This window comes from Brachyhypopomus gauderio, chromosome 19, assembly GCF_052324685.1.
Source record: "Brachyhypopomus gauderio isolate BG-103 chromosome 19, BGAUD_0.2, whole genome shotgun sequence".
In the NCBI taxonomy this organism is placed as follows: Eukaryota; Metazoa; Chordata; class Actinopteri; order Gymnotiformes; family Hypopomidae; genus Brachyhypopomus; species Brachyhypopomus gauderio.
In genome coordinates, this window is record NC_135229.1 from 1 (window position 1) to 69,901 (window position 69,901).

At 42.3% G+C, this 69,901-nt stretch overlaps 5 protein-coding genes and 4 long non-coding RNA genes across 16 annotated transcripts in view; 8 read left to right on the forward strand and 1 right to left on the reverse strand.

Moving 5' to 3' along the window:
* Positions 1-7,957: 7,957 nt before the first annotated feature.
* Positions 7,958-8,821, forward strand: LOC143483400 (uncharacterized). The gene is made up of 3 exons (XR_013122489.1): positions 7,958-8,217; positions 8,311-8,481; positions 8,569-8,821. It is a non-coding gene; the product is annotated as an uncharacterized LOC143483400 (long non-coding RNA).
* A 137-nt stretch (positions 8,822-8,958) lies between these two features.
* LOC143483399 (uncharacterized) lies at positions 8,959-14,951 on the forward strand. 2 transcript variants are annotated; one of them, XM_076982245.1, is made up of 10 exons: positions 8,959-9,122; positions 9,221-9,441; positions 9,525-9,769; positions 9,879-10,047; positions 11,129-11,274; positions 13,051-13,184; positions 13,438-13,534; positions 13,625-14,192; positions 14,275-14,450; positions 14,728-14,951. In XM_076982245.1, exons 5-10 carry the CDS (start codon positions 11,197-11,199, stop codon positions 14,806-14,808), a joined length of 1,134 nt encoding a protein of 377 aa, XP_076838360.1. In that variant the 5' UTR covers positions 8,959-9,122; positions 9,221-9,441; positions 9,525-9,769; positions 9,879-10,047; positions 11,129-11,196; the 3' UTR covers positions 14,809-14,951. The 2 variants fall into 2 exon arrangements, with proteins under 2 accessions (XP_076838360.1, XP_076838361.1); XM_076982246.1 differs by lacking the exons at positions 8,959-9,122; positions 9,221-9,441; positions 9,525-9,769 and having other exon boundaries at positions 9,843-9,930.
* Positions 14,952-21,661: 6,710 nt separating this feature from the next.
* On the forward strand, positions 21,662-22,634 carry LOC143483384 (uncharacterized). The gene is made up of 3 exons (XR_013122484.1): positions 21,662-22,030; positions 22,124-22,294; positions 22,382-22,634. It is a non-coding gene; the product is annotated as an uncharacterized LOC143483384 (long non-coding RNA).
* Positions 22,635-22,771: 137 nt separating this feature from the next.
* On the forward strand, positions 22,772-28,758 carry LOC143483383 (uncharacterized). Of its 2 annotated transcripts, XM_076982222.1 has the most exons (10): positions 22,772-22,935; positions 23,034-23,254; positions 23,338-23,582; positions 23,688-23,856; positions 24,936-25,081; positions 26,858-26,991; positions 27,245-27,341; positions 27,432-27,999; positions 28,082-28,257; positions 28,535-28,758. In XM_076982222.1, the coding sequence occupies exons 5-10, from the start codon at positions 25,004-25,006 to the stop codon at positions 28,613-28,615; spliced, it is 1,134 nt and encodes a 377-aa protein (XP_076838337.1). In that variant the 5' UTR covers positions 22,772-22,935; positions 23,034-23,254; positions 23,338-23,582; positions 23,688-23,856; positions 24,936-25,003; the 3' UTR covers positions 28,616-28,758. The 2 variants fall into 2 exon arrangements, with proteins under 2 accessions (XP_076838337.1, XP_076838338.1); XM_076982223.1 differs by having other exon boundaries at positions 23,338-23,739.
* Positions 28,759-36,578: 7,820 nt separating this feature from the next.
* LOC143483406 (uncharacterized) lies at positions 36,579-42,568 on the forward strand. Of its 2 annotated transcripts, XM_076982256.1 has the most exons (10): positions 36,579-36,742; positions 36,841-37,061; positions 37,145-37,389; positions 37,499-37,667; positions 38,749-38,894; positions 40,668-40,801; positions 41,055-41,151; positions 41,242-41,809; positions 41,892-42,067; positions 42,345-42,568. In XM_076982256.1, the coding sequence occupies exons 5-10, from the start codon at positions 38,817-38,819 to the stop codon at positions 42,423-42,425; spliced, it is 1,134 nt and encodes a 377-aa protein (XP_076838371.1). In that variant the 5' UTR covers positions 36,579-36,742; positions 36,841-37,061; positions 37,145-37,389; positions 37,499-37,667; positions 38,749-38,816; the 3' UTR covers positions 42,426-42,568. The 2 variants fall into 2 exon arrangements, with proteins under 2 accessions (XP_076838371.1, XP_076838372.1); XM_076982257.1 differs by lacking the exons at positions 36,579-36,742; positions 36,841-37,061; positions 37,145-37,389 and having other exon boundaries at positions 37,463-37,550.
* An 8,118-nt stretch (positions 42,569-50,686) lies between these two features.
* LOC143483375 (uncharacterized) lies at positions 50,687-51,492 on the forward strand. The gene is made up of 3 exons (XR_013122483.1): positions 50,687-50,850; positions 50,949-51,169; positions 51,253-51,492. It is a non-coding gene; the product is annotated as an uncharacterized LOC143483375 (long non-coding RNA).
* A 62-nt stretch (positions 51,493-51,554) lies between these two features.
* On the forward strand, positions 51,555-56,662 carry LOC143483374 (uncharacterized). Of its 2 annotated transcripts, none has more exons than XM_076982213.1 (7): positions 51,555-51,763; positions 52,845-52,990; positions 54,762-54,895; positions 55,149-55,245; positions 55,336-55,903; positions 55,986-56,161; positions 56,439-56,662. In XM_076982213.1, exons 2-7 carry the CDS (start codon positions 52,913-52,915, stop codon positions 56,517-56,519), a joined length of 1,134 nt encoding a protein of 377 aa, XP_076838328.1. In that variant the 5' UTR covers positions 51,555-51,763; positions 52,845-52,912; the 3' UTR covers positions 56,520-56,662. The 2 variants fall into 2 exon arrangements, with proteins under 2 accessions (XP_076838328.1, XP_076838329.1); XM_076982214.1 differs by having other exon boundaries at positions 51,559-51,646.
* Positions 56,663-64,780: 8,118 nt separating this feature from the next.
* On the forward strand, positions 64,781-65,564 carry LOC143483196 (uncharacterized). Its single transcript, XR_013122440.1, has 3 exons — positions 64,781-64,944; positions 65,043-65,263; positions 65,347-65,564. It is a non-coding gene; the product is annotated as an uncharacterized LOC143483196 (long non-coding RNA).
* A 3,538-nt stretch (positions 65,565-69,102) lies between these two features.
* epc1b (enhancer of polycomb 1b) overlaps positions 69,103-69,901 on the reverse strand; it is a 29,045-nt gene continuing 28,246 nt past the window's right edge. For all 4 annotated transcript variants that reach the window (XM_076981427.1, XM_076981424.1, XM_076981425.1 and 1 more), the window contains one exon: positions 69,103-69,901. This exon is cut by the window's right edge and continues 771 nt beyond it. The gene's annotated coding sequence lies outside the window, so the exon portion shown is untranslated.

Here is a 69,901-nt window from a genome sequence, read left to right on the forward strand (position 1 = left end):
GCCAGAGCACATCGGTGAACCAGAGGCATGCTCCACCCCAGTTGCTGCGACATCCGTCCCTGGGCCCTCCACCTCTGTTGCTGTACACTCCACGGCAGACCCTGCGCCTTCCACCTCAGTGCCTAGGCCCTCATCCACCACCAAATGTGATGCTCGCTCATCCTGTAAGTTATCAAATCTGGAGGTACAAAGGTTAAAGAAGGCACTTGCGGAAGCTAGCCCCGGAGAAAAAGTGTCAGAGGCCAAGCTGCAGGGCAAACTTTGAAAGGTTGGTGGACCTGGAGAAAGCCTTCAGGAATACACAGTCCCCCATACGGTCCAAACACAGCCTCAGCTCTCCGATTTCGAAAGAAATCCACCCTAACATCAGTAAGTAGTGTCATAAAGGTTGAGAGTTTGACCAAATTTTTTATGTATGATTCACTAATTATGCTTAATATGTCTTCCCTAGGGCGCATTGTTAAGGAATTTACAATTGTAAATTCTGGTGCAAACCTGGAGGGGCGAAAAAAGGAGAACGCCATCTCGGCGAAAATCACATTTTCCGTTTTGTCAACTTTAGTATGCGTGACATGCCAGAAAAGAAGGGGACATTCTCTTTCTTGCGAAACGGGGATAATTTTGGAGTAAGTAACGCATGTCATAGTGAAAGTTAACATGCATACGAATGAGCAAATGTCTGCATATTAATAAGCTAATATCTGCATACTAATGAGGTGATATCAGCATACTAATGAGCGAATACCCGCATATTGATGCGGCAATATCCGCATATTAATAAGCTAATATCCGCATACTAATGAGGAAATATCCGCATACTAAATAACTAATACCCGCATATTAATGGACTAATGCATAACAATGAGGAATTTTGCAAATATAACAAATTTGTTGTATTTGCAGATACATGACTCACCTGAAGGGGAAGGGGCTGGCGGTCACCACTGTCAGAAATATCTTCCTTACCCTTCGCAAGTTCATTAAATATTTACATTGCCTTCCTATAATGGATGCAAGGATTACAAAAAATGACATAGCTTGGTTGAACTTAGAAGTAAGCAAGCGACTCACAGGCCTGAAAAAAGAAGTAACAGTTCACCGACAAAAAGTGAAGAAACGCCTCAGCAGTAAGTGTAGAATAGCTCCATTAATGATGTGCATATTAATGAGGTGGTCTATGCATATTCATGCGTTGATATGCGCATATTAATGAGCCAGTGCATAATGTGTTTCAGAAAACAAATCAGCAAAGAAGAAATCAGGTCCTTTCGAAAAAATGCCAGGAAGCTGATTCCTCTAAAACTGGGTAAGTCATTTGTTTGTGCATGCTAATGTATTTTGCTAATGTAACAATAATGCTAACGTTATGAATTTTGTGTCAATTTAGACCGTCTTGAGAAATACCCGAATACCATGACAGCGGCCCAATTCATAGGCCTGCTATCAGGTTATCTTATCCTGAGTTAGGGGTAGGGTTCATATCATGAAAGTGGCATTTTTCCATAGACATATGATGAAGATGCCTGATATTATATACATGTCCCTGACCCTAACCTTTTCCCATAGGGTTTTAGCATGGACGTGTCCATAATATATTATCAAAGTGTCTTGAATTAGGGGGCAGTGTTGAGCAATTTTCTTGGACGTTTTGCTAATATGCCTTAGTTTTTTCCTGATGCCAACTGTATGATACGATTATGTTTTTTCCCTAGGGTTAGGGTTAGGGTCACGCTTAAGTTTGCGTGACCAGACAAATATACCTGGATGAATCGGTTCATTACCCTCGCGAAGGATTTGCCTGGGGGTGGATCACCGTTCTTCTTCAACAGGAATGGAGGGCAGTGCAAAAAAACTATTAGTCCATTTCAGGATGGAGTGGACACGCTTGGGTTTTGGAGGATGCCAGTTTTAAGGCTTTCAGGACAGCAATGGTGTGCCACGTAAGTATTATCCATATGTAATTACCATGGTATGAATATGTAATGAGGATGTTACGCCTATGTAATGAGCATATTATGCATATGTAATTTGCATGTTTTTTCCCATTTTCAGATCAAAAACATGCCTCCTGAACAAAAAAGAAAAATACAACGTGCCATGTGCCACTCAGATGTGGTGAGCTCTAAATTCTACGTGCCTCTTAGCACAGTGGCAGAGGCTGTTGAGATAAGAGAGCTCCAGTCACAAGCCCTAGAAGAGAGCCCAGCAATGGGCGAGAGGCCAGAGCCTGCCAGGGAGAGCCCATCATCCTCCAGTCAGGTTGTGGCCAAAAAACGGTCAGCAAAGAGAAAAATTCGGTTCATTGACAGTAGTGAGGAGGAGGAGGATAAAATACAGGAATATAATCCAAGAAACTACTCTCCCAAATCTATAAACTTTTCACATCATGACACCATTTCACTACCAATAGACAAATGGACTTCAGACCTTTAGGCTCAAACCTTTAAAATATCATCAAATTCTAACATACAGCTAATTCAATATAAAATATTACACAGAACACACATCACTATCGAGAAAATGCATCGGATGGGCTTCACTGACTCCAACACTTGTACACACTGCCCCATGGTAACAGACAATCATCTTCACGCATTCTGGAACTGCCCCCCCTCTGTTTTGGTCGGAGGTCTTGGGAGAGCTGTCCAAGATCCTCCGCATCCCAATTTCTCCCACCTTAGCTCTGCTTGGTGACCTTTCCTCTCTACCAATGCCTAAACATCTGCAAACATTCATCCTCATTTCTATAACAGTGGCTAAAAAGATTATTTTACTTAACTGGAAAGACAGAACATTATCAATAATATAGTGCTGCATCAAGGCACCTCAGTGGGAAGTCTGTGGGAAGGAAAAAGTGTGGCAGAAAAACGCTGCACGAGAGGAGGTGAGCGGACCCTGAGGAACATTGTGGAGAAGGGCAGATTCCAGACCTTGGGGGACTGCGGAAGCAGTGGACTGAGTCTGGAGTAGAAACATCCAGAGCCACCGTGCACAGGCGTGTGCAGGAAATGGGCTACAGGTGCCGCATTCTCCAGGTCAAGCCACTTTTGAACCAGAAACAGCGCCAGAATCGCCTGGCCTGGGCTACAGAGAAGCAGAACTGCAAATTTTGCATGTCATTTGGAAATCAAGGTGCCAGAGTCTGGAGGAAGACTGGGGAGAAGGAAATGCCAAAATGCCTGAAGTCCAGTGTCAAGTACCCACAGTCAGTGATGGTCTGGGGGGTGCCATGTCAGCTGCTGGTGTTGATCCACTGTTTTATCAAGGGCAGGGTCAATGCAGCTAGCTATGAGGAGATTTTGGAGCGCTTCATGCTTCCTTCTGCTGAAAAGCTTTATGAAGATGAAGATTTCATTTTTCAGCACGACCTGGCACATGCTCCCAGTGCCAAAACTATTGGTAAATGGTTAACTGACCATGGTATTACTGTGCTCAATTGGCCTGCCAACTCTCCTGACCTGAACCCCATAAAGAATCTGTGGGATATTGTGAAGAGAAAGCGGAGAGATGCAAGACCCAACACTCTAGATGAGCTTAAAGCCGCTATCTAAGCATCCTGGGTCTCCATAACACCTCAGCAGTGCCACAGGCTGATTGCCTCCATGCCACGCCGCATTGACGCAGTCATTTCTGCAAAAGGATTCCCAAACAAGTATTGAGTGCATAACTGAACATAATTATTTGAAGGTTGACTTTTTTGTATTAAAAAACACTTTTCTTTTATTAGTCGGATGAAATTTGCTAATTTTTTTTGGTTGGGATTTTTGTTTTTTTTTTTTACTTTTTTGCCAAAATCATCAATATTAAACCAATAAAAGGCTTGAACTACTTCAGTTGTGTGTAATGAATCTAAAACATAAGTCTAATATTTATCAGTACATTACATAAAATAATGAACTATCACAATATGCTAATTTTTTTTTAGAAGGACCTGTATAATATTTATAATATTTCTGAGATTATTTTGTGGCATTTCCTGTCTATGTAGCAGTGCAAATTAATATATGTAAATATAATATATATAAATATAATATATATATATATATATTTCATAAAAGCCAAATCGCAGAAATAACATACATACAATGGCTATATTTGATTGTCTAAATATCTAGATACGGATAGAATATATATATCATTTGTACTGATCGATTTTGTTTTTTACCTAATTTTAGATTACACTTGGACAGTATAAAAACTTCTAAATTTTAACCCAGAGACTGACTGACTATTCAACCATTCATACATCTATTCATCCATCAGATATAAAGATATGGAAGTACAAGAGTATCGGTATGCGTGTCATTAGCACATTTTGTCATTAGTGTATTTATTACTGGGTGGTGTGTGTGTGTGTAAAAGTATTGCAGCAGCGGTTTTATTACCCGTGTTATATCTGTAAATCGTGCATATGCTCACACTAACATGATGTGCAAGTATGTTACATTACAAAAATATAGGTACACAGATTGACTGGTTTGTAGCGAGGTGGATTCAAAATTTGTTTACTCTGCAGCACGATTCTGTGAATTTGCCATCGCACTACACGTACCGCAAATGCATTGCAGCAGCACGTACGCCTACTACAAATACGTTTATTCTTTAGCGCGAAGATTAATTTCAAATCTTTAACGTGACTCAATCCAAAGGATTCATTCCTATTCAGCATAAGAATAATTACCTTCACGCTATAAAGAAAGATAGATTCATGGGTTGTAACTTTTGAATTGCTTCTTGAAGCTGTGTCAAAAGTGCTATACAGATTGTCACGGTGACAGCTCCGGACCCTTCCCTGTGGGCGTGCTGCTATGTTGTTTGCGTGTTATGTCCATGTTTGTTCTTCCGTGGGCGTGGGTCATCTGTGAGCGTGTTCGTGATATCACCTGTACCTTGTCTCGAGGTCACGTGGGTCTGTGTAAATTACCTATTTAATGTGCGTTTGCGCAGTGTCTTGTGCTCGTCTTTGTCTAAAGTTCATGCCTGTGTAAGCTTCCGCGTCAGCGTGCTTGCACCGTCTGTGCTGGGCTTTGTTTTTGTGTATTAAACGTTTTATGTGCATCGCAAGACGCTCGTCGTGTCTCCTCCTTCCTCCCGCATGCCAGCGTCACAGATGAGCTGGCCAAGCTGGTTTTCCTTGGAAAGGACAGTGGGGGGTCAGCGCTTCAAAGTAAGCATAAAATACGTATGAAACACATATAAAATGGGCTAGTCATTGTCTGGTTTGCCTTGCAAAAATCCTCATACTTTTTGCCATATTATTGCTTGACCTGCTGCCTCAGTGCTCATACTATTTTATTATTATTATTTACAACATTCCTTGTTAATTGTTAGAATTAGTACCTATTATATATTTTTATACATTTTGGGATTTTGTCATGTAAAAAATCATAAAATCTATATTTTTTCCGCCGATCAAACTCCGCAGACAACCGGTGAAAAAGTGAAGACCCCCAAATTATTTTTCCCCATTAATATCTTATAAAAACCCATGAAAGAGTGAATTCGCAAAAGCTGAAGCGCGAAGTGGCACGGGATCACTGTAACAATACAAAAATAAAGTATGAACTAACCTACAACAGAGTGCAAAATAAATATTAAATTAAGAGCAACATTAAGATAATAACTACATTCAGAAGAAAACATTCAAAAAGAAAATGTGAGTGAGTGACCGTGCAAACTTGAATCACGTCCTTAGCAACAGTTTTCTGGGGTGACAGTACGTTGAACGAATCAGAATGAACGAGAGCCCTCAGTTCAGTGAACGAATCACTGAGCATGCGCTGTTCCCTCGCAATGGATGTCTTCGCGGGTGATTCAGTGATTCATGGACCACACAGCAGTTCCTCAGCCAGCCTGCACGGTCGCTGCTGAGCTCAACTACTGAACTGAAAAAGGAACAAGCAGCTGAGGAAGTGATTCAATTCAGTTTGTTCACTCAAATGATTCCTTCATTTGAAGAATTGTTCACGAATGACACAACACTACTCAGAGTGCTATTAAGTTAGGTAGGGGGAGTGCCTTTGGTAGAAGCTTTTGCTGTCTGCTTAACTTTGGCAAAGATGAGGTGGCAGTCTGCCATAGGTGTGCAACCCCATGATTGCCAAAGCAGTAGAAGCTTGGTATCCTCCTGAAAATTGTACGGAAGCTCTCCACTGTCTTGGACTTCAACCCAAGGCCACCCGGGGAGTTGCGTAATGCACGTGACATCCTTGGCCCTTGGTGTCAATCACCTGGCAACGGGTGGTTGGGGCACAGGGCTCTGGAGGCCCTATTCGGGGTTTCTATGACCTAGCTCCAGTAGCATGCTGGAGTATGCCCTCCTCATTTGGGGGGCCCACAAGCTGCCTGGAAACCTGGCGGTGTTAACAGATGGCATGCTTGTGGTTTCTGTATGTCTATCAGGGTGTCTGCACATTTTTAAATCTCAAATTCAATGACTTTTAAGACCTTTTTAATACCTCTCACAAAAAATAAATAATACCAGGGTTGCCAACTTTTCAAGATCGCTTGGAGTGAGATTTGAACCTGGAGGGGGGTGGCGAGTGTAAATTGTTGGGGGGGGGTGGCGACCGTAAGTTGTTGACGGGGGTGCACGACCTCGCGAAGCGACAGCACGCGGGGAGCTCGCGCAGGGCCGCACAGTAATTGCCACCGCGATTACCCCCGTCATTGTCAGTACGCGGAACCTCATGTATAAACCAAGCTTGATGCGGCTAAGGGATTACGGCACATGCAGCGCCGTGCGCAGTGCCCTAGTGCCTGTACATTTACATTGTAATGGTCCAATGAAGGTCATTTAAAAACCAGGACATTTCCTCACTTTTTTTTTTTTCCAAAACCGGGACAAGACGTGAAATACGTCCCGGGAAATACGGACGTTTGGTCGCCCTACACAGTAGACAAATCATTTTTGGCACTTACAGCTAAACTGCAAGATACATCGCGCCTCATACGAATCACTGGAAGGTTTCAGCTAGCCACAATATTTTTCATCCTCCAGCCACTTCACTGAATGGACATTTACCCATGTCTGCATCGGAGCCTTGTATTGTTGTTCCCGCCGCAGGCCTCAAATAAGAAAAGCAGCTTGCTGGCAGCTAAAGCATCGTCTGATGTTTCCACCTGTTAGGTGACGTACTACTGCCATTAGGCGGAGTATACGGCCGTTGCGGAAATGATAATTATTGTGGGATATAGATTGGTAAAATAAAACAGAAAAACTGAGCAACACACTTATTTAATGTCTCCCCCCCTAAAATTCCAGACATTTTAAGACATTTTTTAGACCTTGAATATGTAAAACTAAATTTAAGACATTTTAAGACTTTTTAAGGACCCGCGGGGTACCCTGGTCTATGTCTATTGTATGTATGTCTGTCTATATCTGTTTGAGTATGACTATTGACATGTTTCCTTTCTCTTTTTCAGATATTTCACCATGGAAAGCCTGTCTTCTCTGCTATAAAGGCTTCGCCAATTTAAGCCAGCACCTCAGATTAAGTCATAATGTTAGAAATATCATGGAGCGGTCCCTCTTGCTCAAACTAGTGTCAGGGAGGGTAGATATTAGAAAAGAAAAATGCTGCCTACCAGGCTGTGGTCAGTCCACATCTAGATTGGACAGACACCTGAAGTCACACAGGGAGCCGTCAAGCACCCGTAGAGCAGTCATTATACAGGAGGTCAAAAGAAATGTCGTGCTCAGACAAGTTGCCCTCGTGTCCGATTTAGACCTGAGGGAGAAAGAGGAGGAAGTGACCAGACTGGGTCATGTGGCAGAGGATGCCCCATGCTCTGAGGAGGAGGAGGAGGAGGAGGAGGCGGCGGCGGGGGGCAGAATGCTCCAACTGCAACACTAAAAAAAACAGAAATCAAAAACCTGAAAGATGTTGGCTGTAACAACAGAGCTCCAGCTGCTGAGGCGCAAAAAAACCACCTTTTGCACAGGCGCCTCAAAAAGAAGTCTGTGCAGGCACACAGAGGGTTAAAGAGGGTTAGGGTGACGGCCCAAACCAAGCATAGTGTAAGCTGTCATAGAGCATTTAAAGTTAACGTGACTGCTCTGGTGTGTATAAAGTATAATGTATTTTTCTTACAATCTGAACCTTAAGAAAAAGCAGCTGTGCAGGAGGCAGAGGCAGGGGCGGAGCAAGAGCAGGAGCTGGAGCAGCCTGCCCCCCCAAGAACCTCAATTTCCTGATCATGTGCCTCAGCTCAGTAAGTGCATTCAGGTGTGCTTTGGCTGAATTTTTTAAAGTACGTTTCCTTTGGTGGAAAATAAGTAATTCCTCATATCTCTTACGCTTTTAGATGAACTGCTGGAAGACTACCAGCACCACCAAGAGGGGTCTGACCCTTCATACAGACTACAAAATAATGTCAAGAGTAAGATATATCGCATAAAGCGGTTTATTGCTTACATGGCTGTGGGCCACAGCCACCTCCAGGAGTTCACCTTCTTGGACAACGTCACAAGGATTAGTGAGTATGGGACTATTCTTTACTCTAAAATTTTGTTTTAATGTTTAGATGTTTTGTGACTCATATGTACGTTTTCATGTTTTGCAGATGGGTCAAAAGCCTAATGGGGAGAAGGTGGTGGCTAGCACACTATAGCCCATAAATTGGGCTACATTTTTAATACTTATAAGACACGCCACCCCCCACCTGCCGCCTGAAGCCCGTTTCCCTGATCAATATAACTAGGGAAATAAAGGGCATCATAAAAAACAAAGGCGATCCGTGGTAATACATGAAATTTAAGTAAAGGAGTGCAAAGATGGACACGCCATCTCCAAAGAGACGCTCCTGCAGTGTCGGGTAAAAGCCAAGCAGCAGATCCCTGAAATATTGAGTGAGTCCTGCATCATACCTCACTTTAATAACATTTTTTCTGCTGCACTTTACATCAGTCGATGTGTCTCATTCTTGTGTTTTTATTTGTCAACACAGAGACCCTGGAGACCAAGCGATCTATAAAGCTTCAACGGTCATTTTACGGGTATGTAACGGCTTACCTGTCGTCTATATACGGCCACCGGACTGGGGTCTACCAGAACCTGCAGGTGGAGGAAGTGATGAGAGCCAAACACAGTCCAGAGTTGGACGTGTACCTCATCAATGTGAGCGCACGTTCAGTTCATAACATTGTGTTTTATACATACAGCATGGCAAAATGTGTCATTTCTTGTGTGTTTTGTCCTTTTGTCTTTCTAAACAGGTGGAGTCTCATAAAACAAATGAGACCTTTGGTGTGGCCCAGCTCCTCCTCACTGGGGAGGAGTACGGATGGCTTCGGGCTTATGTGCAAATTAGAAAAGGGCTGACTGGGGGCAAAATATCTAAATTTCTATTCTCTATTTCAACCCCAAATACATGGAGCAAATGAAGCTCCCAGGCAAACCCAAGTTCACAGATTTAAGAAGCTCCATTGCCACCCATGTAAGTGTTTTTTTATAACAGAGGTGACTTGTCACTAACAATTATGTATTTTCCCAGTGGTCTGATTTTGTTTCCCTTCACAGGCAAGAAACGAACTGGACCCTAAACAAAGGGAAATGATGTCACACTTTATGTGCCACAATACGGCCACCGCAAATAAGTTTTACGCCCTCAATTTAAATCCAGCCTGGTCAAACCTCCTCAGAGCTACCAGAAGCCCCAGCTTCTACAAACAAGAGAAAGAACAAAAGAAAACACCTGCGACCTTCTAAAAGACTTGCGCTGGAGTCATCCGAGGAAGAAATGGAAGTTCCTTTTCAAGAAAGTGGTACTTCCTTTGAAGAGATATGCACTCTTCACACACACACACACACACACACACACACACACACACACACACAGTAAAATGTGCATGTATGTATTTGTGTTTTTTTCAGGACATTGAGGAGGATGAGGAGCAGGGGGACAAAGAAAAGAGCACATCACAATGTAAGACTTACAAGCTCACCAAGGCTTGTTTTGAGCAGACTTTCGCCACTCAAATTGAGAAAAGCATCCCCCAAAAGAATTGGAATACTTCATATGATTAATCAAAGGGACAAAAATGTAAGAACCCACAAAGCTGTTAAACGGTTATATAAAAAAGTGTTAATGTAGTGTTAAGTAGTATTTGAACTTGTTCATGTTTGTTTGTTTTAGCTTTTTAATGATAGTGTTGTGTTTATAGAGTTCAATTTTTCTAGTGTATATATATTTAAATTAGTGCTGTCAATTACAGGTGCCGCGATTAAAAGTACTCACCAGGATTTAGCTCAAGCTTGCTAGATTTTCTAATTAGCAATCCAGGTAAAATTAGTGGAATCAACACAATCCAGGAAGCCTGAGCAAAATCCTGGTGAGGACTTTTAATTGCAGCACCTGGAATTGACAGCACTAATTTAAATTGTTCTTGTTTCTACCGTCTTATCATATCCATAGTGTTCTATTTTGCTAGTATGTATACATTTAAATTGTTCTTGTTATTTTAATTTTGCATATTCAGTGTTTGTTCAACATATTTTAATCATGCTTTTTCATAATTCCATTTGTATTTTAAATTTTTAATAAGATATTTTGTTTCACAATATGTTATATGTTGTTCCTTCTCCTTAAACCTTAATTTAAACCTCCTTTAGTTAAACCTCTTTAATTAAACATAAAATAAAACAAAATCAAATCACAAAACATCCCACTTGCAATCTATTTGACTGATTGCAATAGATTGGAAGTGGGACGTAGGAAAATAAATATAATTAATAATATTATATAATATAATAATAATAAATATATTTTATGCTATGTAACCTTTAGTGTCACGCACCGTTATTATAATAAACTTAGGACTACGCCACCGTCAACTAGAGGAAAACCAATCAGTAACGTTTCACCCGCGCTATATTACTGCTGGCGAAAATAAAATTGTTAAAACTGCAGAGGCTGAGATGCAAATCATTTATTGTGTCAGAATGGCGGATTTAGGAGACTAAATCCCCTGTGGATTTTTTATGGTAGTGGACCCAAACGCCTTGTCCATGCAGTAAGCAATATTACAAGCGTGAGAAACCAAAACCAAGTCGCGCTGAATATTCAGAGAAGATGACGAGGGAGAACTGAAAGTAATCGCGGAAATACTCAATGTGTGTAACAGGAGAGAACAGAAAGCAATCACGGCAATAACTGACGTGGAAGACACAGGAGAACAGAAATAGTCACGGAATGAAAACCAAAACCAAACAGATAGGAAGAAAGACAGCAGGAGGAAAACTTGAGAGAGGCCAGGGAGCGGCGCAGGAGGTAAGTACTCGAAGTGACAGTATAACAAACAAAAAATCTTAAACAAGAAAGAGGCCGGGTGGCGAGACACCTTGTAGAGACAACAGAGAAAAGGGCTGAAGGTTGGCCATCCTTATAAACCCAGGACAACAGGTGCAGGCCATCACCGCTGATTAGCCTGAGGTCTGGCTCTTGGGCTCCTCCTGGTGGCGACTGGAGGACCCGCCCTGGGGCCAGCCCTGACAGAGCCCCCCCTCTAGGCCCGAGACATTTACATTTACGGCATTTAGCAGACGCTCTTATCCAGAGCGACTTACAAACTGCTTTGCTTCTGATCACAGAATACATCCTAGGAAATAGTACAGATAGGCCAGAATTCAAGACACCATTGAGTCAGACTACTACTAAACTACAGGAGTCAGTATCATTACCTAGTGGAGTGGTTCCCAAACTTTTTCTGCCGTGACCCCCTTTAGTAGATAAGAATATTTTTATTCTCCACTGCCACCTATCGTTTCGGAGAACACTGCAGTGAAGCTCGCGCAAGTAAACGCTTCGTGCAGGGTCGCGCGATGTGGGCGGAGTCACGCGCTACGGTCACTCGCGAAAGTATAAACCAGGCTTTACTTCCAAGCTCCGCGCCCAACCTAGGGGGCGCGCCCCCCACTTTGGGAACCACTGACCTAGTGTTTGCAAGTTAGGCATTTGCCAAGAAGCACAAATAACCATAAACAGATTGTTTGCAGAGACCCCGCAAACAATCTCCTTGCCTTGTTTGAATAAGACAAAGGAAGATTCCCAGGCTTCTACCATAAGTAGCAATTAAAAATAAATGTTAGTACTCCGTGTCAGTCACATCCAGTCTACTGTTGCTCCTCTCCTGATCAGAACACCAATCATACACATCTGTTATTATTCTTAACCAATTGTGTTAAGACATGTTCTTTATTCTGTATTTAACTACATGCATTATCATTACACTGGAACTCTTTCCTGACACCTGGCCAGCACTGGATCACTGAGGGTAGAACAAAATTCTAATCCTGTTTATGAACCCTTATGAACAGTCTAGAGATGATTCCATTAAGACATGGGGGTCTAAGCTTTGTTATGTTAAACCGAATACAGGGGACAACCCCAAAACTTGGTTGTTTTGCTGTGGTGCATAACTAACCCTAACCACGAGTTCAGGTGGTTCACCTCTTTCCTTGAATTGTCCAAGAATTTAAAAGGAGGTGGATCACGTTTTCTGTAACTTGGCTAGAGTACAGGTGGCTCCTGACACTTCAAGTTTGGGATGGACAAGAATGGGATATGGAGGCAGTTATGATTTTATAATAATTTATAAAATTTAATATATAATTTATATAAGCTTCTGCACGTCGATGGTGGGGCAGGGGTAGAGTCTTGGACCCCCACCCCAAAGTTGCTCCATCGGGTTAGGGTTTATATTTTTAAAAAGTCTTACACTAGTTTTTCACTATTGTCAAAGTGGTATGAATGGGTTTCAATGGGCGGGGCTCCTTGACTATTGCGCCCCCTGGTGGAGCTCCAACTCGGGGGTATATCTAGGGCCCTGGGGGGGGGGGGGGGGGGGGGGTAGGATGACGAGGGTTTGCTCTGCGGGGGTATGGTGCACCCCCTTGGGGCAGGGGTAGAGTCTGGGACCCCCACCCTAAAGTATCCATCTCAGGTTAGGGTCCATATTATCAAGGGGTTTTACACTAGTGTCAAAGTGGTATCAATAAGATTCAATTACTTTTATATTAGTCTGGTTAGTAAAATATTCTTTTTCAGGATATGGCACCTACACAAAGTGCGTGTCCGATATGTGCAGTTATTTACTGCAACTTATCACAGCACCTCCGGGTGTGTCACAAGGTGACAAATAAAGATGAAATGACGCTACTGCTGCAGCTCTCCAGTGGGAGGTAAGTGAATAATTAGCATGTTAGCATGTTATTAGTGTGTTATTAGCATGTTAGTATTGTATTAGCATGTTAGTGGGTTAGCAAGGTATTAGCATGCTAGCATATTGTTAGCATATTAGCATGTTGTTAGCATGTTACCATGTTAGCAATTAGCATGTAACTAATGTAATTAGCATGCAATAAACATGCATTGAGCTAATAATGCTTATGTAATTAGCATGTTTTGCATCTTTTTGTGTAAAATTTTTTGCAGAGTGAAAGGCATTTTCGATTGCAAGGTGCCGGACTGCAACTCCTCACACATCAAGCGCTTGGATAAGCACTACAATAAAATGCACCAGGATGTGTTGGTATGTTTAAAACCATCTGTTGTGTAGGACTGCATATTAGCTTATTAATATACGCATATTGCAATTTTTTCCCTTGTGTTTATTTTTTAGATTGGGGACCTTGCCAAATTTACAAAGTTGTCGAAGGAGGAGTACATTTTAAGAAGCCTGGCCTCATTAAGGGCGAATGTTCCTAGGCCCCCGCTTGTTTCAACGCTGGATGGGGGTTACAGCCCACTTCCAGCATATTTATTACAAGGGTCTTTCACTGACATGTCCAGTGAATTGGACGAGGCCCCGGTCCCTTTTGAGCCAGAGCACATCGGTGAACCAGAGGCATGCTCCACCCCAGTTGCTGCGACATCCGTCCCTGGGCCCTCCACCTCTGTTGCTGTACACTCCACGGCAGACCCTGCGCCTTCCACCTCAGTGCCTAGGCCCTCATCCACCACCAAATGTGATGCTCGCTCATCCTGTAAGTTATCAAATCTGGAGGTACAAAGGTTAAAGAAGGCACTTGCGGAAGCTAGCCCCGGAGAAAAGTGTCAGAGGCCAAGCTGCAGGGCAAACTTTGAAAGGTTGGTGGACCTGGAGAAAGCCTTCAGGAATACACAGTCCCCCATACGGTCCAAACACAGCCTCAGCTCTCCGATTTCGAAAGAAATCCACCCTAACATCAGTAAGTAGTGTCATAAAGGTTGAGAGTTTGACCAAATTTTTTATGTATGATTCACTAATTATGCTTAATATGTCTTCCCTAGGGCGCATTGTTAAGGAATTTACAATTGTAAATTCTGGTGCAAACCTGGAGGGGCGAAAAAAGGAGAACGCCATCTCGGCGGAAAATCACATTTTCCGTTTTGTCAACTTTAGTATGCGTGACATGCCAGAAAAGAAGGGGACATTCTCTTTCTTGCGAAACGGGGATAATTTTGGAGTAAGTAACGCATGTCATAGTGAAAGTTAACATGCATACGAATGAGCAAATGTCTGCATATTAATAAGCTAATATCTGCATACTAATGAGGTGATATCAGCATACTAATGAGCGAATACCCGCATATTGATGCGGCAATATCCGCATATTAATAAGCTAATATCCGCATACTAATGAGGAAATATCCGCATACTAAATAACTAATACCCGCATATTAATGGACTAATGCATAACAATGAGGAATTTTGCAAATATAACAAATTTGTTGTATTTGCAGATACATGACTCACCTGAAGGGGAAGGGGCTGGCGGTCACCACTGTCAGAAATATCTTCCTTACCCTTCGCAAGTTCATTAAATATTTACATTGCCTTCCTATAATGGATGCAAGGATTACAAAAAATGACATAGCTTGGTTGAACTTAGAAGTAAGCAAGCGACTCACAGGCCTGAAAAAAGAAGTAACAGTTCACCGACAAAAAGTGAAGAAACGCCTCAGCAGTAAGTGTAGAATAGCTCCATTAATGATGTGCATATTAATGAGGTGGTCTATGCATATTCATGCGTTGATATGCGCATATTAATGAGCCAGTGCATAATGTGTTTCAGAAAACAAAATCAGCAAAGAAGAAATCAGGTCCTTTCGAAAAAATGCCAGGAAGCTGATTCCTCTAAAACTGGGTAAGTCATTTGTTTGTGCATGCTAATGTATTTTGCTAATGTAACAATAATGCTAACGTTATGAATTTTGTGTCAATTTAGACCGTCTTGAGAAATACCCGAATACCATGACAGCGGCCCAATTCATAGGCCTGCTATCAGGTTATCTTATCCTGAGTTAGGGGTAGGGTTCATATCATGAAAGTGGCATTTTTCCATAGACATATGATGAAGATGCCTGATATTATATACATGTCCCTGACCCTAACCTTTTCCCATAGGTTTTAGCATGGACGTGTCCATAATATATTATCAAAGTGTCTTGAATTAGGGGGCAGTGTTGAGCAATTTTCTTGGACGTTTTGCTAATATGCCTTAGTTTTTTCCTGATGCCAACTGTATGATACGATTATGTTTTTTCCCTAGGGTTAGGGTTAGGGTCACGCTTAAGTTTGCGTGACCAGACAAATATACCTGGATGAATCGGTTCATTACCCTCGCGAAGGATTTGCCTGGGGGTGGATCACCGTTCTTCTTCAACAGGAATGGAGGGCAGTGCAAAAAAACTATTAGTCCATTTCAGGATGGAGTGGACACGCTTGGGTTTTGGAGGATGCCAGTTTTAAGGCTTTCAGGACAGCAATGGTGTGCCACGTAAGTATTATCCATATGTAATTACCATGGTATGAATATGTAATGAGGATGTTACGCCTATGTAATGAGCATATTATGCATATGTAATTTGCATGTTTTTCCCATTTTCAGATCAAAAACATGCCTCCTGAACAAAAAAGAAAAATACAACGTGCCATGTGCCACTCAGATGTGGTGAGCTCTAAATTCTACGTGCCTCTTAGCACAGTGGCAGAGGCTGTTGAGATAAGAGAGCTCCAGTCACAAGCCCTAGAAGAGAGCCCAGCAATGGGCGAGAGGCCAGAGCCTGCCAGGGAGAGCCCATCATCCTCCAGTCAGGTTGTGGCCAAAAAACGGTCAGCAAAGAGAAAAATTCGGTTCATTGACAGTAGTGAGGAGGAGGAGGATAAAATACAGGAATATAATCCAAGAAACTACTCTCCCAAATCTATAAACTTTTCACATCATGACACCATTTCACTACCAATAGACAAATGGACTTCAGACCTTTAGGCTCAAACCTTTAAAATATCATCAAATTCTAACATACAGCTAATTCAATATAAAATATTACACAGAACACACATCACTATCGAGAAAATGCATCGGATGGGCTTCACTGACTCCAACACTTGTACACACTGCCCCATGGTAACAGACAATCATCTTCACGCATTCTGGAACTGCCCCCCCTCTGTTTTGGTCGGAGGTCTTGGGAGAGCTGTCCAAGATCCTCCGCATCCCAATTTCTCCCACCTTAGCTCTGCTTGGTGACCTTTCCTCTCTACCAATGCCTAAACATCTGCAAACATTCATCCTCATTTCTATAACAGTGGCTAAAAAGATTATTTTACTTAACTGGAAAGACAGAACATTATCAATAATATAGTGCTGCATCAAGGCACCTCAGTGGGAAGTCTGTGGGAAGGAAAAAGTGTGGCAGAAAACGCTGCACGAGAGGAGGTGAGCGGACCCTGAGGAACATTGTGGAGAAGGGCAGATTCCAGACCTTGGGGGACTGCGGAAGCAGTGGACTGAGTCTGGAGTAGAAACATCCAGAGCCACCGTGCACAGGCGTGTGCAGGAAATGGGCTACAGGTGCCGCATTCTCCAGGTCAAGCCACTTTTGAACCAGAAACAGCGCCAGAATCGCCTGGCCTGGGCTACAGAGAAGCAGAACTGCAAATTTTGCATGTCATTTGGAAATCAAGGTGCCAGAGTCTGGAGGAAGACTGGGGAGAAGGAAATGCCAAAATGCCTGAAGTCCAGTGTCAAGTACCCACAGTCAGTGATGGTCTGGGGTGCCATGTCAGCTGCTGGTGTTGATCCACTGTTTTATCAAGGGCAGGGTCAATGCAGCTAGCTATGAGGAGATTTTGGAGCGCTTCATGCTTCCTTCTGCTGAAAAGCTTTATGAAGATGAAGATTTCATTTTTCAGCACGACCTGGCACATGCTCCCAGTGCCAAAACTATTGGTAAATGGTTAACTGACCATGGTATTACTGTGCTCAATTGGCCTGCCAACTCTCCTGACCTGAACCCCATAAAGAATCTGTGGGATATTGTGAAGAGAAAGCGGAGAGATGCAAGACCCAACACTCTAGATGAGCTTAAAGCCGCTATCTAAGCATCCTGGGTCTCCATAACACCTCAGCAGTGCCACAGGCTGATTGCCTCCATGCCACGCCGCATTGACGCAGTCATTTCTGCAAAAGGATTCCCAAACAAGTATTGAGTGCATAACTGAACATAATTATTTGAAGGTTGACTTTTTTGTATTAAAAACACTTTTCTTTTATTAGTCGGATGAAATTTGCTAATTTTTTTTGGTTGGGATTTTTGTTTTTTTTTTTACTTTTTTGCCAAAATCATCAATATTAAACCAATAAAAGGCTTGAACTACTTCAGTTGTGTGTAATGAATCTAAAACATAAGTCTAATATTTATCAGTACATTACATAAAATAATGAACTATCACAATATGCTAATTTTTTTTTAGAAGGACCTGTATAATATTTATAATATTTCTGAGATTATTTTGTGGCATTTCCTGTCTATGTAGCAGTGCAAATTAATATATGTAAATATAATATATATAAATATAATATATATATATATATATTTCATAAAAGCCAAATCGCAGAAATAACATACATACAATGGCTATATTTGATTGTCTAAATATCTAGATACGGATAGAATATATATATCATTTGTACTGATCGATTTTGTTTTTTACCTAATTTTAGATTACACTTGGACAGTATAAAAACTTCTAAATTTTAACCCAGAGACTGACTGACTATTCAACCATTCATACATCTATTCATCCATCAGATATAAAGATATGGAAGTACAAGAGTATCGGTATGCGTGTCATTAGCACATTTTGTCATTAGTGTATTTATTACTGGGTGGTGTGTGTGTGTGTAAAAGTATTGCAGCAGCGGTTTTATTACCCGTGTTATATCTGTAAATCGTGCATATGCTCACACTAACATGATGTGCAAGTATGTTACATTACAAAAATATAGGTACACAGATTGACTGGTTTGTAGCGAGGTGGATTCAAAATTTGTTTACTCTGCAGCACGATTCTGTGAATTTGCCATCGCACTACACGTACCGCAAATGCATTGCAGCAGCACGTACGCCTACTACAAATACGTTTATTCTTTAGCGCGAAGATTAATTTCAAATCTTTAACGTGACTCAATCCAAAGGATTCATTCCTATTCAGCATAAGAATAATTACCTTCACGCTATAAAGAAAGATAGATTCATGGGTTGTAACTTTTGAATTGCTTCTTGAAGCTGTGTCAAAAGTGCTATACAGATTGTCACGGTGACAGCTCCGGACCCTTCCCTGTGGGCGTGCTGCTATGTTGTTTGCGTGTTATGTCCATGTTTGTTCTTCCGTGGGCGTGGGTCATCTGTGAGCGTGTTCGTGATATCACCTGTACCTTGTCTCGAGGTCACGTGGGTCTGTGTAAATTACCTATTTAATGTGCGTTTGCGCAGTGTCTTGTGCTCGTCTTTGTCTAAAGTTCATGCCTGTGTAAGCTTCCGCGTCAGCGTGCTTGCACCGTCTGTGCTGGGCTTTGTTTTTGTGTATTAAACGTTTTATGTGCATCGCAAGACGCTCGTCGTGTCTCCTCCTTCCTCCCGCATGCCAGCGTCACAGATGAGCTGGCCAAGCTGGTTTTCCTTGGAAAGGACAGTGGGGGTCAGCGCTTCAAAGTAAGCATAAAATACGTATGAAACACATATAAAATGGGCTAGTCATTGTCTGGTTTGCCTTGCAAAAATCCTCATACTTTTTGCCATATTATTGCTTGACCTGCTGCCTCAGTGCTCATACTATTTTATTATTTACAACATTCCTTGTTAATTGTTAGAATTAGTACCTATTATATATTTTTATACATTTTGGGATTTTGTCATGTAAAAAATCATAAAATCTATATTTTTTCCGCCGATCAAACTCCGCAGACAACCGGTGAAAAAGTGAAGACCCCCAAATTATTTTTCCCCATTAATATCTTATAAAAACCCATGAAAGAGTGAATTCGCAAAAGCTGAAGCGCGAAGTGGCACGGGATCACTGTAACAATACAAAAAATAAAGTATGAACTAACCTACAACAGAGTGCAAAATAAATATTAAATTAAGAGCAACATTAAGATAATAACTACATTCAGAAGAAAATATCAACTTAATTGTGCATTCAAAAAGAAAATGTGAGTGAGTGACCGTGCAAACTTGAATCACGTCCTTAGCAACAGTTTTCTGGGTGACAGTACGTTGAACGAATCAGAATGAACGAGAGCCCTCAGTTCAGTGAACGAATCACTGAGCATGCGCTGTTCCCTCGCAATGGATGTCTTCGCGGGTGATTCAGTGATTCATGGACCACACAGCAGTTCCTCAGCCAGCCTGCACGGTCGCTGCTGAGCTCAACTACTGAACTGAAAAAGGAACAAGCAGCTGAGGAAGTGATTCAATTCAGTTTGTTCACTCAAATGATTCCTTCATTTGAAGAATTGTTCACGAATGACACAACACTACTCAGAGTGCTATTAAGTTAGGTAGGGGGAGTGCCTTTGGTAGAAGCTTTGCTGTCTGCTTAACTTTGGCAAAGATGAGGTGGCAGTCTGCCATAGGTGTGCAACCCCATGATTGCCAAAGCAGTAGAAGCTTGGTATCCTCCTGAAAATTGTACGGAAGCTCTCCACTGTCTTGGACTTCAACCCAAGGCCACCCGGGGAGTTGCGTAATGCACGTGACATCCTTGGCCCTTGGTGTCAATCACCTGGCAACGGGTGGTTGGGGCACAGGCTCTGGAGGCCCTATTCGGGGTTTCTATGACCTAGCTCCAGTAGCATGCTGGAGTATGCCCTCCTCATTTGGGGGCCCACAAGCTGCCTGGAAACCTGGCGGTGTTAACAGATGGCATGCTTGTGGTTTCTGTATGTCTATCAGGGTGTCTGCACATTTTTAAATCTCAAATTCAATGACTTTTAAGACCTTTTTAATACCTCTCACAAAAAATAAATAATACCAGGGTTGCCAACTTTTCAAGATCGCTTGGAGTGAGATTTGAACCTGGAGGGGGTGGCGAGTGTAAATTGTTGGGGGGGGGTGGCGACCGTAAGTTGTTGACGGGGGTGCACGACCTCGCGAAGCGACAGCACGCGGGGAGCTCGCGCAGGGCCGCACAGTAATTGCCACCGCGATTACGTCATTGTCAGTACGCGGAACCTCATGTATAAACCAAGCTTGATGCGGCTAAGGGATTACGGCACATGCAGCGCCGTGCGCAGTGCCCTAGTGCCTGTACATTTACATTGTAATGGTCCAATGAAGGTCATTTAAAAACCAGGACATTTCCTCACTTTTTTTTTTTCCAAAACCGGGACAAGACGTGAAATACGTCCCGGGAAATACGGACGTTTGGTCGCCCTACACAGTAGACAAATCATTTTTGGCACTTACAGCTAAACTGCAAGATACATCGCGCCTCATACGAATCACTGGAAGGTTTCAGCTAGCCACAATATTTTTCATCCTCCAGCCACTTCACTGAATGGACATTTACCCATGTCTGCATCGGAGCCTTGTATTGTTGTTCCCGCCGCAGGCCTCAAATAAGAAAAGCAGCTTGCTGGCAGCTAAAGCATCGTCTGATGTTTCCACCTGTTAGGTGACGTACTACTGCCATTAGGCGGAGTATACGGCCGTTGCGGAAATGATAATTATTGTGGGATATAGATTGGTAAAATAAAACAGAAAAACTGAGCAACACACTTATTTAATGTCTCCCCCCCTAAAATTCCAGACATTTTAAGACATTTTTAGACCTTGAATATGTAAAACTAAATTTAAGACATTTTAAGACTTTTTAAGGACCCGCGGGTACCCTGGTCTATGTCTATTGTATGTATGTCTGTCTATATCTGTTTGAGTATGACTATTGACATGTTTCCTTTCTCTTTTTCAGATATTTCACCATGGAAGCCTGTCTTCTCTGCTATAAAGGCTTCGCCAATTTAAGCCAGCACCTCAGATTAAGTCATAATGTTAGAAATATCATGGAGCGGTCCCTCTTGCTCAAACTAGTGTCAGGGAGGGTAGATATTAGAAAAGAAAAATGCTGCCTACCAGGCTGTGGTCAGTCCACATCTAGATTGGACAGACACCTGAAGTCACACAGGGAGCCGTCAAGCACCCGTAGAGCAGTCATTATACAGGAGGTCAAAAGAAATGTCGTGCTCAGACAAGTTGCCCTCGTGTCCGATTTAGACCTGAGGGAGAAAGAGGAGGAAGTGACCAGACTGGGTCATGTGGCAGAGGATGCCCCATGCTCTGAGGAGGAGGAGGAGGAGGAGGAGGCGGCGGCGGGGGCAGAATGCTCCAACTGCAACACTAAAAAAAACAGAAATCAAAAACCTGAAAGATGTTGGCTGTAACAACAGAGCTCCAGCTGCTGAGGCGCAAAAAACCACCTTTTGCACAGGCGCCTCAAAAAGAAGTCTGTGCAGGCACACAGAGGGTTAAAGAGGGTTAGGGTGACGGCCCAAACCAAGCATAGTGTAAGCTGTCATAGAGCATTTAAAGTTAACGTGACTGCTCTGGTGTGTATAAAGTATAATGTATTTTTCTTACAATCTGAACCTTAAGAAAAAGCAGCTGTGCAGGAGGCAGAGGCAGGGGCGGAGCAAGAGCAGGAGCTGGAGCAGCCTGCCCCCCCAAGAACCTCAATTTCCTGATCATGTGCCTCAGCTCAGTAAGTGCATTCAGGTGTGCTTTGGCTGAATTTTTTAAAGTACGTTTCCTTTGGTGGAAAATAAGTAATTCCTCATATCTCTTACGCTTTTAGATGAACTGCTGGAAGACTACCAGCACCACCAAGAGGGGTCTGACCCTTCATACAGACTACAAAATAATGTCAAGAGTAAGATATATCGCATAAAGCGGTTTATTGCTTACATGGCTGTGGGCCACAGCCACCTCCAGGAGTTCACCTTCTTGGACAACGTCACAAGGATTAGTGAGTATGGGACTATTCTTTACTCTAAAATTTTGTTTTAATGTTTAGATGTTTTGTGACTCATATGTACGTTTTCATGTTTTGCAGATGGGTCAAAAGCCTAATGGGGAGAAGGTGGTGGCTAGCACACTATAGCCCATAAATTGGGCTACATTTTTAATACTTATAAGACACGCCACCCCCCACCTGCCGCCTGAAGCCCGTTTCCCTGATCAATATAACTAGGGAAATAAAGGGCATCATAAAAAACAAAGGCGATCCGTGGTAATACATGAAATTTAAGTAAAGGAGTGCAAAGATGGACACGCCATCTCCAAAGAGACGCTCCTGCAGTGTCGGGTAAAAGCCAAGCAGCAGATCCCTGAAATATTGAGTGAGTCCTGCATCATACCTCACTTTAATAACATTTTTTCTGCTGCACTTTACATCAGTCGATGTGTCTCATTCTTGTGTTTTTATTTGTCAACACAGAGACCCTGGAGACCAAGCGATCTATAAAGCTTCAACGGTCATTTTACGGGTATGTAACGGCTTACCTGTCGTCTATATACGGCCACCGGACTGGGGTCTACCAGAACCTGCAGGTGGAGGAAGTGATGAGAGCCAAACACAGTCCAGAGTTGGACGTGTACCTCATCAATGTGAGCGCACGTTCAGTTCATAACATTGTGTTTTATACATACAGCATGGCAAAATGTGTCATTTCTTGTGTGTTTTGTCCTTTTGTCTTTCTAAACAGGTGGAGTCTCATAAAACAAATGAGACCTTTGGTGTGGCCCAGCTCCTCCTCACTGGGGAGGAGTACGGATGGCTTCGGGCTTATGTGCAAATTAGAAAAGGGCTGACTGGGGGCAAAATATCTAAATTTCTATTCTCTATTTCAACCCCAAATACATGGAGCAAATGAAGCTCCCAGGCAAACCCAAGTTCACAGATTTAAGAAGCTCCATTGCCACCCATGTAAGTGTTTTTTTATAACAGAGGTGACTTGTCACTAACAATTATGTATTTTCCCAGTGGTCTGATTTTGTTTCCCTTCACAGGCAAGAAACGAACTGGACCCTAAACAAAGGGAAATGATGTCACACTTTATGTGCCACAATACGGCCACCGCAAATAAGTTTTACGCCCTCAATTTAAATCCAGCCTGGTCAAACCTCCTCAGAGCTACCAGAAGCCCCAGCTTCTACAAACAAGAGAAAGAACAAAAGAAAACACCTGCGACCTTCTAAAAGACTTGCGCTGGAGTCATCCGAGGAAGAAATGGAAGTTCCTTTTCAAGAAAGTGGTACTTCCTTTGAAGAGATATGCACTCTTCACACACACACACACACACACACACACACACACACACACAGTAAAATGTGCATGTATGTATTTGTGTTTTTTTCAGGACATTGAGGAGGATGAGGAGCAGGGGGACAAAGAAAAGAGCACATCACAATGTAAGACTTACAAGCTCACCAAGGCTTGTTTTGAGCAGACTTTCGCCACTCAAATTGAGAAAAGCATCCCCCAAAAGAATTGGAATACTTCATATGATTAATCAAAGGGACAAAAATGTAAGAACCCACAAAGCTGTTAAACGGTTATATAAAAAAGTGTTAATGTAGTGTTAAGTAGTATTTGAACTTGTTCATGTTTGTTTGTTTTAGCTTTTTAATGATAGTATTGTGTTTATAGAGTTCAATTTTTCTAGTGTATATATTTTTAAATTAGTGCTGTCAATTACAGGTGCCGCGATTAAAAGTACTCACCAGGATTTAGCTCAAGCTTGCTAGATTTTCTAATTAGCAATCCAGGTAAAATTAGTGGAATCAACACAATCCAGGAAGCCTGAGCAAAATCCTGGTGAGGACTTTTAATTGCAGCACCTGGAATTGACAGCACTAATTTAAATTGTTCTTGTTTCTACCGTCTTATCATATCCATAGTGTTCTATTTTGCTAGTATGTATACATTTAAATTGTTCTTGTTATTTTAATTTTGCATATTCAGTGTTTGTTCAACATATTTTAATCATGCTTTTTCATAATTCCATTTGTATTTTAAATTTTTAATAAGATATTTTGTTTCACAATGTTATATGTTGTTCCTTCTCCTTAAACCTTAATTTAAACCTCCTTTAGTTAAACCTCTTTAATTAAACATAAAATAAAACAAAATCAAATCACAAAACATCCCACTTGCAATCTATTTGACTGATTGCAATAGATTGGAAGTGGGACGTAGGAAAATAAATATAATTAATAATATTATATAATATAATAATAATAAATATATTTTATGCTATGTAACCTTTAGTGTCACGCACCGTTATTATAATAAACTTAGGACTACGCCACCGTCAACTAGAGGAAAACCAATCAGTAACGTTTCACCCGCGCTATATTACTGCTGGCGAAAATAAAATTGTTAAAACTGCAGAGGCTGAGATGCAAATCATTTATTGTGTCAGAATGGCGGATTTAGGAGACTAAATCCCCTGTGGATTTTTTATGGTAGTGGACCCAAACGCCTTGTCCATGCAGTAAGCAATATTACAAGCGTGAGAAACCAAAACCAAGTCGCGCTGAATATTCAGAGAAGATGACGAGGGAGAACTGAAAGTAATCGCGGAAATACTCAATGTGTGTAACAGGAGAGAACAGAAAGCAATCACGGCAATAACTGACGTGGAAGACACAGGAGAACAGAAATAGTCACGGAATGAAAACCAAAACCAAACAGATAGGAAGAAAGACAGCAGGAGGAAAACTTGAGAGAGGCCAGGGAGCGGCGCAGGAGGTAAGTACTCGAAGTGACAGTATAACAAACAAAAAATCTTAAACAAGAAAGAGGCCGGGTGGCGAGACACCTTGTAGAGACAACAGAGAAAAGGGCTGAAGGTTGGCCATCCTTATAAACCCAGGACAACAGGTGCAGGCCATCACCGCTGATTAGCCTGAGGTCTGGCTCTTGGGCTCCTCCTGGTGGCGACTGGAGGACCCGCCCTGGGGCCAGCCCTGACAGAGCCCCCCCTCTAGGCCCGAGACATTTACATTTACGGCATTTAGCAGACGCTCTTATCCAGAGCGACTTACAAACTGCTTTGCTTCTGATCACAGAATACATCCTAGGAAATAGTACAGATAGGCCAGAATTCAAGACACCATTGAGTCAGACTACTACTAAACTACAGGAGTCAGTATCATTACCTAGTGGAGTGGTTCCCAAACTTTTTCTGCCGTGACCCCCTTTAGTAGATAAGAATATTTTTATTCTCCACTGCCACCTATCGTTTCGGAGAACACTGCAGTGAAGCTCGCGCAAGTAAACGCTTCGTGCAGGGTCGCGCGATGTGGGCGGAGTCACGCGCTACGGTCACTCGCGAAAGTATAAACCAGGCTTTACTTCCAAGCTCCGCGCCCAACCTAGGGGGCGCGCCCCCCACTTTGGGAACCACTGACCTAGTGTTTGCAAGTTAGGCATTTGCCAAGAAGCACAAATAACCATAAACAGATTGTTTGCAGAGACCCCGCAAACAATCTCCTTGCCTTGTTTGAATAAGACAAAGGAAGATTCCCAGGCTTCTACCATAAGTAGCAATTAAAAATAAATGTTAGTACTCCGTGTCAGTCACATCCAGTCTACTGTTGCTCCTCTCCTGATCAGAACACCAATCATACACATCTGTTATTATTCTTAACCAATTGTGTTAAGACATGTTCTTTATTCTGTATTTAACTACATGCATTATCATTACACTGGAACTCTTTCCTGACACCTGGCCAGCACTGGATCACTGAGGGTAGAACAAAATTCTAATCCTGTTTATGAACCCTTATGAACAGTCTAGAGATGATTCCATTAAGACATGGGGGTCTAAGCTTTGTTATGTTAAACCGAATACAGGGGACAACCCCAAAACTTGGTTGTTTTGCTGTGGTGCATAACTAACCCTAACCACGAGTTCAGGTGGTTCACCTCTTTCCTTGAATTGTCCAAGAATTTAAAAGGAGGTGGATCACGTTTTCTGTAACTTGGCTAGAGTACAGGTGGCTCCTGACACTTCAAGTTTGGGATGGACAAGAATGGGATATGGAGGCAGTTATGATTTTATAATAATTTATAAAATTTAATATATAATTTATATAAGCTTCTGCACGTCGATGGTGGGGCAGGGGTAGAGTCTTGGACCCCCACCCCAAAGTTGCTCCATCGGGTTAGGGTTTATATTTTTAAAAAGTCTTACACTAGTTTTTCACTATTGTCAAAGTGGTATGAATGGGTTTCAATGGGCGGGGCTCCTTGACTATTGCGCCCCCTGGTGGAGCTCCAACTCGGGGGTATATCTAGGGCCCTGGGGGGGGGGGGGGGGGGGGGGTAGGATGACGAGGGTTTGCTCTGCGGGGGTATGGTGCACCCCCTTGGGGCAGGGGTAGAGTCTGGGACCCCCACCCTAAAGTATCCATCTCAGGTTAGGGTCCATATTATCAAGGGGTTTTACACTAGTGTCAAAGTGGTATCAATAAGATTCAATTACTTTTATATTAGTCTGGTTAGTAAAATATTCTTTTTCAGGATATGGCACCTACACAAAGTGCGTGTCCGATATGTGCAGTTATTTACTGCAACTTATCACAGCACCTCCGGGTGTGTCACAAGGTGACAAATAAAGATGAAATGACGCTACTGCTGCAGCTCTCCAGTGGGAGGTAAGTGAATAATTAGCATGTTAGCATGTTATTAGTGTGTTATTAGCATGTTAGTATTGTATTAGCATGTTAGTGGGTTAGCAAGGTATTAGCATGCTAGCATATTGTTAGCATATTAGCATGTTGTTAGCATGTTACCATGTTAGCAATTAGCATGTAACTAATGTAATTAGCATGCAATAAACATGCATTGAGCTAATAATGCTTATGTAATTAGCATGTTTTGCATCTTTTTGTGTAAAATTTTTTGCAGAGTGAAAGGCATTTTCGATTGCAAGGTGCCGGACTGCAACTCCTCACACATCAAGCGCTTGGATAAGCACTACAATAAAATGCACCAGGATGTGTTGGTATGTTTAAAACCATCTGTTGTGTAGGACTGCATATTAGCTTATTAATATACGCATATTGCAATTTTTTCCCTTGTGTTTATTTTTTAGATTGGGGACCTTGCCAAATTTACAAAGTTGTCGAAGGAGGAGTACATTTTAAGAAGCCTGGCCTCATTAAGGGCGAATGTTCCTAGGCCCCCGCTTGTTTCAACGCTGGATGGGGGTTACAGCCCACTTCCAGCATATTTATTACAAGGGTCTTTCACTGACATGTCCAGTGAATTGGACGAGGCCCCGGTCCCTTTTGAGCCAGAGCACATCGGTGAACCAGAGGCATGCTCCACCCCAGTTGCTGCGACATCCGTCCCTGGGCCCTCCACCTCTGTTGCTGTACACTCCACGGCAGACCCTGCGCCTTCCACCTCAGTGCCTAGGCCCTCATCCACCACCAAATGTGATGCTCGCTCATCCTGTAAGTTATCAAATCTGGAGGTACAAAGGTTAAAGAAGGCACTTGCGGAAGCTAGCCCCGGAGAAAAGTGTCAGAGGCCAAGCTGCAGGGCAAACTTTGAAAGGTTGGTGGACCTGGAGAAAGCCTTCAGGAATACACAGTCCCCCATACGGTCCAAACACAGCCTCAGCTCTCCGATTTCGAAAGAAATCCACCCTAACATCAGTAAGTAGTGTCATAAAGGTTGAGAGTTTGACCAAATTTTTTATGTATGATTCACTAATTATGCTTAATATGTCTTCCCTAGGGCGCATTGTTAAGGAATTTACAATTGTAAATTCTGGTGCAAACCTGGAGGGGCGAAAAAAGGAGAACGCCATCTCGGCGGAAAATCACATTTTCCGTTTTGTCAACTTTAGTATGCGTGACATGCCAGAAAAGAAGGGGACATTCTCTTTCTTGCGAAACGGGGATAATTTTGGAGTAAGTAACGCATGTCATAGTGAAAGTTAACATGCATACGAATGAGCAAATGTCTGCATATTAATAAGCTAATATCTGCATACTAATGAGGTGATATCAGCATACTAATGAGCGAATACCCGCATATTGATGCGGCAATATCCGCATATTAATAAGCTAATATCCGCATACTAATGAGGAAATATCCGCATACTAAATAACTAATACCCGCATATTAATGGACTAATGCATAACAATGAGGAATTTTGCAAATATAACAAATTTGTTGTATTTGCAGATACATGACTCACCTGAAGGGGAAGGGGCTGGCGGTCACCACTGTCAGAAATATCTTCCTTACCCTTCGCAAGTTCATTAAATATTTACATTGCCTTCCTATAATGGATGCAAGGATTACAAAAAATGACATAGCTTGGTTGAACTTAGAAGTAAGCAAGCGACTCACAGGCCTGAAAAAAGAAGTAACAGTTCACCGACAAAAAGTGAAGAAACGCCTCAGCAGTAAGTGTAGAATAGCTCCATTAATGATGTGCATATTAATGAGGTGGTCTATGCATATTCATGCGTTGATATGCGCATATTAATGAGCCAGTGCATAATGTGTTTCAGAAAACAAAATCAGCAAAGAAGAAATCAGGTCCTTTCGAAAAAATGCCAGGAAGCTGATTCCTCTAAAACTGGGTAAGTCATTTGTTTGTGCATGCTAATGTATTTTGCTAATGTAACAATAATGCTAACGTTATGAATTTTGTGTCAATTTAGACCGTCTTGAGAAATACCCGAATACCATGACAGCGGCCCAATTCATAGGCCTGCTATCAGGTTATCTTATCCTGAGTTAGGGGTAGGGTTCATATCATGAAAGTGGCATTTTTCCATAGACATATGATGAAGATGCCTGATATTATATACATGTCCCTGACCCTAACCTTTTCCCATAGGTTTTAGCATGGACGTGTCCATAATATATTATCAAAGTGTCTTGAATTAGGGGGCAGTGTTGAGCAATTTTCTTGGACGTTTTGCTAATATGCCTTAGTTTTTTCCTGATGCCAACTGTATGATACGATTATGTTTTTTCCCTAGGGTTAGGGTTAGGGTCACGCTTAAGTTTGCGTGACCAGACAAATATACCTGGATGAATCGGTTCATTACCCTCGCGAAGGATTTGCCTGGGGGTGGATCACCGTTCTTCTTCAACAGGAATGGAGGGCAGTGCAAAAAAACTATTAGTCCATTTCAGGATGGAGTGGACACGCTTGGGTTTTGGAGGATGCCAGTTTTAAGGCTTTCAGGACAGCAATGGTGTGCCACGTAAGTATTATCCATATGTAATTACCATGGTATGAATATGTAATGAGGATGTTACGCCTATGTAATGAGCATATTATGCATATGTAATTTGCATGTTTTTCCCATTTTCAGATCAAAAACATGCCTCCTGAACAAAAAAGAAAAATACAACGTGCCATGTGCCACTCAGATGTGGTGAGCTCTAAATTCTACGTGCCTCTTAGCACAGTGGCAGAGGCTGTTGAGATAAGAGAGCTCCAGTCACAAGCCCTAGAAGAGAGCCCAGCAATGGGCGAGAGGCCAGAGCCTGCCAGGGAGAGCCCATCATCCTCCAGTCAGGTTGTGGCCAAAAAACGGTCAGCAAAGAGAAAAATTCGGTTCATTGACAGTAGTGAGGAGGAGGAGGATAAAATACAGGAATATAATCCAAGAAACTACTCTCCCAAATCTATAAACTTTTCACATCATGACACCATTTCACTACCAATAGACAAATGGACTTCAGACCTTTAGGCTCAAACCTTTAAAATATCATCAAATTCTAACATACAGCTAATTCAATATAAAATATTACACAGAACACACATCACTATCGAGAAAATGCATCGGATGGGCTTCACTGACTCCAACACTTGTACACACTGCCCCATGGTAACAGACAATCATCTTCACGCATTCTGGAACTGCCCCCCCTCTGTTTTGGTCGGAGGTCTTGGGAGAGCTGTCCAAGATCCTCCGCATCCCAATTTCTCCCACCTTAGCTCTGCTTGGTGACCTTTCCTCTCTACCAATGCCTAAACATCTGCAAACATTCATCCTCATTTCTATAACAGTGGCTAAAAAGATTATTTTACTTAACTGGAAAGACAGAACATTATCAATAATATAGTGCTGCATCAAGGCACCTCAGTGGGAAGTCTGTGGGAAGGAAAAAGTGTGGCAGAAAACGCTGCACGAGAGGAGGTGAGCGGACCCTGAGGAACATTGTGGAGAAGGGCAGATTCCAGACCTTGGGGGACTGCGGAAGCAGTGGACTGAGTCTGGAGTAGAAACATCCAGAGCCACCGTGCACAGGCGTGTGCAGGAAATGGGCTACAGGTGCCGCATTCTCCAGGTCAAGCCACTTTTGAACCAGAAACAGCGCCAGAATCGCCTGGCCTGGGCTACAGAGAAGCAGAACTGCAAATTTTGCATGTCATTTGGAAATCAAGGTGCCAGAGTCTGGAGGAAGACTGGGGAGAAGGAAATGCCAAAATGCCTGAAGTCCAGTGTCAAGTACCCACAGTCAGTGATGGTCTGGGGTGCCATGTCAGCTGCTGGTGTTGATCCACTGTTTTATCAAGGGCAGGGTCAATGCAGCTAGCTATGAGGAGATTTTGGAGCGCTTCATGCTTCCTTCTGCTGAAAAGCTTTATGAAGATGAAGATTTCATTTTTCAGCACGACCTGGCACATGCTCCCAGTGCCAAAACTATTGGTAAATGGTTAACTGACCATGGTATTACTGTGCTCAATTGGCCTGCCAACTCTCCTGACCTGAACCCCATAAAGAATCTGTGGGATATTGTGAAGAGAAAGCGGAGAGATGCAAGACCCAACACTCTAGATGAGCTTAAAGCCGCTATCTAAGCATCCTGGGTCTCCATAACACCTCAGCAGTGCCACAGGCTGATTGCCTCCATGCCACGCCGCATTGACGCAGTCATTTCTGCAAAAGGATTCCCAAACAAGTATTGAGTGCATAACTGAACATAATTATTTGAAGGTTGACTTTTTTGTATTAAAAACACTTTTCTTTTATTAGTCGGATGAAATTTGCTAATTTTTTTTGGTTGGGATTTTTGTTTTTTTTTTTTACTTTTTTGCCAAAATCATCAATATTAAACCAATAAAAGGCTTGAACTACTTCAGTTGTGTGTAATGAATCTAAAACATAAGTCTAATATTTATCAGTACATTACATAAAATAATGAACTATCACAATATGCTAATTTTTTTTTAGAAGGACCTGTATAATATTTATAATATTTCTGAGATTATTTTGTGGCATTTCCTGTCTATGTAGCAGTGCAAATTAATATATGTAAATATAATATATATAAATATAATATATATATATATATATTTCATAAAAGCCAAATCGCAGAAATAACATACATACAATGGCTATATTTGATTGTCTAAATATCTAGATACGGATAGAATATATATATCATTTGTACTGATCGATTTTGTTTTTTACCTAATTTTAGATTACACTTGGACAGTATAAAAACTTCTAAATTTTAACCCAGAGACTGACTGACTATTCAACCATTCATACATCTATTCATCCATCAGATATAAAGATATGGAAGTACAAGAGTATCGGTATGCGTGTCATTAGCACATTTTGTCATTAGTGTATTTATTACTGGGTGGTGTGTGTGTGTGTAAAAGTATTGCAGCAGCGGTTTTATTACCCGTGTTATATCTGTAAATCGTGCATATGCTCACACTAACATGATGTGCAAGTATGTTACATTACAAAAATATAGGTACACAGATTGACTGGTTTGTAGCGAGGTGGATTCAAAATTTGTTTACTCTGCAGCACGATTCTGTGAATTTGCCATCGCACTACACGTACCGCAAATGCATTGCAGCAGCACGTACGCCTACTACAAATACGTTTATTCTTTAGCGCGAAGATTAATTTCAAATCTTTAACGTGACTCAATCCAAAGGATTCATTCCTATTCAGCATAAGAATAATTACCTTCACGCTATAAAGAAAGATAGATTCATGGGTTGTAACTTTTGAATTGCTTCTTGAAGCTGTGTCAAAAGTGCTATACAGATTGTCACGGTGACAGCTCCGGACCCTTCCCTGTGGGCGTGCTGCTATGTTGTTTGCGTGTTATGTCCATGTTTGTTCTTCCGTGGGCGTGGGTCATCTGTGAGCGTGTTCGTGATATCACCTGTACCTTGTCTCGAGGTCACGTGGGTCTGTGTAAATTACCTATTTAATGTGCGTTTGCGCAGTGTCTTGTGCTCGTCTTTGTCTAAAGTTCATGCCTGTGTAAGCTTCCGCGTCAGCGTGCTTGCACCGTCTGTGCTGGGCTTTGTTTTTGTGTATTAAACGTTTTATGTGCATCGCAAGACGCTCGTCGTGTCTCCTCCTTCCTCCCGCATGCCAGCGTCACAGATGAGCTGGCCAAGCTGGTTTTCCTTGGAAAGGACAGTGGGGGTCAGCGCTTCAAAGTAAGCATAAAATACGTATGAAACACATATAAAATGGGCTAGTCATTGTCTGGTTTGCCTTGCAAAAATCCTCATACTTTTTGCCATATTATTGCTTGACCTGCTGCCTCAGTGCTCATACTATTTTATTATTTACAACATTCCTTGTTAATTGTTAGAATTAGTACCTATTATATATTTTTATACATTTTGGGATTTTGTCATGTAAAAAATCATAAAATCTATATTTTTTCCGCCGATCAAACTCCGCAGACAACCGGTGAAAAAGTGAAGACCCCCAAATTATTTTTCCCCATTAATATCTTATAAAAACCCATGAAAGAGTGAATTCGCAAAAGCTGAAGCGCGAAGTGGCACGGGATCACTGTAACAATACAAAAAATAAAGTATGAACTAACCTACAACAGAGTGCAAAATAAATATTAAATTAAGAGCAACATTAAGATAATAACTACATTCAGAAGAAAATATCAACTTAATTGTGCATTCAAAAAGAAAATGTGAGTGAGTGACCATGCAAACTTGAATCACGTCCTTAGCAACAGTTTTCTGGGTGACAGTACGTTGAACGAATCAGAATGAACGAGAGCCCTCAGTTCAGTGAACGAATCACTGAGCATGCGCTGTTCCCTCGCAATGGATGTCTTCGCGGGTGATTCAGTGATTCATGGACCACACAGCAGTTCCTCAGCCAGCCTGCACGGTCGCTGCTGAGCTCAACTACTGAACTGAAAAAGGAACAAGCAGCTGAGGAAGTGATTCAATTCAGTTTGTTCACTCAAATGATTCCTTCATTTGAAGAATTGTTCACGAATGACACAACACTACTCAGAGTGCTATTAAGTTAGGTAGGGGGAGTGCCTTTGGTAGAAGCTTTGCTGTCTGCTTAACTTTGGCAAAGATGAGGTGGCAGTCTGCCATAGGTGTGCAACCCCATGATTGCCAAAGCAGTAGAAGCTTGGTATCCTCCTGAAAATTGTACGGAAGCTCTCCACTGTCTTGGACTTCAACCCAAGGCCACCCGGGGAGTTGCGTAATGCACGTGACATCCTTGGCCCTTGGTGTCAATCACCTGGCAACGGGTGGTTGGGGCACAGGCTCTGGAGGCCCTATTCGGGGTTTCTATGACCTAGCTCCAGTAGCATGCTGGAGTATGCCCTCCTCATTTGGGGGCCCACAAGCTGCCTGGAAACCTGGCGGTGTTAACAGATGGCATGCTTGTGGTTTCTGTATGTCTATCAGGGTGTCTGCACATTTTTAAATCTCAAATTCAATGACTTTTAAGACCTTTTTAATACCTCTCACAAAAAATAAATAATACCAGGGTTGCCAACTTTTCAAGATCGCTTGGAGTGAGATTTGAACCTGGAGGGGGTGGCGAGTGTAAATTGTTGGGGGGGGTGGCGACCGTAAGTTGTTGACGGGGGTGCACGACCTCGCGAAGCGACAGCACGCGGGGAGCTCGCGCAGGGCCGCACAGTAATTGCCACCGCGATTACGTCATTGTCAGTACGCGGAACCTCATGTATAAACCAAGCTTGATGCGGCTAAGGGATTACGGCACATGCAGCGCCGTGCGCAGTGCCCTAGTGCCTGTACATTTACATTGTAATGGTCCAATGAAGGTCATTTAAAAACCAGGACATTTCCTCACTTTTTTTTTTTCCAAAACCGGGACAAGACGTGAAATACGTCCCGGGAAATACGGACGTTTGGTCGCCCTACACAGTAGACAAATCATTTTTGGCACTTACAGCTAAACTGCAAGATACATCGCGCCTCATACGAATCACTGGAAGGTTTCAGCTAGCCACAATATTTTTCATCCTCCAGCCACTTCACTGAATGGACATTTACCCATGTCTGCATCGGAGCCTTGTATTGTTGTTCCCGCCGCAGGCCTCAAATAAGAAAAGCAGCTTGCTGGCAGCTAAAGCATCGTCTGATGTTTCCACCTGTTAGGTGACGTACTACTGCCATTAGGCGGAGTATACGGCCGTTGCGGAAATGATAATTATTGTGGGATATAGATTGGTAAAATAAAACAGAAAAACTGAGCAACACACTTATTTAATGTCTCCCCCCCTAAAATTCCAGACATTTTAAGACATTTTTAGACCTTGAATATGTAAAACTAAATTTAAGACATTTTAAGACTTTTTAAGGACCCGCGGGTACCCTGGTCTATGTCTATTGTATGTATGTCTGTCTATATCTGTTTGAGTATGACTATTGACATGTTTCCTTTCTCTTTTTCAGATATTTCACCATGGAAGCCTGTCTTCTCTGCTATAAAGGCTTCGCCAATTTAAGCCAGCACCTCAGATTAAGTCATAATGTTAGAAATATCATGGAGCGGTCCCTCTTGCTCAAACTAGTGTCAGGGAGGGTAGATATTAGAAAAGAAAAATGCTGCCTACCAGGCTGTGGTCAGTCCACATCTAGATTGGACAGACACCTGAAGTCACACAGGGAGCCGTCAAGCACCCGTAGAGCAGTCATTATACAGGAGGTCAAAAGAAATGTCGTGCTCAGACAAGTTGCCCTCGTGTCCGATTTAGACCTGAGGGAGAAAGAGGAGGAAGTGACCAGACTGGGTCATGTGGCAGAGGATGCCCCATGCTCTGAGGAGGAGGAGGAGGAGGAGGAGGCGGCGGCGGGGGCAGAATGCTCCAACTGCAACACTAAAAAAAACAGAAATCAAAAACCTGAAAGATGTTGGCTGTAACAACAGAGCTCCAGCTGCTGAGGCGCAAAAAACCACCTTTTGCACAGGCGCCTCAAAAAGAAGTCTGTGCAGGCACACAGAGGGTTAAAGAGGGTTAGGGTGACGGCCCAAACCAAGCATAGTGTAAGCTGTCATAGAGCATTTAAAGTTAACGTGACTGCTCTGGTGTGTATAAAGTATAATGTATTTTTCTTACAATCTGAACCTTAAGAAAAAGCAGCTGTGCAGGAGGCAGAGGCAGGGGCGGAGCAAGAGCAGGAGCTGGAGCAGCCTGCCCCCCCAAGAACCTCAATTTCCTGATCATGTGCCTCAGCTCAGTAAGTGCATTCAGGTGTGCTTTGGCTGAATTTTTTAAAGTACGTTTCCTTTGGTGGAAAATAAGTAATTCCTCATATCTCTTACGCTTTTAGATGAACTGCTGGAAGACTACCAGCACCACCAAGAGGGGTCTGACCCTTCATACAGACTACAAAATAATGTCAAGAGTAAGATATATCGCATAAAGCGGTTTATTGCTTACATGGCTGTGGGCCACAGCCACCTCCAGGAGTTAACCTTCTTGGACAACGTCACAAGGATTAGTGAGTATGGGACTATTCTTTACTCTAAAATTTTGTTTTAATGTTTAGATGTTTTGTGACTCATATGTACGTTTTCATGTTTTGCAGATGGGTCAAAAGCCTAATGGGGAGAAGGTGGTGGCTAGCACACTATAGCCCATAAATTGGGCTACATTTTTAATACTTATAAGACACGCCACCCCCCACCTGCCGCCTGAAGCCCGTTTCCCTGATCAATATAACTAGGGAAATAAAGGGCATCATAAAAAACAAAGGCGATCCGTGGTAATACATGAAATTTAAGTAAAGGAGTGCAAAGATGGACACGCCATCTCCAAAGAGACGCTCCTGCAGTGTCGGGTAAAAGCCAAGCAGCAGATCCCTGAAATATTGAGTGAGTCCTGCATCATACCTCACTTTAATAACATTTTTTCTGCTGCACTTTACATCAGTCGATGTGTCTCATTCTTGTGTTTTTATTTGTCAACACAGAGACCCTGGAGACCAAGCGATCTATAAAGCTTCAACGGTCATTTTACGGGTATGTAACGGCTTACCTGTCGTCTATATACGGCCACCGGACTGGGGTCTACCAGAACCTGCAGGTGGAGGAAGTGATGAGAGCCAAACACAGTCCAGAGTTGGACGTGTACCTCATCAATGTGAGCGCACGTTCAGTTCATAACATTGTGTTTTATACATACAGCATGGCAAAATGTGTCATTTCTTGTGTGTTTTGTCCTTTTGTCTTTCTAAACAGGTGGAGTCTCATAAAACAAATGAGACCTTTGGTGTGGCCCAGCTCCTCCTCACTGGGGAGGAGTACGGATGGCTTCGGGCTTATGTGCAAATTAGAAAAGGGCTGACTGGGGGCAAAATATCTAAATTTCTATTCTCTATTTCAACCCCAAATACATGGAGCAAATGAAGCTCCCAGGCAAACCCAAGTTCACAGATTTAAGAAGCTCCATTGCCACCCATGTAAGTGTTTTTTTATAACAGAGGTGACTTGTCACTAACAATTATGTATTTTCCCAGTGGTCTGATTTTGTTTCCCTTCACAGGCAAGAAACGAACTGGACCCTAAACAAAGGGAAATGATGTCACACTTTATGTGCCACAATACGGCCACCGCAAATAAGTTTTACGCCCTCAATTTAAATCCAGCCTGGTCAAACCTCCTCAGAGCTACCAGAAGCCCCAGCTTCTACAAACAAGAGAAAGAACAAAAGAAAACACCTGCGACCTTCTAAAAGACTTGCGCTGGAGTCATCCGAGGAAGAAATGGAAGTTCCTTTTCAAGAAAGTGGTACTTCCTTTGAAGAGATATGCACTCTTCACACACACACACACACACACACACACACACACACACACACACAGTAAAATGTGCATGTATGTATTTGTGTTTTTTTCAGGACATTGAGGAGGATGAGGAGCAGGGGGACAAAGAAAAGAGCACATCACAATGTAAGACTTACAAGCTCACCAAGGCTTGTTTTGAGCAGACTTTCGCCACTCAAATTGAGAAAAGCATCCCCCAAAAGAATTGGAATACTTCATATGATTAATCAAAGGGACAAAAATGTAAGAACCCACAAAGCTGTTAAACGGTTATATAAAAAAGTGTTAATGTAGTGTTAAGTAGTATTTGAACTTGTTCATGTTTGTTTGTTTTAGCTTTTTAATGATAGTGTTGTGTTTATAGAGTTCAATTTTTCTAGTGTATATATATTTAAATTAGTGCTGTCAATTACAGGTGCCGCGATTAAAAGTACTCACCAGGATTTAGCTCAAGCTTGCTAGATTTTCTAATTAGCAATCCAGGTAAAATTAGTGGAATCAACACAATCCAGGAAGCCTGAGCAAAATCCTGGTGAGGACTTTTAATTGCAGCACCTGGAATTGACAGCACTAATTTAAATTGTTCTTGTTTCTACCGTCTTATCATATCCATAGTGTTCTATTTTGCTAGTATGTATACATTTAAATTGTTCTTGTTATTTTAATTTTGCATATTCAGTGTTTGTTCAACATATTTTAATCATGCTTTTTCATAATTCCATTTGTATTTTAAATTTTTAATAAGATATTTTGTTTCACAATATGTTATATGTTGTTCCTTCTCCTTAAACCTTAATTTAAACCTCCTTTAGTTAAACCTCTTTAATTAAACATAAAATAAAACAAAATCAAATCACAAAACATCCCACTTGCAATCTATTTGACTGATTGCAATAGATTGGAAGTGGGACGTAGGAAAATAAATATAATTAATAATATTATATAATATAATAATAATAAATATATTTTATGCTATGTAACCTTTAGTGTCACGCACCGTTATTATAATAAACTTAGGACTACGCCACCGTCAACTAGAGGAAAACCAATCAGTAACGTTTCACCCGCGCTATATTACTGCTGGCGAAAATAAAATTGTTAAAACTGCAGAGGCTGAGATGCAAATCATTTATTGTGTCAGAATGGCGGATTTAGGAGACTAAATCCCCTGTGGATTTTTTATGGTAGTGGACCCAAACGCCTTGTCCATGCAGTAAGCAATATTACAAGCGTGAGAAACCAAAACCAAGTCGCGCTGAATATTCAGAGAAGATGACGAGGGAGAACTGAAAGTAATCGCGGAAATACTCAATGTGTGTAACAGGAGAGAACAGAAAGCAATCACGGCAATAACTGACGTGGAAGACACAGGAGAACAGAAATAGTCACGGAATGAAAACCAAAACCAAACAGATAGGAAGAAAGACAGCAGGAGGAAAACTTGAGAGAGGCCAGGGAGCGGCGCAGGAGGTAAGTACTCGAAGTGACAGTATAACAAACAAAAAATCTTAAACAAGAAAGAGGCCGGGTGGCGAGACACCTTGTAGAGACAACAGAGAAAAGGGCTGAAGGTTGGCCATCCTTATAAACCCAGGACAACAGGTGCAGGCCATCACCGCTGATTAGCCTGAGGTCTGGCTCTTGGGCTCCTCCTGGTGGCGACTGGAGGACCCGCCCTGGGGCCAGCCCTGACAGAGCCCCCCCTCTAGGCCCGAGACATTTACATTTACGGCATTTAGCAGACGCTCTTATCCAGAGCGACTTACAAACTGCTTTGCTTCTGATCACAGAATACATCCTAGGAAATAGTACAGATAGGCCAGAATTCAAGACACCATTGAGTCAGACTACTACTAAACTACAGGAGTCAGTATCATTACCTAGTGGAGTGGTTCCCAAACTTTTTCTGCCGTGACCCCCTTTAGTAGATAAGAATATTTTTATTCTCCACTGCCACCTATCGTTTCGGAGAACACTGCAGTGAAGCTCGCGCAAGTAAACGCTTCGTGCAGGGTCGCGCGATGTGGGCGGAGTCACGCGCTACGGTCACTCGCGAAAGTATAAACCAGGCTTTACTTCCAAGCTCCGCGCCCAACCTAGGGGGCGCGCCCCCCACTTTGGGAACCACTGACCTAGTGTTTGCAAGTTAGGCATTTGCCAAGAAGCACAAATAACCATAAACAGATTGTTTGCAGAGACCCCGCAAACAATCTCCTTGCCTTGTTTGAATAAGACAAAGGAAGATTCCCAGGCTTCTACCATAAGTAGCAATTAAAAATAAATGTTAGTACTCCGTGTCAGTCACATCCAGTCTACTGTTGCTCCTCTCCTGATCAGAACACCAATCATACACATCTGTTATTATTCTTAACCAATTGTGTTAAGACATGTTCTTTATTCTGTATTTAACTACATGCATTATCATTACACTGGAACTCTTTCCTGACACCTGGCCAGCACTGGATCACTGAGGGTAGAACAAAATTCTAATCCTGTTTATGAACCCTTATGAACAGTCTAGAGATGATTCCATTAAGACATGGGGGTCTAAGCTTTGTTATGTTAAACCGAATACAGGGGACAACCCCAAAACTTGGTTGTTTTGCTGTGGTGCATAACTAACCCTAACCACGAGTTCAGGTGGTTCACCTCTTTCCTTGAATTGTCCAAGAATTTAAAAGGAGGTGGATCACGTTTTCTGTAACTTGGCTAGAGTACAGGTGGCTCCTGACACTTCAAGTTTGGGATGGACAAGAATGGGATATGGAGGCAGTTATGATTTTATAATAATTTATAAAATTTAATATATAATTTATATAAGCTTCTGCACGTCGATGGTGGGGCAGGGGTAGAGTCTTGGACCCCCACCCCAAAGTTGCTCCATCGGGTTAGGGTTTATATTTTTAAAAAGTCTTACACTAGTTTTTCACTATTGTCAAAGTGGTATGAATGGGTTTCAATGGGCGGGGCTCCTTGACTATTGCGCCCCCTGGTGGAGCTCCAACTCGGGGGTATATCTAGGGCCCTGGGGGGGGGGGGGGGGGGGTAGGATGACGAGGGTTTGCTCTGCGGGGGTATGGTGCACCCCCTTGGGGCAGGGGTAGAGTCTGGGACCCCCACCCTAAAGTATCCATCTCAGGTTAGGGTCCATATTATCAAGGGGTTTTACACTAGTGTCAAAGTGGTATCAATAAGATTCAATTACTTTTATATTAGTCTGGTTAGTAAAATATTCTTTTTCAGGATATGGCACCTACACAAAGTGCGTGTCCGATATGTGCAGTTATTTACTGCAACTTATCACAGCACCTCCGGGTGTGTCACAAGGTGACAAATAAAGATGAAATGACGCTACTGCTGCAGCTCTCCAGTGGGAGGTAAGTGAATAATTAGCATGTTAGCATGTTATTAGTGTGTTATTAGCATGTTAGTATTGTATTAGCATGTTAGTGGGTTAGCAAGGTATTAGCATGCTAGCATATTGTTAGCATATTAGCATGTTGTTAGCATGTTACCATGTTAGCAATTAGCATGTAACTAATGTAATTAGCATGCAATAAACATGCATTGAGCTAATAATGCTTATGTAATTAGCATGTTTTGCATCTTTTTGTGTAAAATTTTTTGCAGAGTGAAAGGCATTTTCGATTGCAAGGTGCCGGACTGCAACTCCTCACACATCAAGCGCTTGGATAAGCACTACAATAAAATGCACCAGGATGTGTTGGTATGTTTAAAACCATCTGTTGTGTAGGACTGCATATTAGCTTATTAATATACGCATATTGCAATTTTTTCCCTTGTGTTTATTTTTTAGATTGGGGACCTTGCCAAATTTACAAAGTTGTCGAAGGAGGAGTACATTTTAAGAAGCCTGGCCTCATTAAGGGCGAATGTTCCTAGGCCCCCGCTTGTTTCAACGCTGGATGGGGGTTACAGCCCACTTCCAGCATATTTATTACAAGGGTCTTTCACTGACATGTCCAGTGAATTGGACGAGGCCCCGGTCCCTTTTGAGCCAGAGCACATCGGTGAACCAGAGGCATGCTCCACCCCAGTTGCTGCGACATCCGTCCCTGGGCCCTCCACCTCTGTTGCTGTACACTCCACGGCAGACCCTGCGCCTTCCACCTCAGTGCCTAGGCCCTCATCCACCACCAAATGTGATGCTCGCTCATCCTGTAAGTTATCAAATCTGGAGGTACAAAGGTTAAAGAAGGCACTTGCGGAAGCTAGCCCCGGAGAAAAGTGTCAGAGGCCAAGCTGCAGGGCAAACTTTGAAAGGTTGGTGGACCTGGAGAAAGCCTTCAGGAATACACAGTCCCCCATACGGTCCAAACACAGCCTCAGCTCTCCGATTTCGAAAGAAATCCACCCTAACATCAGTAAGTAGTGTCATAAAGGTTGAGAGTTTGACCAAATTTTTTATGTATGATTCACTAATTATGCTTAATATGTCTTCCCTAGGGCGCATTGTTAAGGAATTTACAATTGTAAATTCTGGTGCAAACCTGGAGGGGCGAAAAAAGGAGAACGCCATCTCGGCGGAAAATCACATTTTCCGTTTTGTCAACTTTAGTATGCGTGACATGCCAGAAAAGAAGGGGACATTCTCTTTCTTGCGAAACGGGGATAATTTTGGAGTAAGTAACGCATGTCATAGTGAAAGTTAACATGCATACGAATGAGCAAATGTCTGCATATTAATAAGCTAATATCTGCATACTAATGAGGTGATATCAGCATACTAATGAGCGAATACCCGCATATTGATGCGGCAATATCCGCATATTAATAAGCTAATATCCGCATACTAATGAGGAAATATCCGCATACTAAATAACTAATACCCGCATATTAATGGACTAATGCATAACAATGAGGAATTTTGCAAATATAACAAATTTGTTGTATTTGCAGATACATGACTCACCTGAAGGGGAAGGGGCTGGCGGTCACCACTGTCAGAAATATCTTCCTTACCCTTCGCAAGTTCATTAAATATTTACATTGCCTTCCTATAATGGATGCAAGGATTACAAAAAATGACATAGCTTGGTTGAACTTAGAAGTAAGCAAGCGACTCACAGGCCTGAAAAAAGAAGTAACAGTTCACCGACAAAAAGTGAAGAAACGCCTCAGCAGTAAGTGTAGAATAGCTCCATTAATGATGTGCATATTAATGAGGTGGTCTATGCATATTCATGCGTTGATATGCGCATATTAATGAGCCAGTGCATAATGTGTTTCAGAAAACAAAATCAGCAAAGAAGAAATCAGGTCCTTTCGAAAAAATGCCAGGAAGCTGATTCCTCTAAAACTGGGTAAGTCATTTGTTTGTGCATGCTAATGTATTTTGCTAATGTAACAATAATGCTAACGTTATGAATTTTGTGTCAATTTAGACCGTCTTGAGAAATACCCGAATACCATGACAGCGGCCCAATTCATAGGCCTGCTATCAGGTTATCTTATCCTGAGTTAGGGGTAGGGTTCATATCATGAAAGTGGCATTTTTCCATAGACATATGATGAAGATGCCTGATATTATATACATGTCCCTGACCCTAACCTTTTCCCATAGGTTTTAGCATGGACGTGTCCATAATATATTATCAAAGTGTCTTGAATTAGGGGGCAGTGTTGAGCAATTTTCTTGGACGTTTTGCTAATATGCCTTAGTTTTTTCCTGATGCCAACTGTATGATACGATTATGTTTTTTCCCTAGGGTTAGGGTTAGGGTCACGCTTAAGTTTGCGTGACCAGACAAATATACCTGGATGAATCGGTTCATTACCCTCGCGAAGGATTTGCCTGGGGGTGGATCACCGTTCTTCTTCAACAGGAATGGAGGGCAGTGCAAAAAAACTATTAGTCCATTTCAGGATGGAGTGGACACGCTTGGGTTTTGGAGGATGCCAGTTTTAAGGCTTTCAGGACAGCAATGGTGTGCCACGTAAGTATTATCCATATGTAATTACCATGGTATGAATATGTAATGAGGATGTTACGCCTATGTAATGAGCATATTATGCATATGTAATTTGCATGTTTTTCCCATTTTCAGATCAAAAACATGCCTCCTGAACAAAAAAGAAAAATACAACGTGCCATGTGCCACTCAGATGTGGTGAGCTCTAAATTCTACGTGCCTCTTAGCACAGTGGCAGAGGCTGTTGAGATAAGAGAGCTCCAGTCACAAGCCCTAGAAGAGAGCCCAGCAATGGGCGAGAGGCCAGAGCCTGCCAGGGAGAGCCCATCATCCTCCAGTCAGGTTGTGGCCAAAAAACGGTCAGCAAAGAGAAAAATTCGGTTCATTGACAGTAGTGAGGAGGAGGAGGATAAAATACAGGAATATAATCCAAGAAACTACTCTCCCAAATCTATAAACTTTTCACATCATGACACCATTTCACTACCAATAGACAAATGGACTTCAGACCTTTAGGCTCAAACCTTTAAAATATCATCAAATTCTAACATACAGCTAATTCAATATAAAATATTACACAGAACACACATCACTATCGAGAAAATGCATCGGATGGGCTTCACTGACTCCAACACTTGTACACACTGCCCCATGGTAACAGACAATCATCTTCACGCATTCTGGAACTGCCCCCCCTCTGTTTTGGTCGGAGGTCTTGGGAGAGCTGTCCAAGATCCTCCGCATCCCAATTTCTCCCACCTTAGCTCTGCTTGGTGACCTTTCCTCTCTACCAATGCCTAAACATCTGCAAACATTCATCCTCATTTCTATAACAGTGGCTAAAAAGATTATTTTACTTAACTGGAAAGACAGAACATTATCAATAATATAGTGCTGCATCAAGGCACCTCAGTGGGAAGTCTGTGGGAAGGAAAAAGTGTGGCAGAAAACGCTGCACGAGAGGAGGTGAGCGGACCCTGAGGAACATTGTGGAGAAGGGCAGATTCCAGACCTTGGGGGACTGCGGAAGCAGTGGACTGAGTCTGGAGTAGAAACATCCAGAGCCACCGTGCACAGGCGTGTGCAGGAAATGGGCTACAGGTGCCGCATTCTCCAGGTCAAGCCACTTTTGAACCAGAAACAGCGCCAGAATCGCCTGGCCTGGGCTACAGAGAAGCAGAACTGCAAATTTTGCATGTCATTTGGAAATCAAGGTGCCAGAGTCTGGAGGAAGACTGGGGAGAAGGAAATGCCAAAATGCCTGAAGTCCAGTGTCAAGTACCCACAGTCAGTGATGGTCTGGGGTGCCATGTCAGCTGCTGGTGTTGATCCACTGTTTTATCAAGGGCAGGGTCAATGCAGCTAGCTATGAGGAGATTTTGGAGCGCTTCATGCTTCCTTCTGCTGAAAAGCTTTATGAAGATGAAGATTTCATTTTTCAGCACGACCTGGCACATGCTCCCAGTGCCAAAACTATTGGTAAATGGTTAACTGACCATGGTATTACTGTGCTCAATTGGCCTGCCAACTCTCCTGACCTGAACCCCATAAAGAATCTGTGGGATATTGTGAAGAGAAAGCGGAGAGATGCAAGACCCAACACTCTAGATGAGCTTAAAGCCGCTATCTAAGCATCCTGGGTCTCCATAACACCTCAGCAGTGCCACAGGCTGATTGCCTCCATGCCACGCCGCATTGACGCAGTCATTTCTGCAAAAGGATTCCCAAACAAGTATTGAGTGCATAACTGAACATAATTATTTGAAGGTTGACTTTTTTGTATTAAAAACACTTTTCTTTTATTAGTCGGATGAAATTTGCTAATTTTTTTTGGTTGGGATTTTTGTTTTTTTTTTTACTTTTTTGCCAAAATCATCAATATTAAACCAATAAAAGGCTTGAACTACTTCAGTTGTGTGTAATGAATCTAAAACATAAGTCTAATATTTATCAGTACATTACATAAAATAATGAACTATCACAATATGCTAATTTTTTTTTAGAAGGACCTGTATAATATTTATAATATTTCTGAGATTATTTTGTGGCATTTCCTGTCTATGTAGCAGTGCAAATTAATATATGTAAATATAATATATATAAATATAATATATATATATATATATTTCATAAAAGCCAAATCGCAGAAATAACATACATACAATGGCTATATTTGATTGTCTAAATATCTAGATACGGATAGAATATATATATCATTTGTACTGATCGATTTTGTTTTTTACCTAATTTTAGATTACACTTGGACAGTATAAAAACTTCTAAATTTTAACCCAGAGACTGACTGACTATTCAACCATTCATACATCTATTCATCCATCAGATATAAAGATATGGAAGTACAAGAGTATCGGTATGCGTGTCATTAGCACATTTTGTCATTAGTGTATTTATTACTGGGTGGTGTGTGTGTGTGTAAAAGTATTGCAGCAGCGGTTTTATTACCCGTGTTATATCTGTAAATCGTGCATATGCTCACACTAACATGATGTGCAAGTATGTTACATTACAAAAATATAGGTACACAGATTGACTGGTTTGTAGCGAGGTGGATTCAAAATTTGTTTACTCTGCAGCACGATTCTGTGAATTTGCCATCGCACTACACGTACCGCAAATGCATTGCAGCAGCACGTACGCCTACTACAAATACAACGTTTATTCTTTAGCGCGAAGATTAATTTCAAATCTTTAACGCGACTCAATCCAAAGGATTCATTCCTATTCAGCATAAGAATAATTACCTTCACGCTATAAAGAAAGATAGATTCATGGGTTGTAACTTTTGAATTGCTTCTTGAAGCTGTGTCAAAAGTGCTATACAGATTGTCACGGTGACAGCTCCGGACCCTTCCCTGTGGGCGTGCCGCTACGTTGTTTGCGTGTTATGTCCATGTTTGTTCTTCCGTGGGCGTGGGTCGTCTGTGAGCGTGTTCGTGGTATCACCTGTGCCTTGTCTCGAGGTCACGTGGGTCTGTGTAAATTACCTATTTAATGTGCGTTCGCGCAGTGTCTTGTGCTCGTCTTTGTCCAAAGTTCATGCCTGTGTAAGCTTCCGCGTCAGCGTGCTTGCACCGTCTGTGCTGGGCTTTGTTTTTGTGTATTAAACGTTTTATGTGCATCGCAAGACGCTCGTCGTGTCTCCTCCTTCCTCCCACATGCCAGCGTCACAGATGAGCTGGCCAAGCTGGTTTTCCTTGGAAAGGACAGTGGGGGTCAGCGCTTCAAAGTAAGCATAAAATACGTATGAAACACATAAAATGGGCTAGTCATTGTCTGGTTTGCCTTGCAAAAATCCTCATACTTTTTGCCATATTATTGCTTGACCTGCTGCCTCAGTGCTCCACATTTGAATAATAAAAGGATGGATAATGGCTCTCTAATTGATGGCAAGAAGCAGGGGTGATGTCCTGGAGATCCTGAAATTTGTCTTGCGAGTGTTAAAGATCAAAATGTTCTTTAAATGTTATTTAAATAACATGACACATTTTTTTAAGTTTACAAGGAAACGTAAAAAGTGGACAGGAATACGCTGCCGAGCCGCAGGGTAGTTGTGGTTCTTGTTTCCGAGAGTAAATATGCACTACTTACTGTAATTCATACTATTTTATTATTTACAACATTCCTTGTTAATTGTTAGAATTAGTACCTATTATATATTTTTATACATTTTGGGATTTTGTCATGTAAAAAATCATAAAATCTATATTTTTTCCGCCGATCAAACTCCGCAGACAACCGGTGAAAAAGTGAAGACCCCCAAATTATTTTTCCCCATTAATATCTTATAAAAACCCATGAAAGAGTGAATTCGCAAAAGCTGAAGCGGGAAGTGGCACGGGATCACCGTAACAATACAAAAAATAAAGTATGAACTAACCTACAACAGAGTGCAAAATAAATATTAAATTAAGAGCAACATTAAGATAATAACTACATTCAGAAGAAAATATCAACTTAATTGTGCATTCTAAAAGAAAATGTGAGTGACAGTGCAAACGTGAATCACGTCCTTAGCAACAGTTTTCTGGGTGACAGTACGTTGAACGAATCAGAATGAACGAGAGCCCTCAGTTCAGTGAACGAATCACTGAGCATGCGCTGTTCCCTCGCAATGGATGTCTTCGCGGGTGATTCAGTGATTCATGGACCACACAGCAGTTCCTCAGCCAGCTGGACGGTCGCTGCTGAGCTCAACTACTGAACTGAAAAAGGAACAAGCAGCTGAGGAAGTGATTCAATTCAGTTTGTTCACTCAAATGATTCCTTCATTTGAAGAATTGTTCACGAATGACACAACACTACTCAGAGTGCTATTAAGTTAGGTAGGGGGAGTGCCTTTGGTAGAAGCTTTGCTGTCTGCTTAACTTTGGCAAAGATGAGGTGGCAGTCTGCCATAGGTGTGCAACCCCATGATTGCCAAAGCAGTAGAAGCTTGGTATCCTCCTGAAAATTGTACGGAAGCTCTCCACTGTCTTGGACTTCAACCCAAGGCCACCCGGGGAGTTGCGTAATGCACGTGACATCCTTGGCCCTTGGTGTCAATCACCTGGCAACGGGTGGTTGGGGCACAGGCTCTGGAGGCCCTATTCGGGGTTTCTATGACCTAGCTCCAGTGGCATGCTGGAGTATGCCCTCATTTGGGGGCCCACAAGCTGCCTGGAAACCTGGCGGTGTTAACAGATGGCATGCTTGTGGTTTCTGTATGTCTATCAGGGTGTCTGCACATTTTTAAATCTCAAATTCAATGACTTTTAAGACCTTTTTAATACCTCTCACAAAAAATAAATAATACCAGGGTTGCCAACTTTTCAAGATCGCTTGGAGTGAGATTTGAACCTGGAGGGGGTGGCGAGTGTAAATTGTTGGGGGGGGGTGGCGACCGTAAGTTGTTGACGGGGGTGCACGACCTCGCGAAGCGACAGCACGCGGGGAGCTCGCGCAGGGCCGCACAGTAATTGCCACCGCGATTACGTCATTGTCAGTACGCGGAACCTCATGTATAAACCAAGCTTGATGCGGCTAAGGGATTACGGCACATGCAGCGCCGTGCGCAGTGCCCTAGTGCCTGTACATTTACATTGTAATGGTCCAATGAAGGTCATTTAAAAACCAGGACATTTCCTCACTTTTTTTTTTTCCAAAACCGGGACAAGACGTGAAATACGTCCCGGGAAATACGGACGTTTGGTCGCCCTACACAGTAGACAAATCATTTTTGGCACTTACAGCTAAACTGCAAGATACATCGCGCCTCATACGAATCACTGGAAGGTTTCAGCTAGCCACAATATTTTTCATCCTCCAGCCACTTCACTGAATGGACATTTACCCATGTCTGCATCGGAGCCTTGTATTGTTGTTCCCGCCGCAGGCCTCAAATAAGAAAAGCAGCTTGCTGGCAGCTAAAGCATCGTCTGATGTTTCCACCTGTTAGGTGACGTACTACTGCCATTAGGCGGAGTATACGGCCGTTGCGGAAATGATAATTATTGTGGGATATAGATTGGTAAAATAAAACAGAAAAACTGAGCAACACACTTATTTAATGTCTCCCCCCCTAAAATTCCAGACATTTTAAGACATTTTTAGACCTTGAATATGTAAAACTAAATTTAAGACATTTTAAGACTTTTTAAGGACCCGCGGGTACCCTGGTCTATGTCTATTGTATGTATGTCTGTCTATATCTGTTTGAGTATGACTATTGACATGTTTCCTTTCTCTTTTTCAGATATTTCACCATGGAAGCCTGTCTTCTCTGCTATAAAGGCTTCGCCAATTTAAGCCAGCACCTCAGATTAAGTCATAATGTTAGAAATATCATGGAGCGGTCCCTCTTGCTCAAACTAGTGTCAGGGAGGGTAGATATTAGAAAAGAAAAATGCTGCCTACCAGGCTGTGGTCAGTCCACATCTAGATTGGACAGACACCTGAAGTAACACAGGGAGCCGTCAAGCACCCGTAGAGCAGTCATTATACAGGAGGTCAAAAGAAATGTCGTGCTCAGACGTTTGGCGGAGCTCAGGGCATCTGAGCCACAAGTTGCCCTCGTGTCCGATTTAGACCTGAGGGAGAAAGAGGAGGAAGTGACCAGACTGGGTCATGTGGCAGAGGATGCCCCATGCTCTGAGGAGGAGGAGGAGGAGGAGGAGGAGGCGGCGGGGGCAGAATGCTCCAACTGCAACACTAAAAAAAACAGAAATCAAAAACCTGAAAGATGTTGGCTGTAACAACAGAGCTCCAGCTGCTGAGGCGCAAAAAACCACCTTTTGCACAGGCGCCTCAAAAAGAAGTCTGTGCAGGCACACAGAGGGTTAAAGAGGGTTAGGGTGACGGCCCAAACCAAGCATAGTGTAAGCTGTCATAGAGCATTTAAAGTTAACGTGACTGCTCTGGTGTGTATAAAGTATAATGTATTTTTCTTACAATCTGAACCTTAAGAAAAAGCAGCTGTGCAGGAGGCAGAGGCAGGGGCGGAGCAAGAGCAGGAGCTGGAGCAGCCTGCCCCCCCAAGAACCTCAATTTCCTGATCATGTGCCTCAGCTCAGTAAGTGCATCCAGGTGTGCTTTGGCTGAATTTTTTAAAGTACGTTTCCTTTGGTGGAAAATAAGTAATTCCTCATATCTCTTACGCTTTTAGATGAACTGCTGGAAGACTACCAGCACCACCAAGAGGGGCCTGACCCTTCATACAGACTACAAAATAATGTCAAGAGTAAGATATATCGCATAAAGCGGTTTATTGCTTACATTGCCACAGCCACCTCCAGGAGTTACATTGCCACAGCCACCTCCAGGAGTTCACCTTCTTGGACAACGTCAAAAGGATTAGAGAGTATGGGACTATTCTTTACTCTAAAATTTTGTTTTAATGTTTAGATGTTTTGTGACTCATATGTACGTTTTCATGTTTTGCAGATGGGTCAAAAGCCTAATGGGGAGAAGGTGGTGGCTAGCACACTATAGCCCATAAATTGGGCTACATTTTTAATACTTATAAGACACGCCACCCCCCACCTGCCGCCTGAAGCCCGTTTCCCTGATCAATATAACTAGGGAAATAAAGGGCACCATAAAAAACAAAGGCGATCCGTGGTAATACATGAAATTTAAGTAAAGGAGTGCAAAGATGGACACGCCATCTCCAAAGAGACGCTCCTGCAGTGTCGGGTAAAAGCCAAGCAGCAGATCCCTGAAATATTGAGTGAGTCCTGCATCATACCTCACTTTAATAACATTTTTTCTGCTGCACTTTACATCAGTCGATGTGTCTCATTCTTGTGTTTTTATTTGTCAACACAGAGACCCTGGAGACCAAGCGATCTATAAAGCTTCAACGGTCATTTTACGGGTATGTAACGGCTTACCTGTCGTCTATATACGGCCACCGGACTGGGGTCTACCAGAACCTGCAGGTGGAGGAAGTGATGAGAGCCAAACACAGTCCAGAGTTGGACGTGTACCTCATCAATGTGAGCGCACGTTCAGTTCATAACATTGTGTTTTATACATACAGCATGGCAAAATGTGTCATTTCTTGTGTGTTTTGTCCTTTTGTCTTTCTAAACAGGTGGAGTCTCATAAAACAAATGAGACCTTTGGTGTGGCCCAGCTCCTCCTCACTGGGGAGGAGTACGGATGGCTTCGGGCTTATGTGCAAATTAGAAAAGGGCTGACTGGGGGCAAAATATCTAAATTTCTATTCTCTATTTCAACCCCAAATACATGGAGCAAATGAAGCTCCCAGGCAAACCCAAGTTCACAGATTTAAGAAGCTCCATTGCCACCCATGTAAGTGTTTTTTTATAACAGAGGTGACTTGTCACTAACAATTATGTATTTTCCCAGTGGTCTGATTTTGTTTCCCTTCACAGGCAAGAAACGAACTGGACCCTAAACAAAGGGAAATGATGTCACACTTTATGTGCCACAATACGGCCACCGCAAATAAGTTTTACGCCCTCAATTTAAATCCAGCCTGGTCAAACCTCCTCAGAGCTACCAGAAGCCCCAGCTTCTACAAACAAGAGAAAGAACAAAAGAAAACACCTGCGACCTTCTAAAAGACTTGCGCTGGAGTCATCCGAGGAAGAAATGGAAGTTCCCTTTCAAGAAAGTGGTACTTCCTTTGAAGAGATATGCACTCTTCACACACACACACACACACACACACACACACAGTAAAATGTGCATGTATGTATTTGTGTTTTTTTCAGGACATTGAGGAGGATGAGGAGCAGGGGGACAAAGAAAAGAGCACATCACAATGTAAGACTTACAAGCTCACCAAGGCTTGTTTTGAGCAGACTTTCGCCACTCAAATTGAGAAAAGCATCCCCCAAAAGAATTGGAATACTTCATATGATTAATCAAAGGGACAAAAATGTAAGAACCCACAAAGCTGTTAAACGGTTATATAAAAAAGTGTTAATGTAGTGTTAAGTAGTATTTGAACTTGTTCATGTTTGTTTGTTTTAGCTTTTTAATGATAGTGTTGTGTTTATAGAGTTCAATTTTTCTAGTGTATATATATTTAAATTAGTGCTGTCAATTACAGGTGCCGCGATTAAAAGTACTCACCAGGATTTAGCTCAAGCTTGCTAGATTTTCTAATTAGCAATCCAGGTAAAATTAGTGGAATCAACACAATCCAGGAAGCCTGAGCAAAATCCTGGTGAGGACTTTTAATTGCAGCACCTGGAATTGACAGCACTAATTTAAATTGTTCTTGTTTCTACCGTCTTATCATATCCATAGTGTTCTATTTTGCTAGTATGTATACATTTAAATTGTTCTTGTTATTTTAATTTTGCATATTCAGTGTTTGTTCAACATATTTTAATCATGCTTTTTCATAATTCCATTTGTATTTTAAATTTTTAATAAGATATTTTGTTTCACAATATGTTATATGTTGTTCCTTCTCCTTAAACCTTAATTTAAACCTCCTTTAGTTAAACCTCTTTAATTAAACATAAAATAAAACAAAATCAAATCACAAAACATCCCACTTGCAATCTATTTGACTGATTGCAATAGATTGGAAGTGGGACGTAGGAAAATAAATATAATTAATAATATTATATAATATAATAATAATAAATATATTTTATGCTATGTAACCTTTAGTGTCACGCACCGTTATTATAATAAACTTAGGACTACGCCACCGTCAACTAGAGGAAAACCAATCAGTAACGTTTCACCCGCGCTATATTACTGCTGGCGAAAATAAAATTGTTAAAACTGCAGAGGCTGAGATGCAAATCATTTATTGTGTCAGAATGGCGGATTTAGGAGACTAAATCCCCTGTGGATTTTTTATGGTAGTGGACCCAAACGCCTTGTCCATGCAGTAAGCAATATTACAAGCGTGAGAAACCAAAACCAAGTCGCGCTGAATATTCAGAGAAGATGACGAGGGAGAACTGAAAGTAATCGCGGAAATACTCAATGTGTGTAACAGGAGAGAACAGAAAGCAATCACGGCAATAACTGACGTGGAAGACACAGGAGAACAGAAATAGTCACGGAATGAAAACCAAAACCAAACAGATAGGAAGAAAGACAGCAGGAGGAAAACTTGAGAGAGGCCAGGGAGCGGCGCAGGAGGTAAGTACTCGAAGTGACAGTATAACAAACAAAAAATCTTAAACAAGAAAGAGGCCGGGTGGCGAGACACCTTGTAGAGACAACAGAGAAAAGGGCTGAAGGTTGGCCATCCTTATAAACCCAGGACAACAGGTGCAGGCCATCACCGCTGATTAGCCTGAGGTCTGGCTCTTGGGCTCCTCCTGGTGGCGACTGGAGGACCCGCCCTGGGGCCAGCCCTGACAGAGCCCCCCCTCTAGGCCCGAGACATTTACATTTACGGCATTTAGCAGACGCTCTTATCCAGAGCGACTTACAAACTGCTTTGCTTCTGATCACAGAATACATCCTAGGAAATAGTACAGATAGGCCAGAATTCAAGACACCATTGAGTCAGACTACTACTAAACTACAGGAGTCAGTATCATTACCTAGTGGAGTGGTTCCCAAACTTTTTCTGCCGTGACCCCCTTTAGTAGATAAGAATATTTTTATTCTCCACTGCCACCTATCGTTTCGGAGAACACTGCAGTGAAGCTCGCGCAAGTAAACGCTTCGTGCAGGGTCGCGCGATGTGGGCGGAGTCACGCGCTACGGTCACTCGCGAAAGTATAAACCAGGCTTTACTTCCAAGCTCCGCGCCCAACCTAGGGGGCGCGCCCCCCACTTTGGGAACCACTGACCTAGTGTTTGCAAGTTAGGCATTTGCCAAGAAGCACAAATAACCATAAACAGATTGTTTGCAGAGACCCCGCAAACAATCTCCTTGCCTTGTTTGAATAAGACAAAGGAAGATTCCCAGGCTTCTACCATAAGTAGCAATTAAAAATAAATGTTAGTACTCCGTGTCAGTCACATCCAGTCTACTGTTGCTCCTCTCCTGATCAGAACACCAATCATACACATCTGTTATTATTCTTAACCAATTGTGTTAAGACATGTTCTTTATTCTGTATTTAACTACATGCATTATCATTACACTGGAACTCTTTCCTGACACCTGGCCAGCACTGGATCACTGAGGGTAGAACAAAATTCTAATCCTGTTTATGAACCCTTATGAACAGTCTAGAGATGATTCCATTAAGACATGGGGGTCTAAGCTTTGTTATGTTAAACCGAATACAGGGGACAACCCCAAAACTTGGTTGTTTTGCTGTGGTGCATAACTAACCCTAACCACGAGTTCAGGTGGTTCACCTCTTTCCTTGAATTGTCCAAGAATTTAAAAGGAGGTGGATCACGTTTTCTGTAACTTGGCTAGAGTACAGGTGGCTCCTGACACTTCAAGTTTGGGATGGACAAGAATGGGATATGGAGGCAGTTATGATTTTATAATAATTTATAAAATTTAATATATAATTTATATAAGCTTCTGCACGTCGATGGTGGGGCAGGGGTAGAGTCTTGGACCCCCACCCCAAAGTTGCTCCATCGGGTTAGGGTTTATATTTTTAAAAAGTCTTACACTAGTTTTTCACTATTGTCAAAGTGGTATGAATGGGTTTCAATGGGCGGGGCTCCTTGACTATTGCGCCCCCTGGTGGAGCTCCAACTCGGGGGTATATCTAGGGCCCTGGGGGGGGGGGGGGGGGTAGGATGACGAGGGTTTGCTCTGCGGGGGTATGGTGCACCCCCTTGGGGCAGGGGTAGAGTCTGGGACCCCCACCCTAAAGTATCCATCTCAGGTTAGGGTCCATATTATCAAGGGGTTTTACACTAGTGTCAAAGTGGTATCAATAAGATTCAATTACTTTTATATTAGTCTGGTTAGTAAAATATTCTTTTTCAGGATATGGCACCTACACAAAGTGCGTGTCCGATATGTGCAGTTATTTACTGCAACTTATCACAGCACCTCCGGGTGTGTCACAAGGTGACAAATAAAGATGAAATGACGCTACTGCTGCAGCTCTCCAGTGGGAGGTAAGTGAATAATTAGCATGTTAGCATGTTATTAGTGTGTTATTAGCATGTTAGTATTGTATTAGCATGTTAGTGGGTTAGCAAGGTATTAGCATGCTAGCATATTGTTAGCATATTAGCATGTTGTTAGCATGTTACCATGTTAGCAATTAGCATGTAACTAATGTAATTAGCATGCAATAAACATGCATTGAGCTAATAATGCTTATGTAATTAGCATGTTTTGCATCTTTTTGTGTAAAATTTTTTGCAGAGTGAAAGGCATTTTCGATTGCAAGGTGCCGGACTGCAACTCCTCACACATCAAGCGCTTGGATAAGCACTACAATAAAATGCACCAGGATGTGTTGGTATGTTTAAAACCATCTGTTGTGTAGGACTGCATATTAGCTTATTAATATACGCATATTGCAATTTTTTCCCTTGTGTTTATTTTTTAGATTGGGGACCTTGCCAAATTTACAAAGTTGTCGAAGGAGGAGTACATTTTAAGAAGCCTGGCCTCATTAAGGGCGAATGTTCCTAGGCCCCCGCTTGTTTCAACGCTGGATGGGGGTTACAGCCCACTTCCAGCATATTTATTACAAGGGTCTTTCACTGACATGTCCAGTGAATTGGACGAGGCCCCGGTCCCTTTTGAGCCAGAGCACATCGGTGAACCAGAGGCATGCTCCACCCCAGTTGCTGCGACATCCGTCCCTGGGCCCTCCACCTCTGTTGCTGTACACTCCACGGCAGACCCTGCGCCTTCCACCTCAGTGCCTAGGCCCTCATCCACCACCAAATGTGATGCTCGCTCATCCTGTAAGTTATCAAATCTGGAGGTACAAAGGTTAAAGAAGGCACTTGCGGAAGCTAGCCCCGGAGAAAAGTGTCAGAGGCCAAGCTGCAGGGCAAACTTTGAAAGGTTGGTGGACCTGGAGAAAGCCTTCAGGAATACACAGTCCCCCATACGGTCCAAACACAGCCTCAGCTCTCCGATTTCGAAAGAAATCCACCCTAACATCAGTAAGTAGTGTCATAAAGGTTGAGAGTTTGACCAAATTTTTTATGTATGATTCACTAATTATGCTTAATATGTCTTCCCTAGGGCGCATTGTTAAGGAATTTACAATTGTAAATTCTGGTGCAAACCTGGAGGGGCGAAAAAAGGAGAACGCCATCTCGGCGGAAAATCACATTTTCCGTTTTGTCAACTTTAGTATGCGTGACATGCCAGAAAAGAAGGGGACATTCTCTTTCTTGCGAAACGGGGATAATTTTGGAGTAAGTAACGCATGTCATAGTGAAAGTTAACATGCATACGAATGAGCAAATGTCTGCATATTAATAAGCTAATATCTGCATACTAATGAGGTGATATCAGCATACTAATGAGCGAATACCCGCATATTGATGCGGCAATATCCGCATATTAATAAGCTAATATCCGCATACTAATGAGGAAATATCCGCATACTAAATAACTAATACCCGCATATTAATGGACTAATGCATAACAATGAGGAATTTTGCAAATATAACAAATTTGTTGTATTTGCAGATACATGACTCACCTGAAGGGGAAGGGGCTGGCGGTCACCACTGTCAGAAATATCTTCCTTACCCTTCGCAAGTTCATTAAATATTTACATTGCCTTCCTATAATGGATGCAAGGATTACAAAAAATGACATAGCTTGGTTGAACTTAGAAGTAAGCAAGCGACTCACAGGCCTGAAAAAAGAAGTAACAGTTCACCGACAAAAAGTGAAGAAACGCCTCAGCAGTAAGTGTAGAATAGCTCCATTAATGATGTGCATATTAATGAGGTGGTCTATGCATATTCATGCGTTGATATGCGCATATTAATGAGCCAGTGCATAATGTGTTTCAGAAAACAAAATCAGCAAAGAAGAAATCAGGTCCTTTCGAAAAAATGCCAGGAAGCTGATTCCTCTAAAACTGGGTAAGTCATTTGTTTGTGCATGCTAATGTATTTTGCTAATGTAACAATAATGCTAACGTTATGAATTTTGTGTCAATTTAGACCGTCTTGAGAAATACCCGAATACCATGACAGCGGCCCAATTCATAGGCCTGCTATCAGGTTATCTTATCCTGAGTTAGGGGTAGGGTTCATATCATGAAAGTGGCATTTTTCCATAGACATATGATGAAGATGCCTGATATTATATACATGTCCCTGACCCTAACCTTTTCCCATAGGTTTTAGCATGGACGTGTCCATAATATATTATCAAAGTGTCTTGAATTAGGGGGCAGTGTTGAGCAATTTTCTTGGACGTTTTGCTAATATGCCTTAGTTTTTTCCTGATGCCAACTGTATGATACGATTATGTTTTTTCCCTAGGGTTAGGGTTAGGGTCACGCTTAAGTTTGCGTGACCAGACAAATATACCTGGATGAATCGGTTCATTACCCTCGCGAAGGATTTGCCTGGGGGTGGATCACCGTTCTTCTTCAACAGGAATGGAGGGCAGTGCAAAAAAACTATTAGTCCATTTCAGGATGGAGTGGACACGCTTGGGTTTTGGAGGATGCCAGTTTTAAGGCTTTCAGGACAGCAATGGTGTGCCACGTAAGTATTATCCATATGTAATTACCATGGTATGAATATGTAATGAGGATGTTACGCCTATGTAATGAGCATATTATGCATATGTAATTTGCATGTTTTTCCCATTTTCAGATCAAAAACATGCCTCCTGAACAAAAAAGAAAAATACAACGTGCCATGTGCCACTCAGATGTGGTGAGCTCTAAATTCTACGTGCCTCTTAGCACAGTGGCAGAGGCTGTTGAGATAAGAGAGCTCCAGTCACAAGCCCTAGAAGAGAGCCCAGCAATGGGCGAGAGGCCAGAGCCTGCCAGGGAGAGCCCATCATCCTCCAGTCAGGTTGTGGCCAAAAAACGGTCAGCAAAGAGAAAAATTCGGTTCATTGACAGTAGTGAGGAGGAGGAGGATAAAATACAGGAATATAATCCAAGAAACTACTCTCCCAAATCTATAAACTTTTCACATCATGACACCATTTCACTACCAATAGACAAATGGACTTCAGACCTTTAGGCTCAAACCTTTAAAATATCATCAAATTCTAACATACAGCTAATTCAATATAAAATATTACACAGAACACACATCACTATCGAGAAAATGCATCGGATGGGCTTCACTGACTCCAACACTTGTACACACTGCCCCATGGTAACAGACAATCATCTTCACGCATTCTGGAACTGCCCCCCCTCTGTTTTGGTCGGAGGTCTTGGGAGAGCTGTCCAAGATCCTCCGCATCCCAATTTCTCCCACCTTAGCTCTGCTTGGTGACCTTTCCTCTCTACCAATGCCTAAACATCTGCAAACATTCATCCTCATTTCTATAACAGTGGCTAAAAAGATTATTTTACTTAACTGGAAAGACAGAACATTATCAATAATATAGTGCTGCATCAAGGCACCTCAGTGGGAAGTCTGTGGGAAGGAAAAAGTGTGGCAGAAAACGCTGCACGAGAGGAGGTGAGCGGACCCTGAGGAACATTGTGGAGAAGGGCAGATTCCAGACCTTGGGGGACTGCGGAAGCAGTGGACTGAGTCTGGAGTAGAAACATCCAGAGCCACCGTGCACAGGCGTGTGCAGGAAATGGGCTACAGGTGCCGCATTCTCCAGGTCAAGCCACTTTTGAACCAGAAACAGCGCCAGAATCGCCTGGCCTGGGCTACAGAGAAGCAGAACTGCAAATTTTGCATGTCATTTGGAAATCAAGGTGCCAGAGTCTGGAGGAAGACTGGGGAGAAGGAAATGCCAAAATGCCTGAAGTCCAGTGTCAAGTACCCACAGTCAGTGATGGTCTGGGGTGCCATGTCAGCTGCTGGTGTTGATCCACTGTTTTATCAAGGGCAGGGTCAATGCAGCTAGCTATGAGGAGATTTTGGAGCGCTTCATGCTTCCTTCTGCTGAAAAGCTTTATGAAGATGAAGATTTCATTTTTCAGCACGACCTGGCACATGCTCCCAGTGCCAAAACTATTGGTAAATGGTTAACTGACCATGGTATTACTGTGCTCAATTGGCCTGCCAACTCTCCTGACCTGAACCCCATAAAGAATCTGTGGGATATTGTGAAGAGAAAGCGGAGAGATGCAAGACCCAACACTCTAGATGAGCTTAAAGCCGCTATCTAAGCATCCTGGGTCTCCATAACACCTCAGCAGTGCCACAGGCTGATTGCCTCCATGCCACGCCGCATTGACGCAGTCATTTCTGCAAAAGGATTCCCAAACAAGTATTGAGTGCATAACTGAACATAATTATTTGAAGGTTGACTTTTTTGTATTAAAAACACTTTTCTTTTATTAGTCGGATGAAATTTGCTAATTTTTTTTGGTTGGGATTTTTGTTTTTTTTTTTACTTTTTTGCCAAAATCATCAATATTAAACCAATAAAAGGCTTGAACTACTTCAGTTGTGTGTAATGAATCTAAAACATAAGTCTAATATTTATCAGTACATTACATAAAATAATGAACTATCACAATATGCTAATTTTTTTTTAGAAGGACCTGTATAATATTTATAATATTTCTGAGATTATTTTGTGGCATTTCCTGTCTATGTAGCAGTGCAAATTAATATATGTAAATATAATATATATAAATATAATATATATATATATATATTTCATAAAAGCCAAATCGCAGAAATAACATACATACAATGGCTATATTTGATTGTCTAAATATCTAGATACGGATAGAATATATATATCATTTGTACTGATCGATTTTGTTTTTTACCTAATTTTAGATTACACTTGGACAGTATAAAAACTTCTAAATTTTAACCCAGAGACTGACTGACTATTCAACCATTCATACATCTATTCATCCATCAGATATAAAGATATGGAAGTACAAGAGTATCGGTATGCGTGTCATTAGCACATTTTGTCATTAGTGTATTTATTACTGGGTGGTGTGTGTGTGTGTAAAAGTATTGCAGCAGCGGTTTTATTACCCGTGTTATATCTGTAAATCGTGCATATGCTCACACTAACATGATGTGCAAGTATGTTACATTACAAAAATATAGGTACACAGATTGACTGGTTTGTAGCGAGGTGGATTCAAAATTTGTTTACTCTGCAGCACGATTCTGTGAATTTGCCATCGCACTACACGTACCGCAAATGCATTGCAGCAGCACGTACGCCTACTACAAATACAACGTTTATTCTTTAGCGCGAAGATTAATTTCAAATCTTTAACGCGACTCAATCCAAAGGATTCATTCCTATTCAGCATAAGAATAATTACCTTCACGCTATAAAGAAAGATAGATTCATGGGTTGTAACTTTTGAATTGCTTCTTGAAGCTGTGTCAAAAGTGCTATACAGATTGTCACGGTGACAGCTCCGGACCCTTCCCTGTGGGCGTGCCGCTACGTTGTTTGCGTGTTATGTCCATGTTTGTTCTTCCGTGGGCGTGGGTCGTCTGTGAGCGTGTTCGTGGTATCACCTGTGCCTTGTCTCGAGGTCACGTGGGTCTGTGTAAATTACCTATTTAATGTGCGTTCGCGCAGTGTCTTGTGCTCGTCTTTGTCCAAAGTTCATGCCTGTGTAAGCTTCCGCGTCAGCGTGCTTGCACCGTCTGTGCTGGGCTTTGTTTTTGTGTATTAAACGTTTTATGTGCATCGCAAGACGCTCGTCGTGTCTCCTCCTTCCTCCCACATGCCAGCGTCACAGATGAGCTGGCCAAGCTGGTTTTCCTTGGAAAGGACAGTGGGGGTCAGCGCTTCAAAGTAAGCATAAAATACGTATGAAACACATAAAATGGGCTAGTCATTGTCTGGTTTGCCTTGCAAAAATCCTCATACTTTTTGCCATATTATTGCTTGACCTGCTGCCTCAGTGCTCCACATTTGAATAATAAAAGGATGGATAATGGCTCTCTAATTGATGGCAAGAAGCAGGGGTGATGTCCTGGAGATCCTGAAATTTGTCTTGCGAGTGTTAAAGATCAAAATGTTCTTTAAATGTTATTTAAATAACATGACACATTTTTTTAAGTTTACAAGGAAACGTAAAAAGTGGACAGGAATACGCTGCCGAGCCGCAGGGTAGTTGTGGTTCTTGTTTCCGAGAGTAAATATGCACTACTTACTGTAATTCATACTATTTTATTATTTACAACATTCCTTGTTAATTGTTAGAATTAGTACCTATTATATATTTTTATACATTTTGGGATTTTGTCATGTAAAAAATCATAAAATCTATATTTTTTCCGCCGATCAAACTCCGCAGACAACCGGTGAAAAAGTGAAGACCCCCAAATTATTTTTCCCCATTAATATCTTATAAAAACCCATGAAAGAGTGAATTCGCAAAAGCTGAAGCGGGAAGTGGCACGGGATCACCGTAACAATACAAAAAATAAAGTATGAACTAACCTACAACAGAGTGCAAAATAAATATTAAATTAAGAGCAACATTAAGATAATAACTACATTCAGAAGAAAATATCAACTTAATTGTGCATTCTAAAAGAAAATGTGAGTGACAGTGCAAACGTGAATCACGTCCTTAGCAACAGTTTTCTGGGTGACAGTACGTTGAACGAATCAGAATGAACGAGAGCCCTCAGTTCAGTGAACGAATCACTGAGCATGCGCTGTTCCCTCGCAATGGATGTCTTCGCGGGTGATTCAGTGATTCATGGACCACACAGCAGTTCCTCAGCCAGCTGGACGGTCGCTGCTGAGCTCAACTACTGAACTGAAAAAGGAACAAGCAGCTGAGGAAGTGATTCAATTCAGTTTGTTCACTCAAATGATTCCTTCATTTGAAGAATTGTTCACGAATGACACAACACTACTCAGAGTGCTATTAAGTTAGGTAGGGGGAGTGCCTTTGGTAGAAGCTTTGCTGTCTGCTTAACTTTGGCAAAGATGAGGTGGCAGTCTGCCATAGGTGTGCAACCCCATGATTGCCAAAGCAGTAGAAGCTTGGTATCCTCCTGAAAATTGTACGGAAGCTCTCCACTGTCTTGGACTTCAACCCAAGGCCACCCGGGGAGTTGCGTAATGCACGTGACATCCTTGGCCCTTGGTGTCAATCACCTGGCAACGGGTGGTTGGGGCACAGGCTCTGGAGGCCCTATTCGGGGTTTCTATGACCTAGCTCCAGTGGCATGCTGGAGTATGCCCTCATTTGGGGGCCCACAAGCTGCCTGGAAACCTGGCGGTGTTAACAGATGGCATGCTTGTGGTTTCTGTATGTCTATCAGGGTGTCTGCACATTTTTAAATCTCAAATTCAATGACTTTTAAGACCTTTTTAATACCTCTCACAAAAAATAAATAATACCAGGGTTGCCAACTTTTCAAGATCGCTTGGAGTGAGATTTGAACCTGGAGGGGGTGGCGAGTGTAAATTGTTGGGGGGGGGTGGCGACCGTAAGTTGTTGACGGGGGTGCACGACCTCGCGAAGCGACAGCACGCGGGGAGCTCGCGCAGGGCCGCACAGTAATTGCCACCGCGATTACGTCATTGTCAGTACGCGGAACCTCATGTATAAACCAAGCTTGATGCGGCTAAGGGATTACGGCACATGCAGCGCCGTGCGCAGTGCCCTAGTGCCTGTACATTTACATTGTAATGGTCCAATGAAGGTCATTTAAAAACCAGGACATTTCCTCACTTTTTTTTTTTCCAAAACCGGGACAAGACGTGAAATACGTCCCGGGAAATACGGACGTTTGGTCGCCCTACACAGTAGACAAATCATTTTTGGCACTTACAGCTAAACTGCAAGATACATCGCGCCTCATACGAATCACTGGAAGGTTTCAGCTAGCCACAATATTTTTCATCCTCCAGCCACTTCACTGAATGGACATTTACCCATGTCTGCATCGGAGCCTTGTATTGTTGTTCCCGCCGCAGGCCTCAAATAAGAAAAGCAGCTTGCTGGCAGCTAAAGCATCGTCTGATGTTTCCACCTGTTAGGTGACGTACTACTGCCATTAGGCGGAGTATACGGCCGTTGCGGAAATGATAATTATTGTGGGATATAGATTGGTAAAATAAAACAGAAAAACTGAGCAACACACTTATTTAATGTCTCCCCCCCTAAAATTCCAGACATTTTAAGACATTTTTAGACCTTGAATATGTAAAACTAAATTTAAGACATTTTAAGACTTTTTAAGGACCCGCGGGTACCCTGGTCTATGTCTATTGTATGTATGTCTGTCTATATCTGTTTGAGTATGACTATTGACATGTTTCCTTTCTCTTTTTCAGATATTTCACCATGGAAGCCTGTCTTCTCTGCTATAAAGGCTTCGCCAATTTAAGCCAGCACCTCAGATTAAGTCATAATGTTAGAAATATCATGGAGCGGTCCCTCTTGCTCAAACTAGTGTCAGGGAGGGTAGATATTAGAAAAGAAAAATGCTGCCTACCAGGCTGTGGTCAGTCCACATCTAGATTGGACAGACACCTGAAGTAACACAGGGAGCCGTCAAGCACCCGTAGAGCAGTCATTATACAGGAGGTCAAAAGAAATGTCGTGCTCAGACGTTTGGCGGAGCTCAGGGCATCTGAGCCACAAGTTGCCCTCGTGTCCGATTTAGACCTGAGGGAGAAAGAGGAGGAAGTGACCAGACTGGGTCATGTGGCAGAGGATGCCCCATGCTCTGAGGAGGAGGAGGAGGAGGAGGAGGAGGCGGCGGGGGCAGAATGCTCCAACTGCAACACTAAAAAAAACAGAAATCAAAAACCTGAAAGATGTTGGCTGTAACAACAGAGCTCCAGCTGCTGAGGCGCAAAAAACCACCTTTTGCACAGGCGCCTCAAAAAGAAGTCTGTGCAGGCACACAGAGGGTTAAAGAGGGTTAGGGTGACGGCCCAAACCAAGCATAGTGTAAGCTGTCATAGAGCATTTAAAGTTAACGTGACTGCTCTGGTGTGTATAAAGTATAATGTATTTTTCTTACAATCTGAACCTTAAGAAAAAGCAGCTGTGCAGGAGGCAGAGGCAGGGGCGGAGCAAGAGCAGGAGCTGGAGCAGCCTGCCCCCCCAAGAACCTCAATTTCCTGATCATGTGCCTCAGCTCAGTAAGTGCATCCAGGTGTGCTTTGGCTGAATTTTTTAAAGTACGTTTCCTTTGGTGGAAAATAAGTAATTCCTCATATCTCTTACGCTTTTAGATGAACTGCTGGAAGACTACCAGCACCACCAAGAGGGGCCTGACCCTTCATACAGACTACAAAATAATGTCAAGAGTAAGATATATCGCATAAAGCGGTTTATTGCTTACATTGCCACAGCCACCTCCAGGAGTTACATTGCCACAGCCACCTCCAGGAGTTCACCTTCTTGGACAACGTCAAAAGGATTAGAGAGTATGGGACTATTCTTTACTCTAAAATTTTGTTTTAATGTTTAGATGTTTTGTGACTCATATGTACGTTTTCATGTTTTGCAGATGGGTCAAAAGCCTAATGGGGAGAAGGTGGTGGCTAGCACACTATAGCCCATAAATTGGGCTACATTTTTAATACTTATAAGACACGCCACCCCCCACCTGCCGCCTGAAGCCCGTTTCCCTGATCAATATAACTAGGGAAATAAAGGGCACCATAAAAAACAAAGGCGATCCGTGGTAATACATGAAATTTAAGTAAAGGAGTGCAAAGATGGACACGCCATCTCCAAAGAGACGCTCCTGCAGTGTCGGGTAAAAGCCAAGCAGCAGATCCCTGAAATATTGAGTGAGTCCTGCATCATACCTCACTTTAATAACATTTTTTCTGCTGCACTTTACATCAGTCGATGTGTCTCATTCTTGTGTTTTTATTTGTCAACACAGAGACCCTGGAGACCAAGCGATCTATAAAGCTTCAACGGTCATTTTACGGGTATGTAACGGCTTACCTGTCGTCTATATACGGCCACCGGACTGGGGTCTACCAGAACCTGCAGGTGGAGGAAGTGATGAGAGCCAAACACAGTCCAGAGTTGGACGTGTACCTCATCAATGTGAGCGCACGTTCAGTTCATAACATTGTGTTTTATACATACAGCATGGCAAAATGTGTCATTTCTTGTGTGTTTTGTCCTTTTGTCTTTCTAAACAGGTGGAGTCTCATAAAACAAATGAGACCTTTGGTGTGGCCCAGCTCCTCCTCACTGGGGAGGAGTACGGATGGCTTCGGGCTTATGTGCAAATTAGAAAAGGGCTGACTGGGGGCAAAATATCTAAATTTCTATTCTCTATTTCAACCCCAAATACATGGAGCAAATGAAGCTCCCAGGCAAACCCAAGTTCACAGATTTAAGAAGCTCCATTGCCACCCATGTAAGTGTTTTTTTATAACAGAGGTGACTTGTCACTAACAATTATGTATTTTCCCAGTGGTCTGATTTTGTTTCCCTTCACAGGCAAGAAACGAACTGGACCCTAAACAAAGGGAAATGATGTCACACTTTATGTGCCACAATACGGCCACCGCAAATAAGTTTTACGCCCTCAATTTAAATCCAGCCTGGTCAAACCTCCTCAGAGCTACCAGAAGCCCCAGCTTCTACAAACAAGAGAAAGAACAAAAGAAAACACCTGCGACCTTCTAAAAGACTTGCGCTGGAGTCATCCGAGGAAGAAATGGAAGTTCCCTTTCAAGAAAGTGGTACTTCCTTTGAAGAGATATGCACTCTTCACACACACACACACACACACACACACACACACAGTAAAATGTGCATGTATGTATTTGTGTTTTTTTCAGGACATTGAGGAGGATGAGGAGCAGGGGGACAAAGAAAAGAGCACATCACAATGTAAGACTTACAAGCTCACCAAGGCTTGTTTTGAGCAGACTTTCGCCACTCAAATTGAGAAAAGCATCCCCCAAAAGAATTGGAATACTTCATATGATTAATCAAAGGGACAAAAATGTAAGAACCCACAAAGCTGTTAAACGGTTATATAAAAAAGTGTTAATGTAGTGTTAAGTAGTATTTGAACTTGTTCATGTTTGTTTGTTTTAGCTTTTTAATGATAGTGTTGTGTTTATAGAGTTCAATTTTTCTAGTGTATATATATTTAAATTAGTGCTGTCAATTACAGGTGCCGCGATTAAAAGTACTCACCAGGATTTAGCTCAAGCTTGCTAGATTTTCTAATTAGCAATCCAGGTAAAATTAGTGGAATCAACACAATCCAGGAAGCCTGAGCAAAATCCTGGTGAGGACTTTTAATTGCAGCACCTGGAATTGACAGCACTAATTTAAATTGTTCTTGTTTCTACCGTCTTATCATATCCATAGTGTTCTATTTTGCTAGTATGTATACATTTAAATTGTTCTTGTTATTTTAATTTTGCATATTCAGTGTTTGTTCAACATATTTTAATCATGCTTTTTCATAATTCCATTTGTATTTTAAATTTTTAATAAGATATTTTGTTTCACAATATGTTATATGTTGTTCCTTCTCCTTAAACCTTAATTTAAACCTCCTTTAGTTAAACCTCTTTAATTAAACATAAAATAAAACAAAATCAAATCACAAAACATCCCACTTGCAATCTATTTGACTGATTGCAATAGATTGGAAGTGGGACGTAGGAAAATAAATATAATTAATAATATTATATAATATAATAATAATAAATATATTTTATGCTATGTAACCTTTAGTGTCACGCACCGTTATTATAATAAACTTAGGACTACGCCACCGTCAACTAGAGGAAAACCAATCAGTAACGTTTCACCCGCGCTATATTACTGCTGGCGAAAATAAAATTGTTAAAACTGCAGAGGCTGAGATGCAAATCATTTATTGTGTCAGAATGGCGGATTTAGGAGACTAAATCCCCTGTGGATTTTTTATGGTAGTGGACCCAAACGCCTTGTCCATGCAGTAAGCAATATTACAAGCGTGAGAAACCAAAACCAAGTCGCGCTGAATATTCAGAGAAGATGACGAGGGAGAACTGAAAGTAATCGCGGAAATACTCAATGTGTGTAACAGGAGAGAACAGAAAGCAATCACGGCAATAACTGACGTGGAAGACACAGGAGAACAGAAATAGTCACGGAATGAAAACCAAAACCAAACAGATAGGAAGAAAGACAGCAGGAGGAAAACTTGAGAGAGGCCAGGGAGCGGCGCAGGAGGTAAGTACTCGAAGTGACAGTATAACAAACAAAAAATCTTAAACAAGAAAGAGGCCGGGTGGCGAGACACCTTGTAGAGACAACAGAGAAAAGGGCTGAAGGTTGGCCATCCTTATAAACCCAGGACAACAGGTGCAGGCCATCACCGCTGATTAGCCTGAGGTCTGGCTCTTGGGCTCCTCCTGGTGGCGACTGGAGGACCCGCCCTGGGGCCAGCCCTGACAGAGCCCCCCCTCTAGGCCCGAGACATTTACATTTACGGCATTTAGCAGACGCTCTTATCCAGAGCGACTTACAAACTGCTTTGCTTCTGATCACAGAATACATCCTAGGAAATAGTACAGATAGGCCAGAATTCAAGACACCATTGAGTCAGACTACTACTAAACTACAGGAGTCAGTATCATTACCTAGTGGAGTGGTTCCCAAACTTTTTCTGCCGTGACCCCCTTTAGTAGATAAGAATATTTTTATTCTCCACTGCCACCTATCGTTTCGGAGAACACTGCAGTGAAGCTCGCGCAAGTAAACGCTTCGTGCAGGGTCGCGCGATGTGGGCGGAGTCACGCGCTACGGTCACTCGCGAAAGTATAAACCAGGCTTTACTTCCAAGCTCCGCGCCCAACCTAGGGGGCGCGCCCCCCACTTTGGGAACCACTGACCTAGTGTTTGCAAGTTAGGCATTTGCCAAGAAGCACAAATAACCATAAACAGATTGTTTGCAGAGACCCCGCAAACAATCTCCTTGCCTTGTTTGAATAAGACAAAGGAAGATTCCCAGGCTTCTACCATAAGTAGCAATTAAAAATAAATGTTAGTACTCCGTGTCAGTCACATCCAGTCTACTGTTGCTCCTCTCCTGATCAGAACACCAATCATACACATCTGTTATTATTCTTAACCAATTGTGTTAAGACATGTTCTTTATTCTGTATTTAACTACATGCATTATCATTACACTGGAACTCTTTCCTGACACCTGGCCAGCACTGGATCACTGAGGGTAGAACAAAATTCTAATCCTGTTTATGAACCCTTATGAACAGTCTAGAGATGATTCCATTAAGACATGGGGGTCTAAGCTTTGTTATGTTAAACCGAATACAGGGGACAACCCCAAAACTTGGTTGTTTTGCTGTGGTGCATAACTAACCCTAACCACGAGTTCAGGTGGTTCACCTCTTTCCTTGAATTGTCCAAGAATTTAAAAGGAGGTGGATCACGTTTTCTGGAACTTGGCTGGAGTACAGGTGGCTCCTGACACTTCAAGTTGGGGATGGACAAGAATGGGATATGGAGGCAGTTATGATTTTATAATAATTCATAAAATTTAATATATAATTTATTTATATAAGCTTCTGCACGTCGATGGTGGGGCATGTAAGTGGCATGAACTCACTTTTGTATTCAAAGATAGAGAATGCTTTACATTTTATCTTGCTTATGAAGATATTTTTACCTTAGGTCTAGAACATGTACCCCCAGAAAAGTAGACAAGTTCAGAGGGCCATGAGACACACTGAATACTGATGGGGTGGCAGAAATACGTACCATTCCAGCTGCAGCAATCGGAGAGTCTCCATTACCAGCACTGTCTGTGATGCCAACAGCAACAGGATTTACCCCTAGATCAAGGGAAAGAAGTAACCCTCCAGGGTCAGAGAAACCACTGAACATATCCTAAAAAATGCATTGCCATGTTGTCACAGGCCCTAAATTTATGTGAAATGATGCATTCAATTTTATTTTCAGATGTTTTAACATCCAGTTGCTGTTCCAATACATGCCTCACAAATCTGAGTGTGAGGGAGTACTCGCACATCTGTGAGTGAGGGAGTACTCGCACATCTGTGAGTGAGGGAGTACTCGCACATCTGAGTGTGAGGGAGTACTCGCACATCTGAGTGTGAGGGAGTACTCGCACATCTGAGTGTGAGAATACTTCAAGTGCTTCTCCTGTCCTGCACTATTTATCATGCTCTGTGCACACAGTAAAGAGACAGAGAGGGGGCGCTGTTTGTGCTGGTCCAACACTTAATGCCCTGGTTTTATTGAAGGTTTGTTTTTGTTCATCTCCATATGGTCATTTTTTTCCTCCCCCAAAGACTTAAATATCACGTGAGTCTGGAGCAGAGGGGGTGTGGCTGAAAGACTGACTATGCCATTGGAATGGGCACACAGACTGTGGTACATATAAAACAACTGTAGCTTTGTGAAGTACCATCCTCTTCACAGAAGAGAAGCTCACGCACTTCCCAAAGGAAGCACAGCGGCGTCCGGGACCTCTGGACAATCCTTACAGGAAACAGGCGAAAAGAAAAGTCCATCTCTGTTCACTTTCTTTTCTTATTTTTTCATACAAAGTGGAATGATCGTGATGCACACAGAAGAGTCACTGCAGTTCTCTCCCTCCATCCTTGCAGGGGCCAGAAAAAACACCCTGAAGCCTCAAGACACACAAACCACACACACATCTTCAAAGACACAGCAGGAGTGATTCACAATAACTCCCTTCTCTCCAAATGACTTCAAAAACCTGTGTGACCAAAGGGTAACATTTAGGAGAGCAACAAGTGTCCTAAAGGGGAGGGGGAAAAAATATTGCTCGAAGGGAGGAGCAGCCAGATGAAGGGGAGGAGCTGAATAAGAGAAGGAGGAGTTATATGAGGTTTTCAATGATGTCTGGGGGCTTTGAGAATGTCAGATAAAGACAGCAGGCACATGAGAGAGAACCAGGGAGAAGAGAACAAATGAGAGAACCCCACACACACACACACACACACAGATACACCTGCACGCTCTCACACACATACAC

What these genes read in the sequence shown, in the direction of transcription:
- LOC143483383 (XM_076982223.1), top strand. Translation starts at nt 25,004, where the DNA reads ATGAAAACCAAAACCAAACAGATAGGAAGAAAGACAGCAGGAGGAAAA. An exon ending in CTGCAGCTCTCCAGTGGGAG is followed by an intron (nt 26,992 to 27,244) that starts GTAAGTGAATAA and finishes AATTTTTTGCAG; the next exon opens with AGTGAAAGGCATTTTCGATT. An exon ending in GAAACGGGGATAATTTTGGA is followed by an intron (nt 28,258 to 28,534) that starts GTAAGTAACGCA and finishes TTGTATTTGCAG; the next exon opens with ATACATGACTCACCTGAAGG.
- LOC143483399 (XM_076982245.1), top strand. Translation starts at nt 11,197, where the DNA reads ATGAAAACCAAAACCAAACAGATAGGAAGAAAGACAGCAGGAGGAAAA. An exon ending in AGAAATCCACCCTAACATCA is followed by an intron (nt 14,193 to 14,274) that starts GTAAGTAGTGTC and finishes TGTCTTCCCTAG; the next exon opens with GGCGCATTGTTAAGGAATTT. An exon ending in GAAACGGGGATAATTTTGGA is followed by an intron (nt 14,451 to 14,727) that starts GTAAGTAACGCA and finishes TTGTATTTGCAG; the next exon opens with ATACATGACTCACCTGAAGG.
- LOC143483406 (XM_076982256.1), top strand. Translation starts at nt 38,817, where the DNA reads ATGAAAACCAAAACCAAACAGATAGGAAGAAAGACAGCAGGAGGAAAA. An exon ending in GCCAGGGAGCGGCGCAGGAG is followed by an intron (nt 38,895 to 40,667) that starts GTAAGTACTCGA and finishes ATTCTTTTTCAG; the next exon opens with GATATGGCACCTACACAAAG. An exon ending in GAAACGGGGATAATTTTGGA is followed by an intron (nt 42,068 to 42,344) that starts GTAAGTAACGCA and finishes TTGTATTTGCAG; the next exon opens with ATACATGACTCACCTGAAGG.
- LOC143483374 (XM_076982213.1), top strand. Translation starts at nt 52,913, where the DNA reads ATGAAAACCAAAACCAAACAGATAGGAAGAAAGACAGCAGGAGGAAAA. An exon ending in AAATGCACCAGGATGTGTTG is followed by an intron (nt 55,246 to 55,335) that starts GTATGTTTAAAA and finishes TTTATTTTTTAG; the next exon opens with ATTGGGGACCTTGCCAAATT. An exon ending in AGAAATCCACCCTAACATCA is followed by an intron (nt 55,904 to 55,985) that starts GTAAGTAGTGTC and finishes TGTCTTCCCTAG; the next exon opens with GGCGCATTGTTAAGGAATTT.